Genomic DNA, 70525 nt, shown 5'->3' on the forward strand with positions numbered 1-70525 from the left:
ACTAACTATCCATGATTTTAGATCAAAGTAGAAGCGGAAGCGACGAAAGTGACCCTTATCCAAAATTGAACCGTAGAGAGCGACGATAGCGAAAATGCTGCACCTGAAGAGGACAAAATTATCAAAGATGATCAAAGTCCTGGACCTATTGAGCAAGTCAAAAGCAAAGATATCCCTAGTTCTGAATCTGAGAAAGTGCTGAAACGCGGAATAACCCGTAACCGTCGCCTTGAAACTCTTGGTAAAACTACTACTAACAAACAAGTTCCTGTAAAATCCCGAAATAAATCAGCTTTGAAACGTTCGCAAGCATCTCTCGTGAACATTTCTGAATTACAATCGAAGATTTAAATGAAATCAACTTCTAAAAAACAAAAACTGTCTCGATCTGACATATGAAAACGAAGTATGTTGAGACTTGGAGCCAACGATCTTTATCAGACATACATCCCTAATAACTTATTCAAGGTTATTGATGAGATTGCCCTTCTTTCTAAGAAGAATAACCTTTTATCGCAGAGGCTGAAGGAGATGGTTGAGAAATCCAAGAAACAATCCGAAATCTTTTCTTTTCGAGAGACAAATGAAAATGATGATATGAATCCAATATCTTTTCTAAAACGAATGATGAGCCAAGCCATTCAACAATCAGGAAAAAAGAAAAGAGGACGTCGATACAAGGATCAAGTTATTTCTGATTTTTCCTTAAATATCAAGATTCTTGGCGGGCGGCATACTTACGAAATACTACACGACAACTTACCTGGAATATTTGCCTCTCCCACCACCGTTAGAGCAGAATAAGAAAAGTATATCGCTTTTCGTATGCCAGGTGAGTAAAAGTCTTGGTAAAAGTAATGGATAATTCAAAATGCATGTCAAAATGTTCAATGTTACAGTATTCTTTGAACTTTTCAATGTTTTATGCGTCATACACTTGGATGTGTTGCTTGAATTGATTAGAACCAACCAATACCCAATGAAAGTATCGATATCAGAGGACGCCACGTCTATCATTCCCAAAAGAGAGTTTCACTTGAGGTATAATGCAATCCTTGGTGGTAGCCTACCACTCGGGAAAACAGGTTTACCGGATCCTAAAAGTGGCGTGGTGAATTATGTAAGCAATATCACGAACTACTTCAAACTTTACAACCCAGCTAAAGTCATTTTTGCCATAATGGCACAGTCAATGGCAGATTTTTCTCCGCCTGTGCGGATTGGTACCTTCGCAAGTGATAATAAAATGACGGCGCTTGATGTAAAGAACAGACACTACTACATCAAAGAACGTTTGAAGAGTGTAGGAATTGAAATGAATGCAAGTGGATCTGACGGTGACACCAGAGAAATGATATTTATGTTGCAAAACTCGGGACTTGGGGTGCAGCTTTCAGACTTTACCAAAGACACCGATGACTACCGTTTCTTTGCAAAATGTAAAGTATTTGCCTGCCTTATTCGGATGTCTGATTTCGATTTCCAAGATGTGCCCCATATTTTTACTAAACTCCGAAACAAATTTTTCAAGACTGACATCATCGCTCTTGGCGATTACGTAGCAACCCCAAATGACCTGCACATTCTCATTGAACAGAAGTCGAAAAAAAACATTAATCCGGAAAGGTTTTTTTATTTTCAGGATTCACCATTTTCGATAATTTTTTTTCCGGAAGCCTTAATTCGAAGCATGATAAATTTATCTCTTTTTTGGTCGTTGATCTCTTCATCATTGTGTTGTAATGAAATCATTTCTTCTTATTTCTTTTTTAGTTGATTTGTCTTGGACAAGATGAAATACGACTCTGCTGAACGCAGTTGCAAACGTAAAGTACGTGAGCTTTTGGCGGAGGTTTTTAAGGTAATATATAAGACAAAGATGGATTAGATATTTTAAATCATGCAATATGGTATGCGGTAATATTTAACTTGGTTTTTTATTTTAATTACAGGGAGATGCCGCTGGTACTTCTTTCTACCTTGAAATGATGGATCTTGTTAGATCGAGTTTCTTGGACAAGTCTCCTATTGAACGTATTCGCCGCAATTGGACAGTTGTGTTCTGTTTACGCTATTGGCGCCGGTGGATGACGTGTGATAATGCGTACACTCTACAGAAAAATTTTATCTCCTCCAACGCTTATTTGTGCATTGAGATAAATGCTCACTCTCTTCTGCTCTACATGAGAAAATGTCGTATCGAAAATACTCCGGAACATCTGTTGGTATGGTTATTTGGTAGCCAACAGTGTGAGTCTTCAGAACATGAGGACCTCGACCATTCTTTTGAAGAAACTACATCTGACCAAGACCCCTGTGATCTTGAGATGCTTAAGTCCCTTCAACAAGCTAATCTTAAGGATTTCACTAACCATTTTAAAGATCCATCTAAAAATTTATTTGCCTTCGTACAGTTAGTAGATGATGAAGGGAACATGTGCCTTGTTCAAAAGAGAACTCTTTGTTGGTTTTTAAAGGAGCAAACAAGGAAGATGAGCATTGACCATATTTTGCGAGTCCGTCAATTGATGTCATTTCATGACTCTCGAAAACTGGTAGTGAAATCAGTTGAAAACGACCGATTGTGATAATCGGAGATTGGTGTATTTTTAAAACTGTTCCTGGTCCCCAACGGGAATATTTATTTCTTCTAGGACGCGTTCTTCAGTTCAATTCATTTGCGGATAGTAAACAAAAGTCAATTTACGAAAGGCAAAGCTCAAGTGAGAAAAAAAATTATGTGATAGGAGTAAACTGCACATGGTACACATTTGAGGGACAAGTAAAAGGATCGAGGAAAAAATTGGCTGTTATTGTTCATGGATTTCATCCTTGTAAAACTTATGTTTGTAATATCTTTGTAATAACTTATGATATCGCATGTGATGATCGCACGGAGATCAAGGAATAGATATAGGTCCGAGTAAACCAGCGGTATTGAACTTCGAGAGGTGAACAGAACACTGAACAGGCGAGACGTAGCGACGAGACTGACTGGCCCACGGCCGGAGAGAAGTAGGGTCGAAATGAGCCGCAAGGGGCTCAAGTGTCGGTCTATAGGTATTGACGGGGGGGGGGTAGCGGGGGTACGGGGTATTGACGGTACGAGGTATTGACGGGGTGGGGTACACTAGGGCCTAGGCGGAGACTATAACAAGCTTTCTAAAAGTGGCCAGAATTCAGGAATCGGACCTGAGACCACTGAGTTGGACTGAGCCCTGAGGCCACAATGCCAGTTCTCAGGGGGGAGTGACGTTGTCCATAAAAAAAAGGGTACGAAATGAAGGACAGTCAAGGAAGGGATGAATAGAGTGGGGAAAAAAGGGGTCGGCCCCTCTTTTTTACTCTCCCTTTGTTTTTCCATTCGTACGCTTTCTTATGGACGATGTAAATGCTTTTTGTTTCAGGTTGCACCATACCGGGGGTAAAAACTAACCAAGATGGCAACCTCGAGCCACTCTATAAACTCCCTCCTATAATACGTCAAAAAATGCTTGACCACCCCCCTCTTTTTTTTTATGAAGAAATAACGTGTCTAAGCTTGTTTTTTGTAAAAAAAAATTCTCCGTTGTATAAAAAGCTCGCTAGAGGGCAGTGACGATGGTAAAATGACGTACTATTTCAGCCACCCCCCTCCCCTCATGTCACACAAAGTCACATGCTGGCTCCCCGTTCCGGTGTGCAAGTTTCCCGTAGGAAATATGAAGTAAAATATAAAAATATAAAGAATAAAAAGATAAAGTTAAATTAAAATATATGAATATGATACAGTATGGTGAATCGCTGGGACGCCAGCCACTCCCCCCCCTTGTCGCTTCGTTTTTCGTGTAATTTACTGTGATACCTTTACTTGAAATAGTATGATAATTAAAATTAAAACATATAGAAATAGCCTATAGAAACATTCAAAAGTTATCTGTCAATCATAAGGGGTTCGACCACGTCGCACTTTCTTTTTAGCTTCAGTTACAGCAAAATGTATTCTTAGCATTAGCAATATTAAATTAAAAATAATAAGTTATAGTTACAGATAAATCTATAAGCCAGTTAGAACAAACCACCCACCCCGGCACACGCAAATTCCAGCCCCCCTCTTACGCTTCGTTTTTCGTTTAAGTTACTGAGAAATTTGAGATATATTTACTTGAAATAGTATACTAATTAAAATTAAAAAATATTTAAATCAATAAAAACATATCAAAACATTCAAAAGTTATGTCAAATATGAGGGGTGCGAGGTGTGGCGGAGACGATAGGCCGGGATAGATGCCAGTTTACTATTACTTTTGGTCGCTAGAGCCTCGATGCCACTTTCTACGCGCGCAGTTCAAAATTCCAAAGCGCCATCTATTGGTGAAATTCGAAATAAAAAAGCCACTATTTAAAAAAAAGCCATCTACGTATTGGTTTAATTAATTTCGAACTAACCCTCCGTGTGTACAACCGATACCAAACAACCTGTACAGAATCCCTACGGGAAATTTTTGTTAATAACTCCCCCCCCTTGAAGCCTGATGTAGTTTGTGAACACTCCCTGTATAGTTCCACCCTTTTTTTTATAAAAAGTGTTCGTGCGCCGTGTTCCCGTGTATTGAAACTAACAGTGAGAGCCTGAGAGGACTCATATCTGGAGATATCACTAGAGAAAAGAGTGCCAACTATGTGAACAACAGAGTCTTAAGTGAACGTATATTTTTCGTTTCGCGGCGAAACTCAGGAACATTGTAGACAGCGTCATCTACACGCGACATTTTTTCGAAGTGAAATAGATAGCCGTTTTGTTGATGTAACCGACCGCTTGGGGCGCAGCGCTCGCTGGGTGTCAGCAGTGAAAGTCCGCGAACCCTGTAATGTGGGGTGTGGGAGTGTGTAGCTCCGCCCATTTTTCCGGAAAACGCGTTCGTTCGTCGTGTTCTCGCGAATTAAAAATTCTAATTTTTGTTTTTCAATTAGTAGTTTCACGTCACACAAATAACTGTCCCAATCGCATGATCCATAGTTTCGAAGTTATTGGCGTAAAAATCAGAGTAGGAATAGGGAATTATGTGGTGCCCAGACCCCCTTGGTGACCTCCGTGACCAAGAGGGAAATATAAACTTTTCTTTTGTCCTATAGATGGCGTTGTATTACAAATAGCGTTTCGAAGGATGATTTTCATTTCCTGTTCTGCGGCCTTCGCTTGAATACATGAACCACAGTTGCAGATGGTTCCCAATGCCAATGCTAAACCTATCGTACTCATTTTGCTTCCTTTATTCTTCTCCCAAAGACGCCGATTTAATATTTCTTTTGTTTTCTTTTGTCTTACTCAGTTATTCGTGAAAAAGTGAATAATATCTGGTTTACAGTGTGCCTGCTCATGTGGATGATCAATGTGATCACCAGTGTCGGAACAATCAAGAGCAAGATATTTCTGTGGTTGTAGGCAACTCCCTTCAACCTCATTAGCCTACTGTTTTTATTTTGACTTCTCTTGCTCGCCAGAGCTCATCTCTTACAAATATGACCGAGTACAAACTTGTCGTCGTTGGTGGTAATACTTTAATAATAGAGATCATATTTTCAAATATTTAAATTAACTTGATTCCAAATCTATTTTAGCTGGAGGTGTAGGCAAAAGTGCTTTGACTATTCAGCTCATCCAAAACCAGTAAGTTTTTAATTGTTTTAAAATAGTCATGAAATAATTAATTTATCTATTTTTGAAAATAGTTTTGTTGATGAATATGATCCTACAATAGGTAAATTCATATTGGAGTATCACAATAAATGGATTTTATTAACTGCTATTTTAATCTTTATAATTGTAGAAGATTCATATCGTAAACAAGTTGTCATTGATGGAGAGACCTGCTTATTGGACATTCTTGATACCGCTGGGCAAGAAGAATACAGGTATTCTATTTTCAATTCCAAAAAATATGTACACATCATTTAAGTATTTGGTAATGTTTGTCTTGCAGTGCCATGAGAGATCAGTATATGAGAACAGGAGAAGGCTTTTTGCTTGTATTTGCTGTTAATAATGCCAAGTCATTTGAAGACATCAGTGCATACAGGGAACAAATCAAGAGAGTGAAAGATGCTGAAGAAGTTCCCATGGTTTGTAAGTACACATTTTTTTTTATTTTAACAGAATTACCTGTGGGCACAATTTATTTTTTATTTTTTTGTTTTTTTAATTGTCAATAGTGGTTGGCAACAAGTGTGACTTACCCACTCGTGCTGTTGATATGGCCTCAGCAAGGGAAGCTGCAAAAAATTATGGAATACCTTTTGTTGAGACATCTGCCAAGACTCGCATGGGTGTAGATGATGCATTCTACACTTTAGTAAGAGAGATACGCAAAGATGTAAGTTTTTACTTTCTACTATTATTAAATAGTATTATTATTTGTGAATAATGTTTAAAACATGTTCATTTGATTAAAAACAAGTGAAGTATGTATGGAATAATAATTGTTGTGGTGTTTTTTTTTTATTTTTTGTTTTTTTTTTTGTTTTTAGAAGGAACGCCGAGGCCGAGACAAACAGAAAAAGCCAGGCGGCAAGCTCCGTCCTTTGAAATGTCATATTCTGTAATCGTCGGTGTGATTAGGAAAGTACCATGGTTCAAAAACTTATTTACACGCAACTTCTAGTTGTGTTTTCTGATTGTCGAGCTATACGCCATATTCTATGGCCGAATGCAATTGGATTGGATGTTTGAAAATATTCTACAAGTAAAATTTTCTACTCGTAGCTAAGCAGATGGTACTGAACAGGCCTTTTGATTGAATGGCTTGGGAGGGGATGTATTTTTTTGTTCACAAGGGTAATGGTAATTAGACCGCGAATATAAGATGTATTTGTCAATTCTTTCAGCGTAGTATGTGCGTAAGTGTGGCTTGTGTCGTTTTACCTGTTTGTAATATTTTGGTACGTTCACAAGTTTTATCAATCACGGTTTCTTAATGATGTAGCAATTCTTACTGCCCTATTTGCCGTGGACTGCAATTGAAAGCATATCACGGACTTGAATTTGGACGTTTTCAGAAAACTTCATTTTCGAACATTATTTTTAAATGGTCTTGCGATAGACATGTAATAGCGAATACACATTCATGATCGTCAAGCTGAGATTTGAAAGTGGTGTGTATCGTTTCTGGCTTAGTAGTTAATATTAAATAATTCTTGCAGCATTAATGGAATTTTTAGTTCATTTTGAGGATGAAATTTGTTCTTGTTCTTGGTAACATATAGTTTACAGTTTACACATGTATCACTTCAAAAATGAAAATTGGTAACGCAATCACTTATAGATTTTATGACAAAATAATTGTTAGTTATTCGGAACGGAACTCCAACATCCAAGAATATTTCGTCTTGTAAACTGCTTTAAATCGTCAACATTCCAAGGATCAGTTGCGAAGAAAGACTCTGAAATTCTGCGTAAAGTTGAGCATTTTGCATCATTCCATATTAGGTTATTGGGTGTCATATTACCAACACTGTCAACTGCTTTCAGCATCTAGAAATATTCACGAAAAAACATAAAAATGGTCATATTTTCTTGTTAAAAAAACATAACTAACCTCTTGAGCTCGCTTTATGACAAAATTAGGCAATCCGGAAGCATACGCGACACTTAAAGGAAAACTATTTGTGCACATATCTTCAATAAGCTGATACAGGAAAACGAGTTGCTCTTCATCAAGAAAATAACCCATGGACAAGAACCGAGTATTTTGGAGAACCCATGTATGCCGGGACAAATACTCCACGGCATTGTGTAAGTGCGTAGCGACAAGCAGAAGAGGGCTTTTATCATTTTGTTTCATCCAGTGTTCCATGCACGAAATGAACATTGCAGAACCATCTACATGAGAAGATCCGATTCCAAATTCGTCTAATATGACAAGAGAATGACTCGTCGCCATTCTTGATGCCATTGACATCTGTAAAAATATATTTTTTTTAAATGTGCGATTAAAAAACATTATATAAAAAAATTAATTTGTTAGTCTACCTACCATTGAGAGTTCGACACCAAAATGCGATAAAGATGTCACTACAGTTTCAGGAGAATGGCTAACAACAAAGATATGTTTCAGCGGTGTTATTAGTGCACGTTGAGCTGGCACAAAACATCCAATTTGGGCCAAATAAACAATCAGGGCAGTTTGCTAATACAAAATTATTTTATTTAAAAAAATAATGAATAAATAAAACAAAAATAAGAATTAAACTAGTGAATTTAAATTTCAAACTACCTTCAAAAATATTGATTTGCCACTTGAATTAGGGCCTGAAATAATATTGATACGTTTGGCTCCTTCGTCACATCCTCCAAGGTATGTTGAATTAGGATTGAAGCGTTCGGCTACGAGTTGTAGCAAAATATGTCGTCCATTCTCAATATGAACACAAGGATTAACATTTTCAACTAGTTCTGGCTGAACCATTTCGAATTCGGAGCTCAGAACTGATAAGCTAAGAAGCCTGAATAAATGCAGTATACAATTAATATAACAGATTTGCATGAATTTGTATACAACAATACGCGTCTAGGTATGCCGCCAATTCGATTCCTTCAGTCAGTGCACCGTAATGTTCAACAACAACTTTGGAGCCTGACAGCATCACGGACATTTCATGCGCAACAATTGTCGCAGCAAAATCTCCAAACGTTTCGTCGAGTTCTATTAATTGTTGATTAAAAGTAACCATTATACAAATAGGCGCACCATATAGAATACCTCACCATAACAACGTCGGCTTTTGAAATAAACGTTCTCCTTTGTAAAGAACTAAATAAAACAGTTACTTTAAAGAAACCTCTCAATTCAAATAAGCAACACATCTTACTTTCAGTTCAAGTCCTGGTATGTTAACATCATTTTCAGCCGTCGTCAAATTTCTATTTGGATCTTTTTGGAGCCACGAACGAAGGCACAAACAATGTCCTACATGTGGGAAAAATTCAATAACGCCTTGTTCAATAAAAGGCGGTAGGTTTTCCATTTCGAGATTAACGGTTTCAGTGTAAATGCGTTGCATATTGCTGTGTTCCCGTTTCACTAATTAAATTGGGGAAAAATATAACAATTATTCAACTTATGAGATTACTTGATTGTTATTTAAAAAAGGTTACGCCGATCAAGGTCTTCATCCACTCCAGAGTTAACAACACATCGTCCGGCACGTTTCGATTCTTGGAAATTAATTAATCGATGAATGACGTTAACCACGTGATACCACTTACTCGATCTTTCGCTTTCAGCTAAATTGTAAAAAAGGCGAATATGTTGGGGAAGAATTTTGCATTTATCCGACAATGCTATCAACTTCAAAATGGAATAAAAATAAAAATTTTAGAACTTAAATATATTTAATTTAAGTGAACGTTACGTTTTTAGCGGTCATTTGAAGTTTTTTCCAATCGTTGAATGTTCCTCGCATAGTTGCGATGTTTGAAAGTGATACCTATACAAAAAGTCTGGAGTTTTTCCGTCTTGAAGTTATTACTACATTTTTCCCGCCACGAACCTTAATATCAGTGATGTTCTTCAAGATGCCAATAAAACTACGGACGACTTCAACGTTAGATGCATCCATGCAATATCGAATAACAGTATAGCGCTCATTTAGGGTTTCGACGTTACATGTAGGACGCTTGAACAATTCCCTAAATGGAAAATTAAGGGGTTAATATATTGTTATAAAATACCGAAGTGTTTAAATCGTTACTTGAGGCACATTGATCCAGGTGTGGAATAGCATTTCGATGCAACCCCGAAAAGACTAAGCCCTGTAATTTAAATCGCCAGTTATTTAAGAGCTGGTAAAATAAATTTCTGAATTATTTTGAGTTTTATATTTTGCTACGGAACAATGTAGCTGATTTGTATGCACTAACACATGGAGATCAGGGTAGTGGTGCGTTTCAGGTTAACGAATAAATTTCTAGGATTGTGTAAGTCAGCTTTATACACCATTTATGACAAGTAACCGAATACGACTTAATAACCAGATAAGCACAAAAACCAAACCTTCTTTTGCACTTTGAGAGTGCCCTTTCTTGAATGCCGATGGATGAGATTCTTGGGAAAAGATTTTTAAACTAAGGAAAGCAGACTGGTCCATCCATAACAGGTCATCGACACGGCACGTACGAATAGAAAAAATCTTCATACTTTTGTCGTCTAGATTCATCTCGTTCAGGCGGTCAACATCTTGACCTCTTCGCCATTGTTCCAACATCTTCAACAAAGCGCCAGTAGCCTTTCAAACTCTTACTTTAGTATCTCATTCGAAAAAAAAAATTATCGCATTATTATTTTACCTGTAACATTGCCGGATAGTCGAAAGGGAACAGACTTTTCAGGTGAATCCAACGCTCCATCTCTGTCATGTCGTCTGGCGCGATACCTAGCCGTAGCGCCCGCAATCGACGCGTAGCTGCGAGAAAGCAAGTTAAATAAATCTTATTATACACACTGTAATATTTTTAGAAAAATATAAAAATAATTCATAGTCAATGGACTTCAACATACCAGCTTCAGCATTGAAGTAGGAGCTGGGAACAATATAGAGATGACAAGAAGCTCTTTCATTTACACTGAACTTAATAGAGGCAACTGTTTTAACAGCATCAAATTGGGTTCCATTGGACAGGCTTACATCACCTTCAACTTCCACATTTTTCTGCTGGATAATCATTGTATTAAATCTTTCATGTTATGGTAGGTGATAATATTCTTACCAATGATTGATAAATGTTGGCCATTCGTTTTTCATCCAAATTTTGCTTGACAATCAGAGTTTGTGGTTCAAGTTGAAAAAACAGGCCACGAAATACAGATGTATCAGAGACATTTTCAACTATATCAGGAATAACATGGAGCTGTATAATTGTAAATAAAAATAATATACAGTCATCTGCCTATGTAATTTTTTGACTTGTTGTAAGTAAAAGAACTTTCCTCATGGGAAACAATGTCATAATAGGCAGCTCCTAATTTTCCACCCCACCAAGCAACAGAAAGAATCAGCTAAATTTTAGAAATAGGTACAAAATAAATACAATTATTGTATTAAAAAATAACATAAATTCATCAAACCTGTTTTGGCTGAGCAGATTCAGTAAGATCACCTATTTCTGTGTTGCAAGATGCAACTGATGGTTGTGATGATTGGTCAGTAGACAAACCTTGATGATTCATGTGGAAGACTGGTGTGAGTGGAGTATTCATTTTGCAAAATTTTCTCACTTTCAACTAACAACCTACTACATAAAGATTTGGGTTCACAAACACATATGGCAAACGGTTAGATTAAAACAAGTACCATATGAACTTCTTAAAAAAACTGCTGTTTCTTCTTGTATCTTTGAACACGTGCAATCGTTCCCAAAGGTCTCAGTGCTTCACTCACACAACAGACCCTCTTAGTCTGTGCTCACACCACTTAGAAGTAGAACTAGACAGACGACACACAAGGGTCACACAGTTCAGTAGTTCACCGCAAACAGAGGCGATTGTCGGACAGATTTAAAAAAAAATGGCATGAACTTTAGAACATTAAGTACGACAGGAGTAGACGAATGCAATGCAAGAGAGCCTGAGCTACGCGTGGCAAACTCGAGATGGCAATTGGCATTAAATTGTTAGTTAATTGTAATTCGAAAATTTGAAGGAAATAACAGGTTCAGGGCTCAGGCCTCAGGGGTTGCGAACTTCGGATTTCCCCACTAGCTCTTTATATCGGGTTCGAGTTTTTCTAAATGGCGGAAGCGGAATGACGGAAATTAAATGGCGGATTTGAGGCGGATCATCAGCGATGTTTCTGACCCTTCGTTACGCCATATATGAATGGTACCATGTTATGTACGAATGTATGAATTCTGAACCATGTATTCTGGTACCACCTGCCAACTAAGCGACTAAGCGGATTCTACCATTTCTACCATTTTCTACTTTACAAAATCGCCAAAAGGGGTCGTTTAAGCATGTACCATACCAGAGAAAAAAGAGACTGGAAACTCATGGAAAAAAAAATGTCCTCGTGTATTTGATTTTTCCAACGCCACCTGCCGGTTGGTGATGGAATGTTTTTTTTTAGTCCCTTAGGCTACAAAAAAAAGCTTCTTATATAAAAACGCCAAGAAATATTTGGAAAAGTTTGGCATTTTCCCAAGGCCAAAAAATGTTTGGTTGGCATGGCAATGTTTTACGTTAAGCACTGTGAACTTATATCACCAACCGCTAGTGACACTGCTTTACAAAGTGTCCGTTTTGTTTGAATATTAGCATCGTGTTGACCCATCTCTCTTTTCTCTGCCCAACACAGAAAGAAAGTTAATTAATGTTAAAACGACCTAAAATGTTATGTTATTTTATGATATTAATGTTATGTTATTTTATCCGATCATTTTTAAATATTTTTCTTCAACTCTTTGAAGTCAAATTTCCAATTCTTCATTTTCGCGACACCAAAACAGAGAAATGTGAAAAATATTTTGAGACCGTATCACCGTATTGTGATTATAAAAATTAAGTTTTTCCTTACACAAGTCGAATGGATCCAATAAAAGGAGACAGTACAGAATAAAAAATAGAACTTCAGATTATGTATTGCGTATACTATAACATATGGCAATTGCATATGCATATGGCAACTAATATAGCCTACATATTAGTTGCCATTGGCTCCAGTCCTAAAAGGACGATTGCCCTTCCTAGTATCAAGTCCCTCTTTACTGTAAACCCACTTTTTCATCCGATTTTCATCCCAACGATATTCATCGCACTGATGTTCGACGGACTCGCCAGATAGCCTACCCCCCCCCCCCCTTTTGCATGTAGAACGCTACTCGATGACTAAGAGCAAACTAAGAGCAGCATCACCTCCGGCCTCCGGTAGAATCCCTTCCGATTCATCGGCTTTTGTTCCGTCCGGCCTGCGCCTGCAGTTCCGCTCAGGAACTATAGGCTGGTGATGGGGAATATCTGATCCCTCTCATTCTCTCGAGAAACAGAGACTGTGTCCAGTGTCGTCTCCTACTCTACGTATGTATCATCTATGCTCTCCAGGTAGTAAAGCTAGTAATACTAGTTATTCTGTTAACACAATATATGTCGTTCAGCCCAAGTGCTTCACTATTCAGTATATCTGTTATTCCGTAAGCGTCGCTTCCATAGCCAAAGAAAATGCAAGCGGATCGTTCGTTTGTTCATTCAAGTAATTTAACTGGTTTTCGCTGGTTTTCTCAAATTCCGCCATTGAGTTCTTTGCGATTTTTTTTCTGGCAGCGCGCCGGACGCCGCCGCCCCTAGTGGCTCGAGGGGAAGATATGATTGTTGTTAAGTCTGCGTTAGACACTGTATTCTAAGTCCACAAGGCGTATGAAATACACAAGACGGGAACGGTAAGACCTTCCTCAACTCTACTCTCGACTCGAATGCCGTTCACTCCGTGGCCCTCTGGCGTAAGCCTTTCGTGCGCCATCTGTGATCGCATTCAATACATCACAACTCCTCCCGAGCCCTCGCTCGGTACAAACAAACGGAACAAACAAATAGAATGATGATTCCATGAATGCATCCAATGGGAAGCGAATGTCGGCGACACTTTGGGGTGGATAGGGGACACTTGCATATTAAACGAGCACAAATGATCAAACGGGAATGGTTGTACGACATGGAATAAATTACACAGATGTGATGACCCTCTGCTTCCGGACGCGAGTTCCACGGCGTGGGCCGTCCGGCGCCGGAACGATGGGAGGCTGTTGGGTTGATGAGGGGGGAACGATGACATCCGCTACCGTGGGCGCGCTGCCGTCTGCCGATGGGTTGATTCGGACGATCGTCGCCGTCGTCTCTTCTTCCGCCGGGACCAAGGGGCGGAGGAACCGCCGATTGCGCCACAGGACGCTGCCACTAGCAAATTTGATTCGGTAGGATCGGTAGCGGCCGACCGCCACAATGACGCCCACATGAGTCCAAAGCTTGGAATCCGGGTCTTGGATCCGTACCGGCGTGCCGATCCGAAGTGGTGACAATGGGCGGGTATGAGCGTCGTACCGAAGTTTAGTTTCAGCAGCCGCCGCCGCCTGTCGCTCCCGTGCTATCATGGCGTCCTTCCATTTGGGAGCGTAGGATGATCGATGCGCCGGGACGATGGAGCGGAGTTGGTGGCCGAATAAAATTTGTGCCGGTGATGCACCGCTCTCGTGGGGGGTGTTCCGAAACTCAAGGAGCCCCGCTAGAAATTCTTCCGATGATAAATCTCCGGTCTTCGCCACTAATTCTTTTATCGCCTTCACTGCTGCCTCCGCATGGCCGTTGCTCTGGGGGTAATGAGGGGAAGAGTTACCCCATGCCACGCCCCAACGTTTCAGTGTCTCTTGGAAAACTCCGGCATCGAATTGAGGTCCATTATCCGAGCGGAATCGCATGGGCACGCCCAGCTCGACGAAATTGTGCACGACTGCCTGGACTACTTCTCGCGCGGTGGGATCGCGTCGCCACTGGTGGACTACCGGCCAACCCGATAATCTGTCCGCGTATACCAGCACATGGAGGTTTCCGTGCTGGAATAAGTCGGCCGACACGTCTTCAAATACGAATGTCGGTAGCGGGTCTGACATCAGTGGCTCCTGGCACTGGCTCGGTCGCCTCTCCTGGCACTTGGAGCAGCGTTCGACGAGCATCGTGACGTCGTTCGATATTCCCGGCCAATATACCGTCTGCTGGGCCCGTCGTTTTGTCCGGACGATGCCCTGGTGGGCGGCGTGAAGTTTTTGGAGAATGTTACGGCGAGATGAGAACGGCACCACGATGCGGGATCCAAAGAGGACAAGGCCGTCTTCCGTAGACAGTTGGTGACGAATGGACCAAAACTGACGTATGTAGTTCGTCACGCGGGCACGGTCCGTGCCGAAACCTGATTCGACTGCCGCCACTAGGGCCGTGTAGTCCGCGTCTGCCAAGGCGGTGGATCGCAGATCGGCCAGCAAAGCGTCCGGCAAATGATCCGACGGGGCCGATTCGTCTTCAGAGTTGCATACCGCCGCGATCGACTGAATCACCACATTCCGAACGGAAAAATCAAGGTCTGCACCCACACGTTCATCTTCCGGCGCTGGGTCGTTGACTGGGGCCCGTGATAAGGCGTCTGGAATGGCGTGCTCCTTCCCCTTTCTCCAAACGGTTGTGAAAGAATAGGGCGACAGTCGCTCTTTCAGACGCTGTATTTTAGGGTTGTCTATAGCATCCAGGGTATGCTTGTCTAAGATTGCTACGAGGGCCTGATGATCCACCATCAGGGTGAAATTTGGAAGACCAGATAGGTATAAGCGGCACTTTCGGATCGCCCACTCGACTGCAGCCAGCTCCAGCTCCACGATGGCGTATCGTGATTCAACATCGGAGCACCAACGGGAATTGGCATCCACTAGACGCCAGCCTCCGTCGTGTCGCTGCATTAGCGCATACCCCATTCCGTTCTTGCGCGAGGCGTCGACTTGGATGACTGTTTCACGGTCTGGTTCGAAATGGACCACCACGGGCGGGGAGATTAAAGCCAACTTAACGGCGGCGAATGCTCGGTCATGGTCCGGCGTCCACACGTATGGGTTGCGTGTGCTGAGAAGAGGTCGGAGGGGTTCCTTGGCCGCTGCCACCTCCGTCGAAAATCCGGCGAGTTGCTCCACCAAGCCCATGAATGACCGTAATTCTGAAATATTAGTCGGCCGGGGAAATTGAGACAGGGCCTTTAATTTGGCCTCCTCGATGGTGACTCCGCCGTGCTTGATCTCGTATCCAACCCACGACACACGATGTTGGGCGAAACGAAACTTTTCTTTGCTGAAGGTGATCCCGGCGTCGCGTGCCGCTTGAAGAACTTCACACACTCCCCTCACGTGCTCGGGGAAGGTACGATCGAAGCGAAGCAGATCGTCGACCACACGCACCGTATTTGACACTGCGGCGAACGCAACATCCGCCCTCCTGTTGTATTCGTCACCCGAGCAACTGAGGCCCATGGACGCGCGGAGGAACTTAAAACGGCCCCACGGCGTCATAAAGGTGGTTAAATGTTGACAGGAGGGATGGAGGGGAATTTGATAGTACCCGTTGGCGGCGTCGAAACTGGTGTAGAATCGGCACTCGCTGTCTATTTCGGCGACCGCATCACGTGGAGTACGCGTAGGGTGAGTTGGCCGCAGGACGAACTTATTTAATCGGGTATGGTCGACACAGATGCGGATCTTGCCGGTCTTGGCATTCCTAATCACCACCAGGGGGGCGGCCCATTCCGTCGCTTCGGTCACTGGCACGATCACTCCCTGCGACACCAATTGGTCCAGCTTGGCCTTCACTTCCGGACGATCACTAAATGGGATTGGTCGGGCGCCGTTCACATAATATGGCACTGCATCGTCCCGCAATTGAATCATCATATCTGGCCCCGCCATTGTCCGTAAACCATCTTCCTGGTCAAACACAGAATCGAATTCTGCTGCGATAGCCGCCTCGATTTCTGCGATCTGTTCCGCTGATGGGTCCAAGGGTAAGTGAATGCCCCGTAGAAATTCCCACTCTGATGGTTGAGACGGCTGATCTGCATCCTCTGTCGGCGAAATCTGCACGGACTGAATTGGTGTCAGTGGCTGTGGGTAATCCGCATGGATGATTGCAAGATTCACGCAATCCAAACGGCAGATGAGCATTCCGCGTATTTCCGGGCAAAACACCACCGTCATACGGGTACACCGACCGCCATAACGAACGGAAATTTCGTGCTGCCCGATGGATAGGAGTGGAGTGGACCGGTCAGCCATGACCAGTTCGAAAGGGGAATGCAATAGGTCCGCTTCGGTCATACCTAAAGCCGCCATGACATCGCGCCCGGCCACGCTCACCTCTGCTCCAGGGTCGGGGATTGCGTCATCAATTGTCGCGACCGACGAGCCGCTCTCGTCCAACAAAACCTCCAATGCGATGGTGGGGGATCTGCGTTGCCGATGGTTGGCTTGCACGTTGCCAATAGTAATGTGACCGACTTTTGATTTCGATCCGCCGCTGCCGCCACCGCCGCCGCTGCCGCCACTGCTGCCACCGCTGCTGCCACCGCTGCTGCCGTTGCCGCCACCCCCGCCGCTCTTTCCTCTGTCGCGATTGGGGCACTTTGGGGCAAAATGGTCCGGTTGACCGCATGAATGGCACGTGCGTCCTATGGCCGGGCACGTAATCCCAGTGGAGTGCGCTGCGTGACCGCATGATTTGCATTCGTTTGCATATGGGCGCTCCGTGCGATTGCGTTTGTTCTGGATCAATGATATGCCGGAATGGCCACTTAAAGAACGTTCATTGGCCCGTGCGGATTCTTCACTCCTGCAGATGTTGACTGTCGATTGCAGGGCGGGAAATGGGCTCATTGCCAGCAGCTTTTTCTTGGTTTCAGCATCTCTCGTGCCGGCAATGATGCGCGTGACTAGACGGGTGTCAAAACAGGTTGCACATAAATCTGCCGCTTCAGCTAAGCGGCGGAGTGCGATATAAAAATCGTCGAACGTTTCCGATGGACCTTGTCGCCGTTCTTCAAAGGCGACTCTGTCGAGGGCGATGTTACGTTTCGCGCGGACGTAATCGGCGATGCGATCCAGTACCAAATCCGGAGTGGTGATCGTGGTGGGCAGTATACCCAGCGCCACCTCGACAATTTGTTGCATGGCTGGGTCCAGGGCCATACGGAAAGCCGCCATCTGCTCCGACCCAGGATATGTTGCCAGCTGGCTTAGTTCGGCGAAGTCGTTCCAACGGTTCCTCCAGGACCGCAGGAGGGGAATGGTGACATCGCCGTGGAGTTTTTCCACGCTAGAGGTGTCCAGCCGCCGTCGTTGAGGCGTTGCCGGAGTAACAAGACCGCCGCCGCCGCCGCCAGCGCCACCGCCACCGCCACCACCAGCGCCACCGCCACCGCCGCCACCAGCGCCACCGCCACCGCCGCCACCGCCACCACCAGCGCCTCCACCGGCCGCCGTGATCAATGTTTGCAGTTGACCAGAAATGGCCAGTAATTGAGCCTCCAGGGTGTCGATCCGGTTTCCGGCCGCCGCCGCCGCCGCTAACGCATCCGCCGCCGTTGGTGCCGCCGGTGGTGTTGCCATTGCGTGTGTGGCTCGCAGACGAGCACGGGTGGTGATGGGTGAAGTAGCGATATGTTGCTTCCTTTTGGACATAAACGGAGCGCGAGTAGAATCACAGCCGCTCACTGGCCACTATGTTCAGCGATGCTGTGTTACGCAGAATATACGATGCAGGGATGGTACAAAAGGCACAGCGACGATTTTGCACCGTGTGTTGCGCCACCTGTTGGTCGAAAGCGAACTTCGTGGGAATACGGAACAAGCAGGCACAAATAAGGCACTAATAACACTCGTCGCACAGAAAAAGAAAAAGTCGGGTTGAGAAATTAACTCAGCGAGAAAAGTAGTTGGGGCCTGATATGCCGTGACTCTGATCTGCCGACATAAACGAGGGGCTGCAAAAACCAAGATGGCGGCGCCCATAAGCCGCGTGCGTTGGTCGGGTTCGCACCACAAAAAAAATGTCGATAAATCGAGAAAATTCAAAGCAATCTGAAATGCCGCACAACTAACAGTACGGGGACCGGCACATGAGTGACGCCTCCGACAGAGTGGCCTCCTGCACTATCAGGAGTGGGGATTCGATCGTCAAGGCAAGATGGCGGCGTACATGGGCCGCATGGACGAAAGTCGAACACTGAGGGCGAGGAACACAGGGAAACGCAGGGTTCACTAGAGTCACGAAAAAAGTACACCACTGTGTTTAGCAATCGTAGGTGCGTGAGACCAACTGCGCCATGTTAAGTCTGCGTTAGACACTGTATTCTAAGTCCACAAGGCGTATGAAATACACAAGACGGGAACGGTAAGACCTTCCTCAACTCTACTCTCGACTCGAATGCCGTTCACTCCGTGGCCCTCTGGCGTAAGCCTTTCGTGCGCCATCTGTGATCGCATTCAATACATCACAATTGTCGCTCCTTTAAATGACGAAGTTGAGAATCCAGCAGATTTGTACACTTCTTTTTTTTCTCTCAATCCTCAGTTTTTCCCGTCGATGGAACCAAACATTGCTTTGCACATGGCTCTTAAGATATTTTTTATAACGTGCTCTTCTCACAGGTCGTTTTTATCGATCCAGTTTTGGTTCATCGGCACTTCCCCAACAAGACATATTTTCCACTATCGAAAAACCAAATTAATAGTTTTTCATTTAAGAGTCGTGTGGTATAGTACTGCCGAACACCCCTTCACCCAGCCCTTCATCCACCCCTTTTCCAGTGGTGCGTGCAATCCCCCCCCCCTCCCCCGTCGACCCCCTTCCAGCGGGCTTGGGCTGCGCGTCAGCCACGTAAAACTCAAAATTTTTGAACGCGTTTTACGGGCGCTCCCGTTCATTTGCATACCGTTGAACCCTTGTTGAGGTCTTCGTGACGAAATCCACCTTGTATTTTTCGTTGTAAAAAAACCGTCTTGCTAGGGAAGTGGCGAAGTGCCACTGGGCCCGACAGCCCTATAAAAATCCGTCGAATGGAAACGTTTGCTCAAACGTTTCCATTCGACAGAACTCTAATTCAGTTGATGATAACGAGTCGTGCTTCTCGGCCTTCAATATATAGCTGACATTTCGCAGAGGCCTTCCTATATCCTTACATGGTACTCTTTCTCCGTCCAGTTCACAATAAAATATTTCTCCGTCCAGTTCACAATCTGACCTAAGATGTCTATGATATCGCTTTCGTCCAATAGCAACCCAAAAGTCGTTACCAGTGTCTATCCCCAATTATCCTTTTTACATTGCTATAATACTCTTAACTAGTAGCAAAAATATTAAATAATAGGGAAATATTAAAGGAAAATTTGTTTCCTTGACCAATCTCTTTTACCTAATTATGATGTTTGAAAAACCTAAGCTAGATGGCGTTCTCTAATGGACAGCCACACTATACTCATTACTAAAATATCTAAAAAATTATTATTTATTAATTTGAAGGAGGAGATTTATAACTTAAACTACAACTCACTTTTAAATCCCCTGCTATTGAACGGTAACCATAAAATGTGTACTTTGTAAAGCAAACACGAATCTTTTGAATTAGTAGTTTCATGGTCTGTTTTAAAGTAATGCATGGTTTGACACATCATCCCAATATTGGCAGTCAGAGGAAAGAGAAATTGAATTCTTCTTAAACCTTAAATTGGGGAAGGTGAACTGGTGAAGCAACTTCCGGATCAATATTTCATATCGATCGCATTATTCGTTCAACTATCCAATGGCAAGTCCAAGAACTCGAAGAGTTTTGCAAGAAATTAGACCAAAGGATGACAATAGTGTAAGATTTGTTTTTATTTTTGGCAGCAAATAATAATTAACTCATAATATTGACACAATTTTTCAATTGCTTTTATCTTTTTCCCATTATAGACATGTTTTGAATGTTCAGTTCACAATCCACAGTGGGCATCTGTTACATATGGAATATGGATCTGTCTTGAATGCTCTGGCAAACACAGAGGACTTGGTGTTCATTTATCCTTTGTTAGGTCAATAACTATGGACAAATGGAAGGATATTGAATTGGAAAAGATGAAAGTGGGTGGAAATTTGAATGCCAGACTTTTTTTTGAGACCCAGCCAGATTGGAACACATCAATGCCACTAGGCCAGCGCTATAACACCAGAGCAGCAGCACTTTACAGAGATAAAATTTCTGCTTTAGCTGCTGGTAAAACATGGGACATAGAAATATCTGATGCTAGAAATTATCAAACTGCCAATATTTCAAGAAGTTCTTCAGTATACAATGCTGGTTCACAGTAATATATCGTAAACAGTTAAGTATGAGATAAAATAATGTCAGTTTGTCCAATTTAGATTGGAATCTAAAACAAATAGAAACCTTCATAGCAGCTCTTCTACTCCAAATTTTGATGCAGATTTGCATCAGCAACCTGAATCATCATTTGGATCAGCTGGTGGATACCAAAATTTTAAAGATCAAAAAGAAGCATTTTTTTCCATGAAACAACTAGAAAATTGTGGACGGCCTGAGTAAGTACGAGTTTTGCAGATTTATCTTGTTGATTAGTTTTATGAGAAGCGTAATTTTTATCTTCATTTCTTAGCAATCTCCCGCCATCTCAAGGTATTCAACTATAAGCTGTATGATGTACAACTAGAATTATCTATTCCTGACCTATTTTTGTTTTTCAAGGGGGAAAATATTCAGGTTTTGGAAATTCTGCATATGTCCCACCAAGAAATTCATCTACCGAAGTTTATGATTCGCTTGCCACTGTAATTGTTGTGTTTACTCTATCTTATGAATATTTAATAATTCCCAATTCTTTAGGGTTGGTCAATGTTTTCTGTTGGAGCGTCGAAACTAGCTGAAAGTGCTCTAAAATTCGGTGAAATTGCTTCTCAGAAAGTTGTCCAGGTCTCGGAAACTGTGGGAGAAAAAGTAATGTACCTTAAATGAACTTTAATTTTTTGTGCATTTGTGTTGCCGTTTAGGAAAGCCGCTTGAGGGTTTGTTTACCTTTCAATCATCCAATGTTAAACATGAATTTTGTTGGACTGTTCTATTTCTTATTTTAAGTAACCATGTTCACATTGACTATTTATTTCCAGTATTTTTTTAATGTTAACGAGTTTTTAATCCCTGACGTGATAGAAGTGAGGACTTCATTTAAGACTTTTTTTTTCGTCATGCATAGGTAAAAGAAGGGAGATTATTGGACGATGTCGCGTCGTCGGTAACGAGTGTTGCTACTAAGGTCTGTACGTTTAAAAGTTTTTTTTGTTAATGTATAATTCGTGTACAATATTAGGTAGTAAAGTTCACGTAAAAGGTGTTATTGTTATTGTTAGAAATATATTTTTTCTTTGCATTGGTGCAGGTTACTGAGATTAGTAGGAAAGGATGGGCGAATGTTACTTCCGCTCGCAGTGATTACGATGAACCTCCCAGAGTGTCAGGGGAAAGATCTTCGCTTCTATCTGGAAGCACCAGTGGAGGATATGCACCATTGTCTGGTGGATGGTGAGGAATATATATTTCATTAATAGCATTTTTAATTAATATAATGAATCAATCATTCTTTTACAGTTCTCCCATCTACCAAGACAATTTGATGTCACCAGCTTCTTCTGTAAGTCAGGGGTTTAAGGGACATAGTGTCAATGAATATTCTCAAAGTGGTCAAGGTGAAGATTCAGGTGAATGGGTCTGGTCAAACGCTGCAAGTAATAACGATAGAAGTGAAAGTAAAAACGCTACTAAGACATCTCGTAACTCATCTGAAAATGGTGACAATCTTTTAATTGATTTTGGTGACAAAAAGAAAACAAATGCTGCTAAGAAGACTTCCTCTCCTGCTGTCACTGCAGTTAAAACCAAAACTGCTGAAGAAGAAGCATGGGATATGCTTAACAGCTGATTTGTTCATTTAAAACTTGCATTTTTTCCCTTGCTATTTTACCATTCATTGTCTCAAAAGATGCTTTCCAATGTTTCTTTTTTGATTGTTAGGTTCTCTGTAAGTTTACCATTCACTTAATATTATGGGACTGTCAAGATTGTACCATCTAGGCAAAATATGTCTTCAATCCAAAGTGAAAAAAAAAAATATATTGCTTCTGGAAGGAAAACACAAATTTATTGAACATATCTTCCTATTTCATGAAGACTTATTGCTAAAATAAAGTTTCATAGCTTCAAGTGCTCGACGCCGATGCGATATGGAGTTTTTAATTGTTTTCTCCATTTCAGCGTAAGTTAAAGCAAATCCAGTTGGCAGGAAACAAGCCTGACCAAATGTAGAAAAAAGCAATTAAAGAATAAATATATATTACATAATTTAACATTTTCAGCTCACATCCCAACCAAAATCCTGTGGGCCCCTTGGAGTTACTATTACACCTTCTGTACGCCCACTGAAAATATGGATTTCCTCCCCAACTCCTTCAGAGTAAGCAAATAAGCACAATGCATATGCAGATTTATCTTCCCATCTGGACAAAAGGTCTGTTAGACCAGCAGGTCCAATTTTAGCAAGGAACCATTTGACATATGGTCCTATAAAAAAAAAAAATATATTATGAAAACAAAACGTTCGTTCTTTGAAGCCGTTAGGCCGTTCTTGAGGCCGTCGGGCTGTTCTTGAGGCCGTCAGGCCCATTTTGCCATTTGGGCATATGCCCCTATTATATGCCTGGCAAAATGGGCCTGACTGCCTCAAGAACAAAGGTGAATATTAATATATTCATATAGTATAATATATTACATCATAATGACAAATTGTCCTATCAAAAACAATATTAGTCATAATGAATGAAAATAGGAAAACTTAAACTAGCCTTTATTTATGTACCTGGCAACCCTTGAAGGGCATTGAAGCAAAGACATGTATCTTCCACAAGAGTTGGCCCATTAATCAATTTTAAGGCAGCAAGACATTTTTCTTTCACAATATATTCTGGGTTCTCCCCTTGGTATTCTGGCAAATCTATGTTTTGTCTTACCACCTTTAACATGCAATTAAAATCATTGAACACATTTGTTAGTACATGATCTACCCACAAAACTTTTGACATAAAACAATACATTAATTAAAGAGTTGGATCCTAGAATGGCTGTTACTTCTTCTAATTTCTTTATATTTCCGGTGACGAAAGTGATCGGTCTCACAGACATGTTATCAATTGTCACTTTTGTCAGCCAAAATATGGCCAAATCAGACCGCCGTGTTGGGAAAATGAAGCCGATTTTACTTTCTTTTCTTGTCCTCCATTTCTCTTCCTCCAAGTAAAGCCACGCAAAGTCGGAAACCATCTAGTTGTCAAAAAAATAAACTTTTCGTCGGTAACGTAAAATTTAAAATATCATATTTTCGTTGTTTTAAATTAAGCGCCAAGAGACAAGAGGGGCATGTCGCCACACTGGTACTACCTCTGCTGGTTCCACAATGCGTAGAATAGCAAAATGCATAGAATAATTTCAAATTTCCAGAGTCCTACTCCTACAGTCCTATTACTTTCAATACAAATACTCAAATATACAATACATTTTAAGACATGCCATGCCATGCCCATTTTAACTAAACCCACCCTCCTTGACAAAGAAAAAAAATTGGGAAAAAGAGAAAAAATATTTCATTTGTTTATTTCATTTGTTACTATCGAATAGTTGATTCGTGACGAATAATATGAAATAAATCTTTCACTATCGTTTTCTTTCATTATCGGAAAGGGCTATAAAAGATTCATATTCCGTTTCCGTATTACTGAGCACACCCACTAGCGTGCTGTGTGCACGGGTCTGGCACGGGTTGGGTTTACTACTAAAATAGTAAAATGGGAATTGTTTCAAAAAATTACGCTAAAGGACTACATAAAAAATCGCCAAATATAATTCCCATTCTCTCTCTTTACCGCGGTCCAGTGCAGCACTGTGTCACTGTGTCAAGAGTTTTGTTGGTTTTTTCGAAGTGATTTGCAAGTCGCAAGTTTTTGCTAGTTTTTTTTTTTAATTTCGGTTGGTTTCTGATTTTACTTTCTGGGACATTAAGAATTTTTCACGATGATTTATTAAATGGAACATTGGAGCGCGGGCGTCCCTAAACTGCGAAAGCGAAACGCGAAACGCGAAACGCCTAAAATGCGAAACAGCTGTGCGAAACGGACCAAAATTTTGGAACCGTTTCGCGGGACCAAATGCCGGAGGGCATACTAAAGAGCGAAACATCTTGCGAAACAAATAGTTTTCCTTTTCCCCACAGAGGTCCAAATTGACGGAGATTGCCGCCATTTTTCATTGTCTCCCGCTATGATGAGGCATTAAAGGAGGAAGGGGGGCAATCAAATTCGATTTCTTCGCCACTACCCCTGTATGTTTTAATGCGCATTTTACGATTATTAAACTAATGAAAGACATAGAGCAGCACGATATGGTGATATTTTTAAATAATAAAATATTAGGTAATGGCCCAGGGATTATACATTACATTAAATAATTTTAATCAACCAGTAGATACGTGCACAAAGAAATAATCGGTCATAACAGTATGAGTGCCTTATATCAAGCTAAAAATCAAAGCTACCATGTTCCAAATCAAGCTAAAATTTAATCAACTAAAACTTCCCTTAAAATTAAGAATGTTAATCTGATTGATACTGATACATGGAAACGAGAAGTTCCATAAATTTTTTTATACCAATCTTCTAATTAAAAACACCTATTGCATATTGCATTCAAGGTATTCCGTATTCATAGTCAACACACAAATAGACCAGCCATAAGGTGCGCGAAACTCGAAGTCTCGAAAATTTGAAACTCTTAACAATTTTTTTGTTGACGGCGTCCATTGTCGTCTGCTACCAAGACGTTTGCACTGCGACGTTTCGCAAACACCGATTTCGCAGTTTAGTACGGACCCAAAGACTAAAATGCGAAACAGGGTCCCAACTTTTGGGTCCGTTTCGCACAGCTGTTTCGCATTTTAGGCGTTTCGCGTTTCGCGTTTCGCTTTCGCAGTTTAGGGACGCCCTTGGAGCGCTGTCGTCTGCTGACTGCTCTGACTCTGTCTGTACTCTCTGACTCTCTACACATGGACTACTCTAACTAATAACTATACATCAGCTTCTGTTCTGATGATCTGACACGCTCTTGCGACGATTGTAGTCATTTTTTTAAAGTTGCACTAGTCTGAGGTTCCATATTATAAATATTCATTGAAATATGGTTGTTTCGATAGGTTTTGAAGGTAGTGCAAATAAATTGGGTATTGGAATAATTCAAGATGGAATTGTTTTAGCAAATCCCAGGAGAACATTTATTACACCACCTGGAGAAGGTTTCATTACATCAAAAGTTCTAAACACGAAAAATAATGCGTATTGTTTTTTTTTAACTTATGACATTTATTATAGGTTTTAAACCTGTTGATACTGCAATTCATCATCAGTCAAATATTGTCCTCTTACTGAAAGAAGCTTTGGATGAAGCTAAGGTTTGATACATTTTAATTAGACTGTGAGAAACTCGTATTTCACTTCCAAAAAAATAAATCATTTATAATTCAGATTCATCCAGAAGAAATTGATGTGGTGTGTTACACCAAAGGACCTGGCTTAGGAGCTCCTTTGGTGTCTGTAGCTGTGTTTGCAAGAACAATTTCACAATTATGGAGAAAGCCAATTATTGGTGTCAATCATTGCATCGGGCGTACTTAATTCTTAAATTTTATATTGCTAATTTTAGTTGGACTCAAATATCATTCCATTTATTGCAGACATAGAAATGGCAAGATTAATCACAAGCGCAAAAAATCCTATTGTTCTCTATGTTAGTGGAGGGAATACTCAAATTATTGCATACTCCCAGAAACGTTATAGAATATTTGGGGAAACAATAGACATTGCAGTTGGGAATTGCTTGGATAGATTTGCCAGAATTCTTAAATTGTCAAATTATCCAAGCCCTGGGCACAATATTGAGCAGTTGGCAAAAAATGGGAAAATTTATGTCCCATTGCCATACATTGTCAAAGGGATGGACATGTCTTTTTCTGGAGTCTTGACACACATTGAAGATTTTGCTGCAACTTTACAAGAATATTCTGTGGAAGATCTATGTTTTTCACTGCAAGAAACTGTTTTTGCTATGGTACACATGCCAAAATCATTGCAACTAAAATTACATTTAATTTCCAATTGAATACTTCCGTTTCTTTTTTATGTACATTTATAGCTTGTTGAAACAACCGAGAGAGCAATGGCGCATTGTGGATCGCAAGAAGTGTTGATTTGCGGTGGCGTTGGATGTAGGTTTCATTTTCTTTATATTATTCTTGTCATCTAAGGATTTGTTTTTAGGTAATCTTCGACTTCAAGAAATGATGTCTGAAATGTGCAAGGAACGAGGAGCTAAGGTTTGTTGAATCATTGTGTAATTTTATCACAACAAATTTTGTTCATGGCTTTTCTGTTTTCTTTTAAGGTTTTTGCAACGGATGAAAGATTTTGTATAGACAACGGGGCCATGATAGCTCATGCCGGAGCAGAAATGTTTAGAGTTGGTGCCGTCACCTCTTGGAAGAACACATTTTGCACGCAACGATATAGAACAGATGAAGTGGAGGTAAATTGGAGAGATGAACAATAATAACTTTTAAAATGGCTAAATAAACTAGCTGCGTTAATCAAAGACAAAGTTATGCCCATTTTGCACGCAACGATATAGAATAGATGAAGTGGAGGTAAACTGGAGATGAATAATAAAACAATAATAACTTTAAAAATGCCTAAACAAACTAGCTGCGTTAATCAAAGTTTATGGTATGCTCGGCATGTCGACATGACACCACCCTACTATATCCCCCACCTCTACCAGAACATTGGCCATCAGGGTGTCCGACATTCAGGCCTTAACGTTCAGGACTGAATGCCGACCAAATTTGTGCCCAAATGTTTTCTTTCCAAGTCATTCAGGCCCACTTTGTTATATTAGCTACATCTAAAATATTTGTTGAAATTACGGGTATGGTATTCAATCAGGTAAGAGGACAGAAAAGAAAAGTCAACAAAAACATACGCCGTTGACTCTCCACGAGTATTCGACGCTGAATGAAAAGGCGATCAACTGATCAAGGTTATGTTTACACGACGGCAGTTAGGCCTACAACCACATCCTTTTCGCTGATTTCATGTTGGAGGAAATTGTGGCGTCATTTTGAGGTTTGGCGTTCAACATCCAAAATCAAGGGGATCGCAACTCAAATTTGCTTTTTATTTTGTTAGTATACTTTTTTCCTTGCTTTTTATTCCTCTTTTACTTTTGAGATAGGCTTTCCTTCAAGCGAAAATAAAAGGGTATGTAGGGTAAGAGTAAGAGTAGGGATGGGGAGGAGGGTAGGGCTGTGGCCCGGGCCATGAAAACCCGGGCCACTGTTCGGGTTAAAGAAAAAAAAGAACCCAAAAAATATCAACCCACCGAGGCAATTTTTGTACGGGGCGGGCGACGGGTTGAACCCGCGGGTCCTCGGGCCAACCCGAGTGGTGGCGCCATCTAGTAGTCACATAGAGAAGCTTGTTATTCAATATGCCTGAGGCCTCGAGAAAGACCTAAAAATATTGCCGCCAAATGCTCAACGAGAATTTCGTAAAAGTAGGATAAAAGAAGTGGTAGAAAAGAGCGTTCAGGGGTGTTCAGAAGACATCATTGACGTGTCACTGTTGGAAGAAAATAATTAAGAAATTTAGGAAATTTTTTAAAGTTTGTAAAAAAAAAGTGTGTTTGACCCAATTTTTACCCGGGCCGTGACCCGGACGGTAAGTTTCTTGTGATTCGTGGGGCGACCCGGGGCGGACCCATTTACGCTGTTGGCCCAACCCGCTCAAACCCGTGTTTAAAAAAACCATCTAGGTAACCCATGTAAAAAAAACCGTCCAAATACCTCCGGGCCACAGCCCTAGAGGAGGGTTAGTAGTCGTTCGCGTGCGACCTTCTTTTAGCCTGTATTGTAAATTTCATTTTTGTTTTCCTTTTTTCACTTTTCTTTGCTTTTCTTCCCTTTTTATTGTCGTAAATTTGATTTGCGAACATCGGGACAGGAAGGGTGAACAAAAAGAGAAGAGTCATCGAGATGATGAAATGTGAAACATGAATTTCGACATTTTCCCGGGCCGGCGGAAATCAATCTTCTTCTGGTTCGTCCATGGTCATCTGCTTGATGAGTTGATTCGCCTTTGCTGCAGTTCGACGAACGGGACGTACTGATGGGCTGGATCTGTTCCAGCGAAGAATCGATAGGTTGCTGGATATCAATAGTTTCGGTTGAGTCCGAAACCTCCAAGTTCGGAATTGGTCGGCTGGTTTTTTTGGAAGCTGTCCGGATTTCAGCTTCTCTGACGTAGCCATCATTTTTTTTAAATTTAGTTTTCAATTACCGCCAACTTCCAATGATGACGAGGAGACTCATCGTGTAGGGGAACAACGTAGCCAATCTTGACGATTTCTTCGTGATGACATAAGCGCCACATTCGAATTTGTCGCGTTGCCAGAGATGACCATCGACAGCAAAGAATGATGAGACACGAATTGACGAAAGGCGAGTAGGAAACAATGAGCTAAAAGATCCTCAACCAATTCAAGATGAATTATTCGGGTGCTGGTGCACGTGATTAAAAAAATATAAGCCTTTTGAGCATCTTTTGGAGAAAGACTTCGAATTTTGTAGGCACCGGTGTAATCGACTCCAACAACGCTGAAAGTGGGGGTATCGCTAACTCGGAATGCTGTTAGCGGAGCGTGATTTTGGGCTCTTTAGGGTTTCACACTCACTCGACGACAAGTTGCGCAGCTGCATAAAATGGATCGTACAAGTTGGTTGATGGATGGAATCCAATACCGTTGACGGAGACTGGAACAGGTGGCGTCGACGCCGAAGTGGAACATCCGTTTGTGATGATAAAGAATTATCAAAGGAGTCAAGTCGCAGGATTTTGGAAGAAGAAACGGATGCTTTGCACTGGATTTGATTCTAGAGTGCTGGAGACGGCCTTTACAGCAAATGATATCGTCGTCGTTGATAAAAAGATCGTGTTGAGACACAAAAGCTGAAGAATTAAATTTCCGATTTTTTTATGTAAAAAAAAATAATTACAAAAATCGGAAATTTAATTCTGATTACTTTTTGTTAGAAGTGTTTTTCAAAAATAATGCATACAACCCCTGCTATTAAACAAAATCATCGACGGGTAGTCAGCTGTTCCACAGAAGCTTATGGGGAAACGGCTAAAAACTGCCTCTCTACCTCATTGTGCTGCCAACTGGCGGGCGGCTTCCACTCCTCGGACCACTATCCCTTACAGCGCGGGAAAGGACTGCTTTCTCCTCTATACTCCTCCCTGGATTAACAATGGAGCGACTCTTGATTTGGAGAGACCGAAGGTGAAACGATCCAGGTTGCAAAAATAAGCTATGGCTCCAAACACGTGTGAATTGGCGTCCACGAAGAGATGCAAATTCTGAAGGTCGTAGTGTCGTCCAAGATAACAGCGGAAGACGACTCGATGATAATTGTCAACGTCAGTTGCGATTCTACTAAAACGTTCACGGAACTTTTGAGGAAGTGGATCGTCCCAGTCGAACTTCTCTTTCGAGAGCTCTTGGTTTAGAATTTTTGTTGCGATTGTGAGAGGAGCGAAGAATCCCATGGGATCGAAAACTCTGGAAATGCCACTGTGAGGAATATCACGCTTTGTTGTTGTAGCGTGGCTGAAGGTGGAAAACCAGAACGGGAAGGAATAGCGAGTCGGTATAGAACGATCCCAGTTTAGACCCAGTATCTTGGAGCTGGTGGAAGGATCGGCTACACCATCTTCAACAGCACGGACATTGATAGCTTGATCACTGGAACTCCAAGATTAAGATTCAGTCCGGCTTTGTTGAGAATGGAATTTGACACAGCATATCTGCTTCCTCCGTTGAGTAACATCCTGAAATAAGATTTTCGAAATAGATGTTGAGATCCATATCAACTGCTTGGGCGACGGCAAAGACTGTAAGTGATGTTTGATGACTGATAGGAGAATAAATGGAGAACAGCTGGCTCCGAACGGAATGACTTTGAAGTTTGAAGCGATACCCTTTAGCTCTGCATCGGAATCTCTGATATCTCTGGTCTACATAAAGCGGATGAAATCACGGTCCGACACGTGCAGGAAGACTTTAGAAAGGCTTTTTCGATGTCCGCGGAAAGACCGACTCAATGAACACGAAAACGTAGTAGAATCTCCAACATGTCGTACTGAAGAGGTGGTCCTGTTTCAAGGCAATCATTTAGACTGACGCCTGCTGTTGCCTTACAAGAAAAGTCGTACACTATCCGAAGCGGTGTGATCGCTGAATCTTTTTCGATGGCAAAGTGAGGGATATAGTGACAACCACGTTTGTAAATTTCTCCCGGCGGGAACTTTTCGATAAAACCTCGATTCAACTGGTCACTGATGATATTTTGGTAGATGGCCAGCTGACTTGGGTTCTTACACACCCGCGCTTGATGTTGAGTTAAATTAACAAATACAAACTGCTGTTTCTTCTCGATAACTTTTATTCTTGATTTACTTCCTTTACGACATTAAACAGCGTGGCGAGAAATGCGCACACATAGAAAGATAAGAGAATTCGTCTGATACCAGACACAGGGGTTTTTGGAAGGGAGGAGAAAAAGACAGTTAAAGCAGAGTTGCCAGAAGGATGAAACGAGGGCTGGAGAAAAAGGTTTCTTCAACACTTGATGGTTCCGATGGTTCGACGATGGCAAACTTGATAATTTGGGGAAATGTTAGGATGTTCCAATTTCCAAGGAAGCTTTGCAGCATACTGATTGCCACTGAACTCGATACATTGACTTTGGTAGATGTTAGTCGTTGTGTCACTTTCCAACTCTGGTTGAATCCCAAGCCCTTTAACCGTCGAAAATTTAGACAGGTCAAAATTTTCTATGGCCGAAACATGAAGCGATAAGACAGAATCGGTTGATTCGGTTTTTATGGAAGACGCAGATAATGGACCGGAGAGAAGATAACCAATAGCCGTTGGACCTGCGCTTCGAATAACTTTGTTGCTAACAACCGGTAGAAATTGGCACCAATGAGGATGTCACCGTCGAAAGATGTGGCTTCAGATGGTAGATGGGCCAAATGAAGTCCGTTGAGATGAGGAAGAGAAGCTGCCAAATTAAGATGCGGATCATCCAGTGGGCTTACAAGATGATCAATAATGATGGCTTTGATTTAGATTGAAGAACCGCTGAGGCCAACAATGAAAAACTGAGTTACGTCATAGTATTCGACGCCTGTAGGATTCATAGAGAAACCGGATAAGAGCAAACTTTCGCGCCACAACGGTTTTAAGCGCAATAATTTAGCCAGGCGTGAAGTAACGAAGGTGCACTGCGATCCCTCATCGATGAGTAAGTTGGCGTGTTCTTTAACAAGTTTTTTCTTGCAGTCCTAATTCAGTAAGTAGCCATTTTAACCAGACAGCTTCTCGTGTTGATTCGCAGGCCGCAATGTACTCGGATTAGGTCGTTGAGAGACTTGGGCTTTTCTGTCGCTTGCAGCATCTGGCGACGGGTCCTTCGTGGAGTAGAAATACATATCCAGTGATTGAGCTTCGTGTTTCAACATCTCCAGCATTGTCCACATCTGTAAAACCTGTAATTGAACTACTGGAGCTTCCACTGAAACAAAGACCGTAATTTCGGGTTCCTGATAAATACGATATGATTCGTTTGACTCCTTCCCAGTAGGCAGGTCCAGGATTGTGACTGAATCTAGCGACTTGGTTGGTTGCGAAAGCAATGTGTGGTTGAGTGGTGGATGTCAGATACATAAGGCAACCGTCGGTTTCTTGGTTGGGGGTAGTTTGCATCGACAGTTCTTCTTCTTTGTTGGTTGGTGCCATAGCTGGTGCAGTCTGCCCCTCAGATCAGATGGAATTATTTTTGGATGGCATGACTCCATTTGAAATTTGCTCAGTATTTTAGTTATGAAATCAGTTTGAGTGATTAAGATTTTGCGGTGTTCTCGTATTCTAGTGATTTTGAGCCCAGCGAATCAATCTGCTGCCATTGTTCGCATTTCAAAGTGGTTCTTCAGATGTTGAAGAATTGTGTTGACTGTTGTTGGGTTGTTGCTGCATACCAATCCATCGTCGACCCAGTTGGCAATATACGTAATCTCCTCTTGTTGACGGCGGAAGTAGACACATGGATCGGTTGTACTGCAGGTTAAGCGAAATTCACCAGAAATTTGTTGAATTGCTGATATCACATGCGCGGAGCCTGCTTAAGTCCATAGATCAACTTCTTCAGCAGACACACATTTGATTTGTTCACGGGGTCGATGACAGGATAATTACAAGGTTATGATCCGGTATGTTAGAGAAGGTCGGATTCTAGGAGAGGGAAAATAAATAAAAGTTGACGTAAGTCAACGTGGAGTGGACAACGGAGAGTGGTAATCGCGATGGAAGGGGAAAGACAAAGTTATTGCGGAGCACCACGGCAAAAAGGACGGTCAAGGAAAGAGAGTGGTGAGACCTGGCTTGTGGGCTGAATGGACAGACAATGTGATGGACTTCAATAACTTAACAATAAAAAAGCGACATCCTTTCGAATTTCAAATAATTTTTGGAATTTCTGTAGACCATACTATGAATGGAAATTTATGCTGCTGTGGCATTGTGTTATATTTGTGGTACATAATGTAATTAAAGCAATTTTAAATTTATTTGAAAATTAATAGTTTTCGAATGTCTTCCACAGTTATTTTCGATATTTACCTCAATAAATTCTACAATCCTCCGTAATATTTAAATACTTAAATTAATTGGAAAATTTGTGGTTTTCGAATTTCTCTAATATTTTGCAGAAAAGCCTTTTTCATTAAAAGCCCTCATATTAAGAAATTATTTTTTCTAATGATGATTTTATTTGAAAGCGTTTTGGTTTCAAAAGTTCTTCGTCACTTATTCTCGCGAAATTAACATTCTTAAACTACGCTTAGAGCTTCAACTTAAGGATTAAAAAATAAATACCTCATTTAAATATTCAAGAGATGTTTTCCTAATGTTGAATTGCCATAATTTATTTGAAGAGTTACTGTTTTATATTTTGCAATGATTGCCGAGAATGTCATCTTTTCATTAATTTTTCTAATATTTTATTATTACAATTATTTGAAAGCTATTATTTTTGTATGTTATCATTGTTAAGAAACCATGAATCTCATGTAGTGCTACGAACACTACGTAAAGCACCTAAAAGAAACAATGGTAACATCCAGGATGATGCGGGATGTATCCGATCATTTGTACTCCCCTGGCAGTAACCAATCTTGAGATGCAAATAAAAATTATATCAGTACATGATAGCAAGAAAGATAGAACTCCCTCGGGCGTTGAAACCTCTTTATCTTACAACCAGGAGATTCTGTAAAATTTTTGAATTGATTGACAATGAAGTCCTGACGTCTCTGACCAATAACTTCATCAAATTATGACACTGATTTTCAACCCTTAAGCCATGAAAACACATACCTTTTATCAATGCAATTTTAAAGTCAAAAGCTTACAAGGCTCAGATATAGTTAAAACATATGTCCCAGATGAAATAAGATAAGCCACTGCTACCATAACAGTTCTCCAGTTCTAAAATCGATTTTCTTTCTCACTTATCTCATTCGAAAAATAAGTTTCCGTGGCTTTCAGTCTACCTCTTTTCACTTAAGTATTTGTCATTAGTAACTTTAGTGTAAATTATTTGCAATATCTCATTATCGGCCCACGGCCAATGACAGTTTATGGAAAAACCAACTGTCTGTTTTTTTTTGTTGTCTCCTGTAGCAGAAGAATTTCGTTCGTAGCGTGGTCGATTCTATCTAGAAACGTCTAAAAACGTCTGCTCCAAGAGACGAACAAAAAGAAACAGTCATAAACAAAAATTTATTAAAAATTAACCAGATTGATTGATTGGGGATAGAAATAAAAATTAGTTAATAAAGAAATGAATAAAAGTATTCACTGTTAGGAAGAAAAGGGGGGAAATCAGAGTCATAGATAAGAAAACATTTTTTTTACCGAGGAGAATTTGGTTTTCCCATAAGACGCTGTAGGCCACACAGACCAACTTGGACACCAATGAAATTTTCGCATTTGCTGAGAAATTGGAACGCAGGATATCCAACTGCCCCATAATAAAAAACCAAGGGACAACGAAATTTTCTTACCAAGTACCGGTTACATTAATCGATATTGCAATATTGCACATAATAAAAGGCTCGCGATGGCTAAAATAGGTAAAAATTTAAATAGATTAAGAGTGCTAGTAAAAACCGCTACGGCGGGTTAGATTAGGAGTTTTCATTGCCACTAGATGTCGCTACGCGAAAGACTGGAGAATGTACAGGGGTAGTTTTTACGGCTGTACAACTTTCTACCTCTTTCTTAAAATGCTACTAACTTATTTACAACGAAATCAATATCAATGAGAATTAACCTATGGGCTGCAATATGAAATGGCGAATCGATTGAACTATAAACATCAACGAAAAAACGATCATTCGAAACGTAGCGACGGTCCCCCAATTCCTCATGCATAACATAAAAAACAAATGACAAACGACAGCCGCCTTTGCCATTTCTGAACAAACACAAATTAAAAACGAACAAACCAACCTTTCATCACAAAAAATACCCTATACCATTCAGTTTTACATGGAAAATCCCACTGTAGGAAAATTTCACCCAAAAAACAAAGACTCGAGGCACAGGAGGGTCCCGAAATCCACCAACCTGCCACCAACCAATCACAGCCCGAATTTCACGAACGAAATTTGAATTTCGATCAAACAAATAAATATATAAAATTGACTAAAAAACCAACATGTTTCAATTTTCGAAACAACCCATTGGAACGAAAATGAATACGGCGAATCAGATAAAAAATAACTAAAAATCGAGAAAATGACCCGTTTACACGCTGGAACCCCTGGGAAAACAATAAACAGTTTGGGGCCCATAACCAAGGCATAGCCTTCCATGTTTTACCAAGGTTAAATCTCTTAGGTAAAATTTGCTATATTAAATTAAAAAATTATAACAAATGCAATATATTATATAAAACACCGGTTGACTTTATTAACCAATTGGTATATTCTATTGAAAAAAAAACAAGTTCATCGTGAAACAAAAGTGGTACAAACGGCGTTCCATAAAAGTATTTGTTGTGAATTCAGAGGTATCTGCGTAAAAAAATAAAAGGTATGAAGGAGGGTAAGGTACATATAAACTGTGGTAATTGTGACATGCATTTCCAAATGAAGATACTGGTGACGAAGGTTCTTAAAAAAATGAGGTACTAATGACATGACCCCTATCAGAGAATCTCTTCAGAAGAAATGTTTGAATGGGATCAAGGGGGACGACTTTGTTAGGCTTTGAAAAATTAGAGACAGTACATAAGCAGAAATAACAGAAGTGAACTCAGCAAAAATTCAGGAAGTCATTGGTAGCTCCAGATGCAAAGCTGCTGCCGCAGACTCAAGGCTGAGCCTTATGTTCTGAATTTTCTTGAGAAAGAAGTTGCTAAAATCCTCGAAAAGCACAGGTAGATCGCCATAAGATGGAAGACGCAGAGCAGGCTTCTTCAAAAGAAACGAGTCAACAATCTTGAATAGCAACTTCTTTCCAGTGGGCTCAGTAATCATAGTGTTTAAAAATTCCACTTTGGTGGCGGATATCAAGTCTCTCAGTTCACCCAGGTCATGATACCAAATCTCCTTGTAGATGGTCAAGCCAGTCGTCCTCCAGCGTCTCTCTAACCTTCTTATTTTTTTCCGCGTCAAGGCAATGTCTTGATTATTCCAAGGATTATCAGGACGGATGGTAAATACCCTTTTTTTAAGTGGTGCTCGTTTATCCAGTATACCTTCGGCAAGCAGTGTTGCACCATTCTAGAAGGCGAACGATGTCATCAGACCCTCAGTAAGAAGTGGGTGGCAGAGGAGATCAGATGCAAACTGCTCCATGCCAATAGCTTTAAAATTTCTGAGTGTGACATGTTTCTTCGGACGAACCGGTCTTTTGGGATTGGCAAGCCAGTGCACAGCATAATGATCATTCAGGGAATCAGAAACATGACAGTTAAAAATTAATTTATCCGCTGACCGAGAGAGAACTAGTAAATCAAGAGTATGGCCACTTTTGTGAGTAGGACCACTTACATGTTGAAGAAGGTCGCACGATTTAAGTAAGGAAACAAACTTTTGACCTCTCCAGCTTGGAGTCAACGTGAATATTGAAATCACCAATGGTCAACAACTATAAAGGAGTGGGCAGAAGTAACTCAAGTAGGTGTGGAAACTCAGTTATAATTTGGCCGAAACTAAGTGTCGAAGGTCGGTATCTACTAAACAAAACGTAGTACCATTCACCGAGAGGGCAGCAAGGAGGTATTCATAAGAAGCCGGGCTAAAGTCAACAGTGAGGTGACTAACTCAGATCGAGTCACGAAAGAGAAGGGCTACTCCTCCCCCCCCCCCATCTTCAATCGCTTGATTGTAGTGAGCGTTTGGCAAACAAGTCCTTTTACACAAAAATTTAGTTTTGTTTCTCGATTTACATTATACCTGTGCCACCTAGGGGTGTCCCGTTACTCACTTGAGTGGTTGAAACGAAGCAGTCAAATCAAGGAAATGTTTGAAACAGCCCGTGCGACCATATCACATAGTTGCAAAAAAGTAATGTAAGGCATTGTTTTCCCAACATTCGATTTTTCAATCGCTCCTTTGTTAAAAGCAAATATTAGTGCTACAATTGTTCTTATTAGATAAAAATTACCCCACCACTTACCTCCAGTGCAACAAAAACAAGTCGAAACTTTTCAGTGCAGTGTAATTTTTGAATTTACCTCTGCTCGTGAAAAATCCAACAATGTAGAACAAGTATAAAATGAACTTAAACATTGATTGACAGCAACAACAACCTATGTAAACTGCCTGACACAATATTCACCCTATTGCCTGAAATAAGAAGGCGCAAAGAATGTAGAGATAGGCGAGACTGGAATAAGATGGTTAGAGCCCAAGCTATGATTCAGATGACGGTGGACTGTTTTAAAGGCAATAAGTTTCGGCCGACTCTCATAAGCGAACAAATGCTATTTGAGGTGAAAGGTCTGGACGAAATGAAATTCGGAACGATTAGCCAGCGGTCATTCAAGCGGCTCACATGCGAAGAGTTGCTTAAGTCTCGATACGCCTTGATCAAACACGCACATATGGAATCATACCCCGATGATTACGACAAAATTATGCAGAGTAAATTCTAAGAGTTTGAGTCAAGTTTGAGGTAAGATGTTTAGGAAGTTGAGATCGGTGTTGGTCACAACATGTGTGCATGCCACAACGAACTGGATCATCTGGTGCAGAGGACGTGCGCAAGTAATACTTGCTAGAGACATCCTCGATGCGTTGATCCTACTTCCACCTTATCACTATGTGACCACAGTCTTGTTGCGAAAGCTTCACAGATGAGTCGGCCACATGGGCTTGAACGCCGACCATGGAAGTTAGGAAAGAGTTCTGGCTGCGTAGAAACTGGCAAGTGATCAACGACATGGACTACTACAATTCTTTTAGTTTCCAATAATAAAAAGTGGGCAGAGTGAACGCTGAAATTGATGGAGGTGAAATATATATTTGTGGTAGGCCCTATCCGATTACTCCCGTACGTTAAATTTGAGCACACACACACGGCCGACCCAATGTTGTGAAGCCTCTTGTATTGTTGTTGGAGGATCCTTGTTTTTCCTTCCGTTTAAAACGGATGGATTGCCCATCAGAAACCAAGTCGAGTGGGGAGAGAGAAAAATCGTCTGTGTTTCGTTACATGTAGATCCTAACGGATCCTAACCTCTTATAGACACGTCTTATAACGTTTGTACGCATTGATATTTATATATTTACATCTTTTTCTCTCTCCCATAGAGCCAGGTCGAAGAAAGGAGGACGCGAGCTGCGCAAGAGTTTGGAGTGGATAGGACTGAGTCTCGTCTTCCAGCAACAGACATCCATCGAGAGCAACGATTCACGCCTTTGCTACTTTACTTTCTCTGAGGTAGGAACAGAATCCTCGGGCCAACTTGGGAACAGTCCAGGTGAAATTTATTTAACAAAAAAAGAAAAAAAAATTTCATTTTCCAGGTTTTTTTTTTTTCCCTGGCCATCGTCTCTTATGTCGTCGAGTGTTTTACATCACAAAGAGGTGGCACTCCACTCAACGCTGATTGATGACGAAGTCCTGCGCTCGTCAAAGGCCAGCAGCCGAACGTATAAAGCGTATAACAGTATAGAGCTGGTCGAGTGAGTCGTCCACGTGCCATTGCAGCTCAAGGAACCCAAAATATAATGATTTTCATCATTATTTTGAAAGAATGGCGGTGAAATAGGCCCGGACGAAATAGGCCCCTACAACATAGGCCCGTCAAATAGGACCTACCAAATAGGACCCTACAATATAGGCCCACTATAGATAATATTTCTAAAGCGGTCCTATTTCTACCTATTGATGGGCCTATTTCTCCTCAATATTTCCAAGTCTCATAAGAGACAAGGAAATTTTTCAAAAATTAGCCAACCAAGTCTCTGGGCGAGAGAAGGCGGCTTAATCATGAGTGAAACAGCCACTCTCTATATACTTTGCCGTAGCTCAAACAGCTATGACATCTGATATCACTTTACCGTCTTGTAAATCACACGTTAAGTAGCCGGATTCAAGTTTTAATTTTTTAAACATAATAACCGTAATCATAACTATTAAGTTCATTTGTTAAAAATTCCAGTTTCATTTCAGAACTGATTTATTTTAAAGAATAAGTAAATAAACGTGCTCGCTCTGCAGTTTTTTCTCCCCTAGCCAGATCTCCCCTTCGGCCTTCAACGCGTCGCTTGCCCAGTGCATAGGCCATAGGTGAAGAATTCAATCAAACAATTTCGATGAAATAATTTGTACTCTTTTATTGAAAACGTTTTTATTGACAATTAAATATATTTTATACACGAAACGAATTTTTGTTTTGTATAATATTTTAAAATGCTGGTTTTAAAAATTCCCCATCTATCGGTAAAAGTCGGTAAAAGGCGCTTGGTTCGATAGCGTCATGAAGATGGCGTCATCTGTCCATCATCAACCATTAACCATCAACCATCATCGACTCTTACGCATTTAATGAAAATGTTTTTTATAAATTATTACGAGGTCTTAAACGAATTTTTCAATGTGGTTTAATTTTTGATTCTATTTGTGTAAAGATTTCCATCTATCGGTTAAAATGGCGTGGTTCATTAGCGTCATGAAGATGGCGTCATCTGTCCATCAATCCATCATCAACCTCATCGTTAATTTACAAATACAAACAAGAAAAAGTAAAGTTATAAAATAAAAATAAAAATCATTTTATTATTGATCATTTTTAATAAATATGTAAATTGTTTTTTTTTAAACATTTGATTTGTTAGAAATCGATTTTGAATCGTTTTTATGTCAAGCAGACGCCAAGCATCTTTGAATAGCGTGGTCTGTGCTCTATGATAAGTGTTACTGCTGGAGTGAGCAATTTCAGGTAAATAAGGTTATAATGTTGTCAATATTTATTCTAATTGGAATGCTCAACTTGGTTGAAAAGATAGCGTCATGATGGCGTGCCCCGTTAGCGTCATGATGGCGTGCCCCGTTAGCGTCATGGTTGGCGTGCCCTGTTAGCGTCATGGTTGGCGTGCCCTATGTAAGCGTCGTGATTGGCGTGCCCTGTGTTAACACAATATGCTTTCTTTATTCGTGTGCTGGTATGTGTGTGTCTGCAATTCATTTTGCATTATTTCAAACTAGTTAATCTCCATACTTCTTAGTGATTTCAACACCAGCATTGGTCAGAGGAGACTCGCAAGCAGCAAGCTAGAACCTCTTCATCAGCCAGAAGCTTGCTACAAAGAAGTACACAGGTTGATTGCATTATTTGTTAGTTTGATTAAAGTTGGCTTTTAATCTCTTTGTTTTCTTTATAGTTCAGGGGCTGCACAGATGTGCAACAATTTTATCGAGCCATGGCATCTGAGTGTGATGGTGCCCTGTCAATTTATAATATGCCAACCCCTAACTAGCCTAGGAGTAAACAGGTTGATTTGCATTATTTGTAAGTATAACCATTTTCAGATTCCTTGTTAGCAGATGTAACAGTTGAAAACATTGGCATTCCACATATAGGGATCTTCTCTAACAGAAATCAACTGAGGACCACCAGACAGCATCTTAACAGGTTAAACTTTAACAACTGGGCAATCAATTTTAAAATTTACAGTTGTATGACTGAATTCTCATTTACAGACGAGCTCTTCTAGTAAAATTTTGAGTGATGATGGAGATTGGGGTTGGTTTGCCCCTCCGAAGTCACGAAAGGATTATTCTGCATCGTATTTTTCAATATTGCAGCCTACGACAAGCGTGTTGAAGTTGAAGAACATTTACCAGAGCAAAAAGTACTGAAAGATAAGTCTGCTGTAACCATAGATTCGCACAATAGTTTAGAGCTACGGGTAGTAGTATTTTCTCTACCGGGTTGGTTACTATTCACGTTCTTCAGCAATCAGATCCATGCAGTGCTTGCTAAATCCGTGCAGGTAAATACTCTTTTGATATTCAGGAAAAAATTTAATAAAAATGACGTAGATCCAATCGGCCAATTAATTCGGCCATTGTGACAGGTTTCAAGTGAAGCGAAAACGGACAAATTACCAAACTGGAATCAGCGCAAGCGACAGCTCTTATGCAAGAAGTCGTACCTTCCCTAGGGAACCTGTGTTGAAAGCGGCAAAACTCGTCTGATGGTACCTTCAAAGAGAGAAAAAGACAGGCCACCACGAAATCATAATTGAGGGAAATCTATCTTATTTTTATTGACAAATCAAATCAAAACATTTTTATCTACACTGTACACTGGTTTGGAGTGCTTGGTTAAGGTATGAATACACAACCCACGCTAAACGTCCCACAAAACGGTCGAGTCAAACGAAGCGCTAGCCAAAATCAGATTCATGTTTGGGTTTTTTGTTCCAAGGCCGGTAAGACTCCATTTTATGGTGTAGATTTCCTTGTTGTGTGCTTGCGAATCATGAACACAAGTGTCTTGTTACATGTACCACATCTAGGAAAAGGATCGGACACAGTTGATGGCTGGCAATTAGATTGCTGGATGACAAAAAAAAAGTGTTCTCGAAGGTTCAATTGACAACGATGGCTCTCGTCTGTTACAGCGGAATGGAAGTCGAATCTGTTATGCAGACACCAATTGGTGGCAACCAGCTTCCGTCTTGGCTTTCCTGAGCTTGAACTTCGCAGTGCTCGTCCTCATCGCAAATGACTTCCTACTCGATTAAAACAAAACTATTGATATAAAGACTCCCATGGCAATAATTAAGAAAACTTAACATACCTGGCAAACGTTGATTGACGGAGGATTAGCTGACACGCAAGAGTATGACGGGCAGCACTGGCCCGGAATGTTCACGGGTCAAAAAATGGCTGATCCTAACAAAGGAGGTGGTGGGCAGAATTCTTTCGCGCACTTATTGGTTTTCACGGGACTTACAGTAGCGAGGGATTCAGCTAAGGAAAAACCAATTAAAAATAAAATTAAACTTTGTTTCTAAATTACGGAATAATTTACAATTGATGTTGGATTGTGAAATATGTGACTCTATGCCAAAGGTGTAAGCAGAATGCTGAAAACCTATTTGAAAGGCAATCAGCAGCGATCATGACGCCATCAGGGTAGTCCAATCATGACGCTACCTATTCACACAAGTTGATAATTACAATAGAAGCAACTTAAGATTGAAAATAACATGATATAATTCTCTAACATACCCGAATTGAAGGTAAACAACTTACTCCAGCGATAGCATTGCACCATAGACCACGCTATTGATGACGCTTGATGTGTTGGCGTCTGCTATGTGTGTGAATCAATTTGAAATTAAAATGATTCAAAATTGAATTCTTACAGATCAAATGTAACGAAAATTGTAATTCAAATTTTAAAATGATTAAAAATAAAATGTACACATGTTGAAGCTATTTTTATTTTTTTATAAGATTTCTATTTCTTATTTGTAAATTAAATGCTGAAGTTGACGATGAGCAGATGACGCCATCTTCATGACGCTATTGAACCACGCTACTGACGCCACTATCACCGATAGATGGAAATCTTCAAAACCACATTTGGTATTCAACTATAATAGAAATTTTCTTTTCGTGCTGTATATTTCTTTCTTCTTTATCAATTAAAAAAAAAAAAACGATCAATTTCGCCAGGATAGTTCCACACCGCTTTATGCTGTTGAGCTATTAATTTTTCTCAAATATTTTGTAAATAAAATTCTATTTCGACATAGCCGAGATTCGAACACCGGCGCTTGAGATTCATAGCCCGAGGTGCTAACCACTAGACCACCCGTTGACATGTACGGAAAAGGGAAAACATGGGAGTGTATGGTATGGCCCAGGTAAACCCCCCTTCACTCACCCCTCTCGCACGAGTGCGTGCAGCCTCCCCTGCTCGACCACCCTTCTGGCCGGCTTGAGCAGCACCTCGCGTCAGCCGCATAAAACAAGAAACTTAAAAGTGATATGCGTTTGTTGCTTTAAAAAACATGAAATTGTTATGGATATGTTTGAAATCAATCCGTAAGATTTATTTCATCAAACATTTTCATTTCCTACTTCACCTGAGTACTGGCATTAGCATAGGTAGAGGGGGGAGACGCGTTCAAGGCTGAGCCGCTGAAGGGGAGAGACGCGTTCAAGGCTGAGCCGCTGAAGGGGGGATCGAGCTACGGAACAAATAAATGGCGAAGAAAACACGAAAATTTGTTCATTTTTTTTAATTAGCGATAGTTAATAAGTGAAAACGACGTTTGAACAAATGAGTTTTACAGTTAAGATCAAGGGGAATACGTTCATCAAAAAATAAAGACGGGAATCAGCTGCCTAACATGTGAAAAACGAAACGGCAATGTGTGAAATCACTCATCGTGATTTGAGCTACGGCAATGAATATATACGGTGGCGGATCTCTCGCAGATTATTCCGCCTTCTCGCTCATGTAGAGTAGGTCGAATGTTTTTATGAAAATATTTCAGAGTACCTAATGGAACTTAGAAATAAATGGGAGAAATAGGCCCACTTTGACGGAGAAATAGGACCGCTTTAGAAATATTTTCTATAGTGGGCCTATTTTGTAGGGTCCTATTTGGTAGGTCCTATTTGACGGGCCTATTTTGTAGGGGCCTATTTCGTTAGGTCCTATTTCACCGGCTACCTTTTGAAAATACTACACTTTGACGAAAATCATTTTCCGCATAATTGTACAGCGCGACGACTACTCCAAAATGGGAACATCTTTTCAAATTTCTTATTAGATTTAAATGTGACGCAATGATGGCCGCCCTCTAATGACGTTTGGCCGGACTGGACGGAGTTGGATTAGGTATATCATTTTAAACGCACTGCCGAGCGACAATTTTGGTTGAAATTATAAAACATTTGAACTATAATTCTGTAATTTTACAGATTTGAAAATTGAAAGACATTGTTTCATGTTTGCTATATAAGAGTTAATGGCAATCAAAACATATAGAGAATAAAATAAAATAAGGTACCGGTACATATACGTCATATGAAAGAAATGACGGCAGCAGGAGTAAAGCGCAACAATACATCAACGTACTATACGTATATAGCCCGAGCCTCGAAGGATGATATATTTATGTGTCTATCCGCGGGGCCAGAGAGACAGGATTTTTATCTAAATTGTCCCTAGTTTATTCTTTCTACCGCATTGGGACCCACCAGAAAAAGCTACATAGAAACAGATGTCCTTGTCTCATTTTGTCTAAAAATGACACCGGTCCCTATATATTGAATCTAGCCGGCCCTATTAAGTTCTGCTGATGGATGCCAGCCACTTTGATTTTTCCCAGCTGATATACTATAGACAGCGGAAATCCCAATCATTTCCTTTATACAAACCTCCGATTCAGTCCTGTATCCGCAAAATAAAGTAAAATACAATAATGAAGAGCGAATCTATATCCAGATACAGCAGTATTACTTGGGGCGGGACGTATATCACGAGCTGGTGGCGCGTGTAAAAGACCCAGCAGCTTGCACGTTTCCACCGCTCCTTGATCCTCATCCGAACAAATGGGTCCACCGATCTAAAACTATCTACAGAGACCTTCTTACATTCTCTCTCTAAAAAAGAAGAGCCTAGTATATAGACACGCATAGACCATTCTAGATGTGGTTGGCTGGCCTACCCGCGTAATACATGGCAAAGTATCTTGGCAAATGATTGCGATGGGTAAAAGAAGGAGCAGACATAAGCTCTGGACAGCTAATCCCCTTTGATGGTTTTCCCTCGGTTTGTGTCTCTTTTCTATCGAGACAACCCAAGCCGTGAATGATCCACACACTGTTTGTACCACACTCACCATCCACGAGATGTGAATACAGGAATTACATTATTGAGACTGTGAGAGTAGAGCCGTATAGGCCTCCTCCGCTGGCCTCTAATGTGAATGAATAACGACCTCCTGAAAAATTGCAAACGAGATTAAAGTAAATGATGGCGTTGGACGGAAAAAAGCGACGATCATATCATCATCGCCAAACATGCGAGATTAGTGGTGCAAGTCGCAATTAGAGATCCACCCCCCCAGGGCGAAATTTCTTGTATTAGTGATGCCGCTGGGCCAGTCCGGCCGCCCTTACCTTTGTAGGACGCATTATAATACCTTCCCGTTTGTTTGTTTTCGACGGGGCCAGCCCTTCAAATGGCTTTTTTATTTAGATGTGCGTCTAAAATTCAGAATCTGATCGCTGAACACTAGGGACACTTTAAGTTGCGTGTAATTCACTTAACGCAATGGCAATATCGGTAATCAATATCACAGGGCAATTCTTACAGGGGAGTCAAAAATACCATCTAGAGTTGAAAAAAGATGATCTTTTCATTTGTGATATTTGTTTCGTAATTCATAAGGTGTTCTATCATGGTGGATACGCCAACATTTCAACAGTGCTTGCAATCTTGACCAAATTTTTGCACTAGAGCATCATCGTAACGCTTTAAACTCTAGGCCGAAAACATAAGTTATATGCAGGTGAGTGACGAGCCTTGGTTGACCTGAATTAAATTGGAAATTTCCTAAAGTATAAAGAGAACCTATCTTCAAGTAGCTATGGTATTAAATACCAACCAAATTAGTGTATAGCTGCAAACCCATTGGCAAAAAAATTAAGATGAAATCAACTCTCAATACATTGCGCACTGAAATCTTAAGTTCGTGGATCAATATGTAATATATCCGTTCCATTAATCTATTTAATCAAAGGACTAGTCTGTAAATTTCAGTTTCTCGGGCATCTCTTACACTACGACAAACGGCCCTCGTCCGTACCAGCAAGTATGTCATGACGGTCAGATATACCAAGACTCGATCCCCTCGTTCATGAATTCATAGCAAGATATATCGTACACGGAAAATGAAAAAGTTACTGATGTAAGTATAAGACGGATGTGCGTCGAAAAGGGCGGAATGTCTTGCATTAGTGATACCGTTGGACTGGTTCTGACACCCATTCCTTTTTAGGACGCAGTATAAACCGTCCCGCTTGTTTGTTTTCAACGAAGTCAGCCGTTCGAACGTTTTTTTTTTAAATATTTAGATGTGCGTCTAAAAAACTTCTGTAAATCTTATTGCTGAACACCAGGAAGCACTTTGCGTTGGATGTAATTCATTTAAGGCATCGGCAATATCGGTAATTGATAGCACAAGGAAATTCTTTCAAAGAGAGTGAGAACACCAGAGCTAGAGTTGGAAGAAGATTACTTTTATTTTCTTTTGGATGTTATGATAAGTATAGTGTTTGGGTCGATTCGGGCGAATCGAAAAGAAGAGTAAACTATTGTTCGCTTTCGCAGCTTAATTTTGGAATCTGAAGAAGACAGATTGTCTTTCTGTAGTCTTCAATCTGATAGCTTGGTCTTCGCAAGCTTTAGTGAAACCTGATCAATCCCTGAATAACTGTGACTTACTAAGAAATTCCCAAGAATATAAAAAGTGCCAATCTAAAATTCCCCAATGATAGAAATAAAACTAATGAAATTAATATTTCTGCTATTCCAATGGTGAAATGATTGGAATGAAATCATATATCGCTGCATTGCGTCATGAAATCTTTAGATCATGGACGGATACTAAATTTATTTTTTCCATTAATCGGTTTAATCAAGGGACTAGTCTGTAAATTTCAGTTTCTCTGGCATCTCGTACTAAAGGAAAAACGGGTTTCGTCCGTGCCAGGTGACGGTCGGATATACAAATATTGGATCCTCGTGCATCTTGAATTCATGGCAAGTTATATCGTACAAGGAAAATGTCGTAAATACTGACGTAATGGGCCCGTAACCCGTTTCCCAGTACAACCCGCAATATTTTTCACAGAAAACCCGTGACCTTTTTCTTTCGACGTATATTTTATATTAGGTTTATTACATATAACCATCCCAATATTGTGTATCTTATAGTTTGGTAAAAACATATTTTTTTCTCTATTTAACAGACATATCAGCCTCAGGTCGGAATGTCTTGCATTAGTAATGCCATTGGGGTGATTCGTCCACCCATTCCTTTATAAGACGCAGTATTTACCGTCCCGTTTTTTTTTTCGCCGTACTAGCCGTTCGAACGGCTTTTTTATTTAGATTTGCGTCAAAAAATCGAAATCTTAATGCTGAACACTGGGAAACACCTTACGTTGGGTGTAATTCATACAACGCAATGGCAATATCGGCAATCGATAGCATAAGGGGGGAAGAAAGAATACCAACTAAAGTTTGAAGAAGATAATCTTTATTGACTTGTGGAATTTGGTTATTGTGTATTATAAGATATTCCTTGGTTGTGGGAAAACCAAGAATGCACCAATGCTCGCAATGGTATCTGAATCTTCGAAGTAGGTAGTTCAAAGCCATGGTATCGTTTGATAGAACTAACCTTTCCGTAACAATCGAGTCAATGATTGGCGAGCCCTGGTTAACCTTGATTTTATTGGAAGTTTCCAAAAGTATAACGACAGCCCATCTTCAAATCACTGTGGTATAAAATACCAACTAATAAAGTGTATAGCCGCAAACCCATCGACAAAAAAATTATGATGAAATCAATCCTCAATTCATTGCGCAATTAAATCTTAAGTTCGTGGATAATTTTGTAATATATCCGTTCCATTAATCTCTTGAATCAAAGGACCAGGCTGTAAATTTCATTTCTCTTGTATCTCTATCTACGGCAAGCGGCCCTCGTTCGTGTTGTCAGGAAATTTTAGAACTCAGTATGCCGTACCGTTATTTGTTTTCGACGAAGGGCGTTCAAACGTTTTTTTTTTATTTAGGTTGGCGTCTAAAATCCTACTGTAAATCTGATTGCTGAACACCAGGAAGCACTTTACGTTGGATGTAATTAATTTAACGCATTGGCAATATCGATAATCGATAGCACAGGGCAATTCTTACAAGGAGAGTAAGAATACCAAAGCGTGGAGTTGGAAGAAGATGAAGTTTATTTGCTTGTGGATTTTAATTTGATTAGTGAAGAAGAGATATGACATGACCGTATCGTTTGCATTTGGTCACTACTTTTGGCAATCGTAGCTAAAGTGTGAAAATTTGATTGATCGATATTGTTTCCTTCAAAAATTTTCAACGTGATAGCAAGATAATTGACGAACTTTAGTTAACACTGAGCAGACCGTAATTAATTTGATGTATAATTGAGAGAGATTTCCTAAAATTATAGTTCTTTTTATCAGTAAATTTCGAATTGTGAGAATAAAGTTAGAAATGCATGAAAAACCATTTGAGATCTCATTTGTTTAGTCATGTTTTGTTTAATTTAATGATGTTTTGATGACGATTTTGGCCATTTCTAGTCTCAAGTCATTCGAGTTTTTAGTCAGTCAGAAATAATAAATTTCGAGATGTCACGTGAATAAAGTTATAATGACATTACATTTACGTGATCTCTGAAGAAGGTTTCAGCTTCAAGGCAGGATGACCTGCTGGGCCATTCACATAAATTTAGGTCATCTTAATATTTGTCTAAAGGATCACATTACAACTTTGAATTTATAATTAATAAGTAAAGGTTCAACTGGGCGGTCTGCTTTGTTAGATATTGCCTACCAAAAGGTAGGTATATGCAGTTCAACATTGAGCATGACCAACAAGTCGTCCAAAAACGTCCCTATCAGAAAAAATATGTATGGAAAAATTTAAGAAGCATTGGTTTGTAGTCAGTGCAGTGGTCTTCTAGGGCCTAAATAATTATTTATCACTGCGTTCTTTTGAGCTGGTTCTGCCCCTGTTGATGAAAGAATTACACGAATATACCAACAAATTCTCTAATAAAATAGCTCGCTAGTATTGCAACGGTAATATGTGTCAATCACAGTGAGCAAGAATGAACCTTTTTTTTTTAAATAAACTATAAGAAAGATTAGTTCGTTCTGTTCTACGATGGCTCCATAGGCTTACTGTAGATACTTAAATGGAAAATTGATTAACAATCGACAACCTTCAAGTGATAAATACATAAAAAAGAGAGTTGAAAAAATGATATTGGAAAAAGAACGATTCAATTTTATTCTTTTTATCATTACCTTTTCATTTATGGGTTTTTGTTCTGTGCAGTTTTTTAATGCTTACGAAAGCACATTTTTTGTTTCCGTACAACGATGCATTTTTGCGAATTTGAAATCGTTACATTCAAATCGTACAACAAAACAACTGTTAAATACATGTGTCCAACTTACATGGATAAACAGGTTTATAAGGAAAGACGGCTAATGTACCCTACGATTTTGTACGTTTAGAAGTTCAGAAGAAATGTAAACTAGAGTAGCGTCGTTCTCGATTGAATCGCTCGACTCCACGGTGAAAATGGAGGTGGACAAGGTCTAGGCTACACAGCTCCCGAAATCAAATTGTCAAGACGGAACATTAAACTAGCCAAACATCAAACGTCGCTGGCCGTGCTTGGAAAATATCGAGCTTCCTGTAACCAATTCATTTTTTGTTGAAAGGCCGATAGGAATGGATTTTGTCGTAGCAGATGTACAGCTGGGAATTCGAACACCAACTAATCGGAGAGTATCGGAGAGATCGGGGGGTATCAAAAGATGGGGGGAAGAAATGGAGGGAAGTTTTAAATGGACAGGACAAACAGCAGAACAGGAGATCGAATTAGACAAAATGTACAAGTGGCTTTTATATCAAGATTGATTATAATATGCCATACGTGTGGTGATTTGCCATCACATTCATGCCGCGGCCTTACATTTTGGTGATTTCTTTTTCTGTACATTTTGGGTAGCCTGCCTTTTTTTGCAGGTTCGTTAAGATAGTCGGTAGGGAGAAATAATAAAAGGAGACAAATCGATAACTCGGCAACTGCAGGGCCAATAAACAAGGGAATGAACCAACGCGGGAGAAGGTTGTTAATAGACACAAACTCTAATATAATAAGTATCTAACTCTTTTCAGCTCTGCCTGTGACAACTTGGTGCTGGCGTACGTGCTGCAAAGTGACCTTGAGTGTGTATGTATTTAAGTGTTTGTTTTTCTGATGACATTACCATCTGTGCATCTCCCGGTCAAATAAACGATCTGCTGCCGCTGCTCTTGCGTGTGTGTGTGTCCCTGCGATCATTTTAGATTTGGGACGCCCCCCGTTGAAAGCAATTCCCAGTCACAGTCTTGTCTCGACGGCTTTTAAGATTTTAGATTATTTCCATCTAAAATGTTGTTTTTTTTCTTTTAGTTTCGTCTTCTCTCTCATTCCTTTAATTGTGCGCAGTTCCTATGGCAACAAGTTTTTGACTAGAGTTTTAATGAATATCTGTTAATTAAAAACAACAAAAAAAAAAAAACAAAAAAAAAAACGGATGTCCCCAGCTTTGCCTACTGAAATTAACGATTGCGAGTTGGTAGAGTAAGAAAAAAAAATGGGGAAAATGAACGCTGATAAACTCAAAGTATGAACTGATCCGCACTCCTTCCGAGTACTAAAACTAACTTCAATGGCGTATCTTAAGTTCTGGGATGTTGGGGGCGCGAATTTACCAGGTCATCACATTTTGCTTTCGCGTAGTTGAATCCCCCTGTTAAAAACATCGCCCTTTTTCTTGGCAGCCACATAGCTCGGAACACAATTCCTTCCTCTTTAGCTGACATTGCCCTTTTTCTTGGCAACCACATCCTTTTTAGGCAGCTTCATTTCCTTTTTATAAGATGAATCATGAATCAAATTCTTTTAATAGAGTAACTGAGTAAGTGACTGACGCGTACCACCCTCCACCTAGTTTCTGAACGCACTTTTGCAGAATCCGCGTTTTGGTTTTTCTCCTATGCTTTTCTTATGGTGGAATAGGGTGTCTTGCATAACAGAAAACCCTTTCTCCCCCATAAGAATTGCCCAGGGGAAAAAGAAAACGCGGATTCCGCAAAAGAACAAAGGGAGGGAGGTACGCGTCAGTCACTTCTTCTAAAACAACCAAGGATTTCCCAATACATACCTAACGCACATTCCTTTGGGGCAGCGGCAGCGGAGGCGCTTTAAATCTTTCACATTGATGGTCGCCGCATCCTCGGAAGCAAATGCAGCGGGAGCTGATGAAGGGGACGCCAATGAAGGGGGAGAAAATGAAGGGGGAGCCGATGAAGTATGAGCCACTTTAGTATGAACAAATGGAGCTGGAGCCAACACAGACTCGAGTTGCCTTTTGATTTGATCACGTGAAAGTTCAAGATCAGACAATTCTTACTGTATTATTGTTTTTCCAGTTAAAGGCGCATCTCAGAAATGTGCATTTCAATCTTCTTCTTTTCATCGGAGCTCAAGTCCAAGTTCAGCACAAAGTCTGCTAAGGCGTCATGCTCTGTCAAATAAAACACTCACCGTTTTTTAAAAAAACTTCATCAATATGTAGTTTTATTTCCTTTTTATATTCCAAGCATTTGTGAATCCTGTAGTGTCTTGATAAATTGCCGGAATTCACACAAATATAGATGCAGTACTGGCAGAAGTACAAATTGTTAATTTTCTTAACTTTCGAGTCCAATTTTGATATTTTAGACACAAGAAAAGGAAAATCACAGGTTTGGTAAAAATCAGTTAATTTTAATTCATCCACAAATAAACGGAAATTAAAAAAAAAAATTATAATACTTAGCCTATAATAATTTTGATTAATACCGATAAAATCTTGACGTTGACAAGTTGACAAGTTCAACAATTTGACATCCAAATTCTATGATATTAAAAAAACTATAAAAAAATTCAACCTAACAAAAAATTCATTACCTACCGCTATGTAATCACAAAATTTCCTGTTGTCGACATCGTTTTCATTAGCATCACTTTCACCAGAAAGATTTAATTCCTTTACAAAAATACCAAAATGGGGTTAAATGATGAACTGAAAATAAATGTAAATGTAAAATAAATAAAACAAGAAAACTGTAAGGCTTGTTACATTTAATAAATATTTTATATTTACCATTTTTGAGGGTTGACTCTTCAACCTCTTCGATTTCTTCAATCTCTTCGACGTTTTCAAGGTGCCTGGCAGTTTCAAGCTGTGATTTTTCAAACGTAAGTAAGCGTTATAATAAACATAAATAAATAGTTATAACTAATTTTAACCAGTAATAATGAAATAAAACACAAATTATGATAAAATCATAGCATGTTATTTTTGAAATGTCCATGACAAAATAAAAAAAAAATAATTTTGTCGCTTTCTCCATTATCTTCTGCATTTTTCATCATTAAGTTCCGCATCTCACGCAGCAAGTGCGATTGCTTTTGCTACGTTTCTCCTTCTGGCTTTCGCAGCTCTTACAAAAGTTTTGACTGTGTGAAACTGCAAGGAAGCATCAGTAAGGAGTTTCTGTAAGGTGGATTTCCTCTTAGTCGATATAAAAAAAATACAAAAGTAAGCTGATGTAAACTTGGGGATGTAAATGTTTAATTAACTCCTTACTCCACACAGCAAGGACTACCAGGACGTATTCAATTTCTGTTTTTTAACTGGACATCTTTTAACTCCATTCCAGTTACATTAAGCTCTTATTTATACCGCAAAAATCTTCTTTCACGCTCTGCTGACGCTATTTGCCTCTATTGCCCCACTAATGTTTCTTACAAAACGAAATTTAATTAATTAAATAGTACGTTAAATCTTAAAATCCAGAAAGGGGTGTAATATGAAATTAAATTATTATTGCAATGCTTCACACTTTTTTATCAATCGATAACAGGTTCTCAACGACGCAAAATTCTTCCAATGTTTTCACTTCCAGTCCATTCATTGGATCGTATACTTCTTTTGGACGATTTTGTTCTATCTGCCTAGCAATTTGATCTACTTTTCTATTAAGGCTGTTGAATTTTTTGTTAATTTCGAACATGGATCTCAAAACAGCATCACCTTGGTGTCTGTTGATCAAAACAAGAACAGCTTGATTTACTAGGCGTTCAGGCGATCGGTGAGAGAGATCATGTTGTTCCGGTAAACGTCGAACACTACCAACACCAGATAGAACTTGCACCACACTGTCAGATTAACGACCACACACAGTCAACGGTGTAGGACTTTTTTGGCTAGTACCAGCGCCAATTGGATGATGTATAGGAGATTAAGAAAAACGGCTGCCACCTTCCAACGATTTAGGAGTACGTCTATAGTAGCGCTATTACCAAGCAGAAGTTGTATGGGGGGCTCCGAAGAACGGTCACCACCAACAGCCAACGATGTAAGAAACCTATTTGTTTCCAGATATGGGGATTTTAAAGAAGAAAAGAAAGAAACACTTGCAAAAAAATTTCTAAAACGGAAGGTAATCATATTTTGAAACCAAAGTTAATTCAAAAACATGATTTACTCTTTTTAAATATAGGATTGTTCAATAAAAACCCTGTTGCGGAAAGTGAAACAGACTTTCCGCCTCACAATGGAAATGAACTCGAACAACAACATTCTTCTTCTACTGCAAATGATATGATGTCCAAGGACAGCTGTGCCAGCACAGTATTGTTGTCCTGTTTGGCAATCGAACCAGAGCTTGAGCCTCAAAGTGAAACTGATCATTATCCTTCTACCTCTTTCAATGATACCATGTATCAGGACAGCTGTACCAACACTCTATTATTATCCTGTTATGGAAATTGCTGCTGGTATTCAAATCAAGGCTCTAGAAGGAGAAAGAGTCACCACACAGCAGTCATCTTCAAAGAAAAAGAAAAATCAAAAATCAAAAGAAAGAGAGAAGGCTGATACAAGGCTTTTGTAACATCAAATGCCTCATCTGCTCATGGGAGGCTGTGTTCTTCAGATGGATGTCTTAATTCACTTTTTGACAATCATGTTCGCTGCGATGATTGTAAACGTCACTTCTGCCATAGCTGCGATAAATCCATTAATTTTGGTTACCGGTTCATAAACGAATATGGTTTAATACGGAAAGCTCTAAGGTATTGGACCCCACTCAATTTATTAAGACAAACGGATCAGTTTCAAAGCAAGGTATTGTCATTTTTACATGTATACGTTTTTTAACTTATAGTTATCAAAGAGCTTTTTTTATCGTATAGAGGTTCTAGTACCAGTATTTATTCCTTCAGTTTGCCAAAAGTGTCAATCGTCTTCTCTTTCGATTGCTGCTGGAAAAGAATTATGTATCGTCATTACTGCGAATGGTATACAAATTACCAATTAAAGAATTAAAAAAAATGTTTTAGCTGAATAATTTAATTACATTCACGCTGACAAACAAAGTTTTCCCAGCAATGAAGGGTAAATTGTGTTGAACCTTTATTAATTTCTCCTTTTAAAATATGTTTAATTTAACAGTATTTCTAGTCAAACGGTTTATCCTTTTTATGATATTTTCTAGGAATTACTGTAAATTATTAACTCTGTGGTTAACAGGCAAAGGTTTTCAAAGATCAAAGAGAACACCGAGGAAGAAGAGGATATTTTCGCCTCGAAACCAAAAAGTAACTCGAAAGTAAATTGGGTGCAGTGTGACCAGTGCAATAACTGGTTTCATTACAAGTATATTTAAAACCATTACGATTGGGGTCATTTATTTGTTATTATTTAGTTATTTACATTTAAGGTGTGTTGGACTAACGAAATCTCTAAAGGGAAGAAGTTTTTCTGCCCCAGTTGAAGCCGCTAATCATCGTCTAATGACTGGTTTTTTATTGTGTTTAACTTTCCTTGTTTTTGCCTGTACCATCTGGCAATGATTCGTAATTAATGCTGGTTTTATCCCTCTCTGAAACCTGTCTTAACTGTTCAATAAGGGCAAATAAAGAATAAAATACCGTGGAAATAAAACGAGTGATATTTTCGTATTTATTTGTAATTGCCCTGGGAATATTCGTAATAACTAGTTAAATATACTAAATTTGTAGTAAGCAATAGTTCAAAAGTAAATATAGTCGGAGTATTTCAATGAAATTCGAATAGCCGCGAGAAAATGGACCCCGTCTGTGATTGGTCGTTGCGTTTTTTGGATATATATCATACTGGACGGCAAAATTTTGCTGTTTTGTACACACCAAAACATTCCTTGTCTCACGAGGAATCTAATTGTTGGTTTTAAAACATAAAACGATCAAAAACAATGCCCAAACGGAGTGCCCAAAGTTTGCCACTTTCCGTGGTTTTCCCTTCCCCCACGAAATCGTCAAAAATTAAAAAGTTTATTATTGGACAAACTTATAATCCAAAATGAATTATCTAACCTGAAATGAATAGAGGTTGGTAAGGGCTATCGATTCCTGTAAAATTTATAGCAAGATTTTCATTCGTAAACTCCGAGACTTTCTGGTTGTTATCACGTGATCTTTTCTAGTTCGTTCTTTTCCTGTAGTTTAGCTTCTTCAAACGTTACTGTGAAAAATTAAGGTGTTGTAGGTAACAATAATGCAATACATTTTTTACTACTCACCGAAATTTTCCGTGACGAAATTGAATTTGAAATGAATTCGACGAATCTGATCGTCGGAAAGCGTCTTCGACTAAAAGACATATCACTCCAGTCTTGAGGGAAGATACCATAGAGATGAAAAGCCGGATGAGGATAACGAACATATTTAGACGTGAGATCAATCCAATCAATTGGAACAACTCAAACCCAATGCCGTAATGTGCCATAACGATCTGGTTGATCGGAAGCAATAATAACGTGGTAAGAAAGATTAGTATCTAATGTAGATACTTGCTGGCGATTATTTTGTCATCGTAACTTCCCTTCCACGTGGGATGTTCACGATAATTGACCTGTACGCCATCCTAAAATCAACATAGAATTCGCACATTCAACAATCAGTTAGATAAAACATCAAATATATTTACCTGAGATTGATTGTAAGGCTCCTCTCCAGCCAATTCGTCATAGTTTGCGTAATTTGTGTTGTGTGAAATCCAACTGAAGCGTACCAAATTATGGTTACTAAACCATAGAGTTGCTGAACCCCATTCCTATCCTTTTTCCTATAATTTCGTCTGCCTCTTTTGATCCATCAGTACTCATCTTTCTATTTCTCTTTAGTTCTGAAGAGGGTGAGAACTTAACTCTTTTGTCAATTATATACATATGTGGTAGCTATTAGGAAATATATTGTGTTGTATTGAGTCAAAATTGCGTGTGTTTTAATTCGTTAGTATAATTATCACAACAATTCGATGCCATTTGCCACGATATTAGATGAACACGTTGACAAGAGAAAAAAGTCTGGCTATTGCCTCCATAAAGGCAATACCCCAAGTAGCGGCAGACGAGAAGAACTGTCGCTATTCATGTTGTTAGTTTTGACGTTCTCTTAGTCTGTTCTAGATGTTATTTACGTTTTGTTGTGCTGATTGCCGGTACAGATTACATTACGAATTGGGTAATGGCAATCAGCACAACAAAACAAAAATATAATCGTTAATCTATTTGTATGGCAATCAAGAACTCAATTGCAGGACTGCTAAAATTAAGACGTCTTTGTCGATTATTACTAATGAATAATAGATTTTGATTTTCCATTGATTGATTGTATTTTTTAAATTGCAATCCTGCATTTAAGTTCTTTGCGTTTTTGTTATCTGATACCGACCGCGCCAGTGTCCTTAGAGGCACAAGGAAAAGTTACAATTTTCGCCCCTCATTTTTGGAGGGAGTAAACTTCAAGGGATAGGAAATGTTGGCGTTCCAAAGCCCGCCAAGAGCGTCCGATTTAATTTGGGCCTGGCAACGCCGCGCGAAGGGTGAGGGAATCGGTGAAGAAGGGCGGAGCTTGTGGCCACGAAATTAGTTGGAACTTTTTCAGCGCGCCGCACACATCTCAAATGTGTCACGCGGTAGACTTAGGCTAACAAGCGTGGAGTGGGATATGGAAGTGATGAAAGAACGAACAAAACAACGAAAATTTGCTGTTGGCATAATGGAGACTAACGATAGAGTCAGACTGACACAAAGTCTACTAATAGAAATGCAAAAAATGATGGATGGAATATTCATATACACTTCTAGCACAAAAACACTGTATCAATGGGAGCTCGAAAATAGGTTCTGCCAGTATCGGCGCGACTTAGGTATCTTAATTAAGATCTAGACCAACGCAGCGCGTCTTGTTGGTTTTAACGTTCCTCGCTCGCACCAATTTCCGAGTTGACGGTGTCAGTTCAGGTGTTTCGTCTTTGGAAAAAGTGCCCACCTTACTGCGCATCTCACAGTCGGAAATTGGGAATGAAGTCGTCTTCTTCAGATTCCGCGTGGCCTGGTGGTGTAGTTGGCTCCTCTATCGGCGAGGGCGAGCGGTCGTAAGGGCGGTAGAAAACACGCCTCAAAGTTGGCGGAGGCATGAAATCCGAAAGACCTGACCTCAAGTGTTGGTTGGCGATGCCTATTAATAAGGCGACAGCAGCGTCGTCAACGGGTCTATCAACAGCGACGTCGAAAGCTTCGATGGTAGCGACTTTGACAGCAGAGACTTCTACGGCAGCAACTTCGAAGGCAGCAACGTTAGCGGCTTCTTCGCCAACGACGTCGTCGGCGTGAGCAAAATACGCGATTGCTGCTTCTCTTGCCGCCTGAAGCCTTTTCGTGTTCTTCCTTTTTTCGTTTTGGAAAGATTATCCGCTTTCTTCTTCTTCTCGCTATTGAACTTGTGCGGAATGATGAAGCCGGAAAAGCTGGATACGAGAGATAAACGGGACGAAACTAAGGTGAGACAACAATTTCCAAGACAGATGATAGATTTGTCTAATGTGAGGGCCTGCCGGCCGGCTACAGATAAATTTTCAATTAACAGCTAAAGAGCCGGAAAGATTGGACGGAAGTGGCAGCAGACGCGGGCTCGAAAGCCGGAAAAACTGGGCAGGATGAGAAATCAGCTGACGCGGGCCGAAGAGCCGGACAAGCTGAGCGATTTAGGATGATGAGTCAGCTGACGGGCGGTGAAGCCGGACAAACTGAGATGCTGGAACTTAGAAGTAGCAAACGGGAAACCAGATGACGGGCTGGATGGTTGGACCACCTGTGACAGTGGATCAGCTGACTGGAACGGTGAGTAATGACGACGGAATGAAACACGGGATATTTCAGACGATTTGACGGAATCGACCAACGCAATCGGGACGGGAGAATGGGAGAACTCACGGACGATCTGACAAGATCGACCAATGCAATCTTAACACACAAAACACAGCAATTATTATATTAAAATGCAAACGGACAATAAATGAAATGAAATATAATAATTTATGAGAGTTTCTGTTCTTCAGGTTGACGATCTGGATGACTGAAACGGAAAACTGCCAGCTGGCCAGTTTAATCTTGAGCTGGAAGAATCAGCAAACTGCAAACGGGAATTCTGCCACGCGAGACTTTCGTGTCGACGACGGCTGGGCAGCGGGATGAGATGGTTGTTGAGCTTGGCAACCTCTCCTTCGATGGCCAGTACTAACGTCGACCGCGTGATAATGGCCGCCGTGCCGGGATTTGGATTCCCGGTCAATACTCCAAATGTTGCCACACCACGCTCAGATCTGGAAAAACGGGAAACACAAAACACGAATTTGAATGAGCCGGTTTATTGTTTCGACGAGCTGCTGGTTGCCAGCCAACAACAGTTTAAATAAACGACACACACACGGAATAGTCGGTGGGAGGGAGGTAAAATGGCCGCCGAACACGCGAATGTCAGAAAAAAGAGTTGGAATCCGTAACCAGAGGGGAATCCCGTCATGGGTTCCGACGACCAGACACAGGACACACAAATTACACACACACACACACGTTGAATAAATTAAAGAGTAACAACGTGGGGCCCGAGAGTTGATTGAATCAAACTGATGAACGGAAGACAAACTGGGGCCACGAGAGCGATGTCCGATCGAAACGTAAGCATGTAGTAGCCAGTTTCATTCAGGAGCATGGCGTGGTAGAGACGGATTAATGCGGGCACTTCTTTTTTCTTTTTCATGAAGTAGATGGTGATATATCCTCTAAAGTAGTCCTTGAAGGTGACGAAGTAACGGGTGCCTCCAAGACTGGCGGTGGAGATGGGCTTTTGAGAATTTTCTAAACTTACAGTTGGAGCAGAGGAATGGTGGGACATTATGTTCACCGTTGATGTTTAAGCCTATCGTTTGGCCCTCCTTAACCATTTTCAAGAAAGTCTGGTAGCCGAGATTACCTAGGCGCTGATGCCAAATGGTCATTGATGCCAGAAGGTTTGCGCCAAGTGCGACGAGAGTGCATATTTGGCTTGTGTCACTGTTGATTGACTGAATGTCGGGTTTCATGTGAAGCTGAAATAGGGTTTCATTTTGTTTCTCCCCTGTGAGGACAGTCTCCCCATTTCTCTTGAAGAGCCCCTTAAGAGAGAGAGAAAAATGTGATGCTTTGTGTGATTTAATTAAGAAAGCAGCAAAAGAGATTATTACCTTGTTGTCATCAAATGTTGCTACTAGGCCGTTGGCAGTTGCTTCTCCGACCGAGAAAAGGTTTGAACCAAGTCCAGGTACATAGAGAACCTCTGTTAGTGTCTTAGAAGTCGTTACTTTGTCCACTTCAACCAAAATGTCAATGTTTCCGATCCCTAGCGCATCCATTTCAGAATCTCCAATGCCTGGAAGACCAGGAAAAGAAAATTAGTTTCGAAAAAAATTTTGATAAAAAAGGGGTGTTCCCTTTTACGGACCAAGTGCCTGCATTCATAGGATCTGAAGGTATAGAAGAAGCTTCTTTTATCACTCATGTGCTTGGGGGCCCCTGAGTCAACGAGGAAAGCGAGTATGCTTCTGGGATCAAGTTCGGAGAGAGATTACAAGGCATTAGGTGAGTTTGGTGGGTCCACCCTTCCTCTGCCTCTCTCCTACTTTTTGTGTTAGACCAATTCGGGGGGTAGCCGTGTTTCTTGAAACAGTTTTTCTCTTCGTGGTGTGTGCTGTTGCAGGTACCGCATCTTGGTCGTTTGTCCACATAACCTTCTGTGGCTCCATGATGATATTATTTTCTGTGGCCAGAGTGGCTGCTGCGACCATGGTTGAACTTTCTTTTCGGATTTCCACTTGCAGCTTTTTTTACAGTTCGTAGATTTTAAGGTCTCGATCTAGAGTAGTATCGTCCACTATGCTTTGAAGCTTTGTAAGAAGCTTTGTGACGGTACCACGATTACCTCCTCGCATTTGTGTAAGTGTTTTGAGAGCCATTAAGAACTAAAAACAGATCCTGGTTACGGCACAATGTAAGAATTCACGCTTCACTTAATTAAATCAAGGCCCTACGTTGTGTGATTTTAAATTACCTAGACGCAGAATGTAAGCAAATAGAGAAAATCTGTACTGGGGAAACAAATTGCGCCAAATAACTGAGAGAGAAAGGGGGAGAGAGAGACGAGACGAAAACAGTGCGTCGTCACTCGAATCAGAACTTGAACTGCCTCAACTTTAAAGATGGTGTTGAGACAAAGAAAAATAGGAGAGGAAGGATGAACTAAAAGAGAAGAGTCAGATGAAATGTAGAGGGGAAGGGGTGAGACAGAAAATGAAGATGTAAAAAATGGTTAGAGATGTTGCAATAGAAAAAAGGAGGTTGGGAATACGGCGTGGGAAAACAAAATCGAAAGAAATGTAACATGAATTTAGACTCAAATCCTTTTTTTAAAGGAAAATTAACAAAAAAAGGGAAGTAGAGAAAAGGATACTACACCATCTACGTAAAAATAATTTAGAAAAAATAAATAGATCTAGAGATAATTGAAAAATACAAATTTTGTCCAGGATGACCCTGTTATCCCCTAGATAGTGGACATTGTACATTGTACAACATCCGGCAAAATGTAGTACACAATTGCGGGACTTATTTTTCTCAGTTTTTCTTTTGAAATGTGAATTCGTAAAGCCTCTAGACGAGAAGACAAAAAAAAACTTGGAATTTCTGCCGCGATCTAATAGACATCCAATCCAAGTCAAAAGCAATTTCCTACTGACCCCAAGTTTTACCAAATGCATTGGTTCAAGAGGGATATCCTTCACCATATTGATGTCAAGTCTTAATGGTATGCATTCGCCGATATGATGATCTTCAAACTGAAACGTATGGAAAGCAAGGTCCGTCCTGGGAAAGGAATCAAGTTCCCAGAAAACTACTCCGATATATAGTCTCCTTGCTTTATACAGCATTTTTTACATCCAAAGTAACCAGAATGGCCCTTTTTTCCCAGAAAACTACTCCGATATATAGTCTCCTTGCTTTATACAGCATTTTTTACATCCAAAGTAACCAGAATGGCCCTTTACAGCACAAAATGAAAGACCTTGTTTGGCCATCGCAAAATCCATCAATCTTCAAGGGAATATATTGTCGACCCTTGACATGAACCCATGAAGAGAGTGCCTCACAAATCAAATATGAAAGGTAATCACTTGAAAATTGAGGCATTTCGTTTGCCACGATAAATTTCTTCGCAGTAAACTTGCCTGAAGCCAATAGTTGAAATCTACACAATATTAGGGAACAATTGGCTACTGCTCTTGGCAATTGGAAGGCTGTCAACTTCAACAAAGAGAAAACTGCTACTTGAACGTGTGCTGATAATTATCATTATCATTATCACAATCACCATACAATGTACAACCTACAAACAAATCGTCCCATAATTCTGAGGAAAAATCACTGACTACCCTCACCAAAATCTTGAGAATCAACTATGGAAATTACCATCTGACAAGTCGTCGTCTCTCGCTGTTGAGTTACGGTCGTACGGTATCGTCAGAAAATTAGGTTTGAGGCCACATCCGGTTTTAAAAGAATTGCGATCCTTTGAAAAGGGAAAAAAGAGAAAATTTTCCATATTTCCGCAAATCGCATTTCCCGATTGATTGGTAATATTTTCATGTTGCTTTGTGTTTTTGTTTAAATTATTTTTTGTTTTTTAAAAATTGAATTTTTTTTTATTCTGTAATAAAAAATGCCGAATCTTACATGTTGTGTGGTTGGATGTGGTAACACAAACATTATTCTTGTAAGGGATGTAAGTGTTTTTAACTGTATTTAAGATAATGAATGGTTCAATTGGTATGAAATTTATGTTTATCTATAATGACACTGTTCTTATGTACGACGAAATTGTTTGTGTTCTCAATGCACTAGTATAGTGCTAGCTGGGAGGGATACACACTACTTGATGGTGGCGTTGGATTTCCTTATCAGTATCATGTATCGTCAATTGGTTGACATTTACTTCTAACCTCACAAATTTCAATTTCTAAATCTATCTCAACAAAGGCATTTTTATCTTCATGGTGATAACAGTTACATTTCCGTACTTAAACAGCAATTTAGGCAGTATCTGTATTATGATTTACGTTTGTTTACAGGTACTTTACTTAGGTAGGCTACTTCTTATTATAAAAACTAATTGTTGGAGTAATATGGTGGCCAACACATTCGTGATAAACATTCCCGTCTGCGTGGGTGTTACTAGACTTTGGAATCAGAACTTCCAAAATGGAAGTATAAAATCTGGAATTCGACCAAAAACTATAGAATGCAATGGCCGACTTTCCAGATTTTATCAAAAAAACTGCCGTCTTAAATATGGAAGTTGAACTTCCATATATTAACGGAATTAAACTGAAAATTCTTAAATTCCAAATTCTAAAATTTGAATGTTTTATGGCACCGGATGGCATGTACAATATTTTATATTCATATTCATTTAAATTTACGTGCCACCAATATAGCCCATTCCACATATTATTCTAATATTTGTAATTTTTAAGATTTGTCGGCATTCCCGATTACTTGTTTGTAAAATTTAAGGAATTCTGAATAAATTAAGGAATCTATTAGTTCTGTAGTGAAGAATTATTTTTTTTTAAATCTCACTTCTGAAACTGGGCCGGGGGAGAAAGTTAGTCCCTAGAGTGCAACTGGGTCAGAATTTTTTTTCCAGCGATTGAGAGAGATTATCGGATGAACCCACACCTCCGAAAATAATTGTATTATGGATGCATACGGATACGGAAAATTGACTAATGTCCTTATTTATGATGATTTAGATTCTCAATGTATTCCTACAACTCACATCTTGTACTGTGTTGCACAGTTGCGTCATAGGAGCGGTAATTCTATGAAACTAAGTCTTATGCCACAGAAAAAAGACCATGTATTTATCTGATTGGCTTTATCCTATAAGATCGTGGTCTTTATCTGTCAACATGCCAAGCGAAAATCAGGAGGATGGAGTGAGCTGTTGCACTTTTGTCCTTGCATCCGCAACTGCCTTAGCTTTTAAATTGAACCCATCAGAGCTTAGAAACAACAAGAAAACAATAAGGCAGCATTTGATTAAGAGTTATTGGACGAGAAAACGGAAACCTTTCCTTTTATTAGAACGCGCTAGAATTTGATCTGACGGCCTCAAAAAACAATTGAGCATCGATTTGAATTGCATCTGTAAAAGGCCTTTTTACGAGAAAGATTGTGGGATGCCAGAAAACTACCGAAAAGTTGTTCAATCCATATCTTGCAAGATCTGATGGTATATGACAGATCTCAATGCGAATAAATTCCTGGTAATTATGTTCACGACAAGAGAACGCTGTTATTTTGCTCTAAATGTCGAGCTCGCAAGCGCATGTGTAATTCTATTATTCTATTATTCTATTATTCTATTATTCTATTATTTCTATTTGATCGTATTTTACTTTTTTACTCAAAGAATTAGATTTATTAAAGAATCTTAAAGAAATTCATTCGTATTCCAAGTCCCTGTTCAATTTCGGGATTTCAGATTTTCTCGTGTACATTTCATACTTTAGGCTCCGATTTTCAGGTTTTAATTATGATGATTCCCAGCCCTCTAGGAGTGCTTAATCAGCTATTCCGTATAGAGAAGGTAGTCAAACCATTCAACAAAATTAGCCATGGCGGGTGTTGTTGCAGGAGCTGGGCTTTACGAGCTTGGGTTCACAACGCTGGAGAATATCGTCACTTGGAAAGTCAACTAGGCAATGTTTATGTTATGTTTCACGGCATTGTTCTGACTGCGTAGCCCACAAGCTACAGTTGGTACCACCCAGATTGAGGGTGATTTATAACCACGAGGCTGTGTTTGAACAAAATACAAATATTTAAACAGCAATGCTATAAATCAATTTTTTTCTTCAGGCTTTAATTATTGACACGATGGAATAATACCGTTCTATATGAGTTGGAAATCTTCGCAAAGGCCAAACCGAAGATATTCAACCGATCCAAGTTTTTTCACGCACCTCAACGCAGTTAAGAAGCATGAATTCTTATCTGTATATCAGCAAATTGCGTTAAAAGCCATTCTGAAGCCATTTGAAGCAGCCTCCAATTATTTCTAGAAAGATTTTGAAACAGTTGAAATGATCATTCCAGCATATTAAGGTTTGCTTAATGCTCTTTCCCTGACGATCAAGGGCATACATGGAGTATGACCAATCATATTAGCCGACTTGCCTCGATGATCAAACATTGCAAGCGTTTCGTGACTGGATTGCGGGAATCTCTAGAGCAACGTTTCTCATATATCCTACGAGATGCAAACTGCATTATGGGTAGTAAAACAGCGAATCCGGACACGGCCCGAGAAAATGCAAATTCCGGACAAAAAAAGCGATTTTTAAAGTATTGTAAATGCGATTAAACGATAAGATTATTGCCACATCTGATAAATGAGCTTTAAACTAAGAAAAAGGATACACAATTGAGCCAAAGGTCACAAAACAATATTGAAGATTAATTGAGATATCTTTAATTGAAAATTGAAATTTTCGCTTACGGTCTAAACGGTAATTCTGAGTATTCCTTGCTAACTTACAATTTAACGCCGTAAGGAATATCAAATATATAAACTAGAACAATCGAATAAATAATTATATGAAAAGATAGAGCTTGAAAAGCTCTACATTATTATATAAACATTTGTCAAGATTGTGCAGAATTTAACGAAACTACAGAATAAAAAGAAAATGTTTACATTATGCGAATGTTCGGACAGCTCATGCGAATGTCGGACAGAAAATTTTCTTAAAATTAAATTTTCGTTATTTTATTATTTATGCACATCAATCGACGTAGAATTTTGAGACAAATCGATTGATGTGCAATTTGCATACGTTTAATTGCGTAATTTTTACAATATATGCGAAAAAAAATTAGTGTGGCTGAGGATCGAACCTGGCCAGATCCAAGAATATTGTCCCTGCTTTCTTTTTTTGAATTCAATTTTTTATTCGTATGATTTTAAAGAACGTAGGGTTTTTGTGATGATCTTCAAAATTTTATGATTTTATGTTAATATTTCACTTACATAATTGCTTCTACAGTCATGCCTGAAAGTTTCTTGAACAGGCAAATGGCTCTCTATGTTCTCAGTTTAATTTGACGGAAGGGATACTACGGTGCCTACCGTACCCCCAGTATTTTGCGCCTTTTTCTCTTTTTCTTTCGTAGGTAAAGGAAGAGAAGAATATAAAGAAAAAGAGAAAAGGGCGTAAAATATCGGGGGTACGGTAGGCACCGTAGTATCCCTTCCGTCAAATTAAACTGAAAACATAGAGAGCCATTTGCCTGTTCAAGAAACTTTCAGGCATGACTGTATATCTCAAAAAGCTGTACCTTACGTCCGAGTTTTTTTTTTGTAAAATACTTAAGACCTTTTCGTTATTTTGCTTTAATTAAGTAAATATATCCCTACATAGTGGGTATTAACCAAGAAAATTGTAAAAATAGTAAAATATTCCCCCTCAAAATCTAAATATGCCGTTCTAATCCTGCTCCCATAAGGGACCGTGATGCAAAATCCGGACAGTCTCATCACAAGCTATACTCATTATTCTGTAAGAATTTTATATAACCGATGGTTGGTATGGCTTTGTGGATGAAGTCTAGCATGATGTTACATAAGGTGGGGGTTCAAATCCCGAAAATGATTGGATTTCCAAATAATTTTCATATCAGTGTTATCCAACGTAGAATATAGCAGGTTAATTCATAATAAACATAAGGTTTCATTTCTAAAATTTATTTTTACATATAAGTGAATTTTTAAGACGATACATATCGAAAAAGTTTAATCAGATACGTAGAGACTTGAGCTTATGTCCCTCGGTATCTTTACGTATCACCATATACGGTCTTACCATTGAGCTAATTAAAGACAGAAAACTACATCTATCTCAATGATGTTAATTAAGTTTGGTATTTACCAATAAGCTATTATGTATGCTTACAAAATATAGCACATCATACCGATAGATAATGAATATACATCTCCAAGTATCTTTGAAAAAATTCCTCTTAAGAATTATGTATTTCAATTGATTCGAACAACAGTTCACCAGCATCGTGGTCTAAGATGCTACCACTAAACCATCCCATTGTTCACATTATAATAGTAAAATGGATGTCATGGTAATCAGCAGTTTTACTGTCCGGAATTCGCATCGTGGGCTCAAATGGGGGAACAACGCCATTAATATAGTTAATAATATGAACGCTTTATTATATTTATGTAGCTCAAATTGTAGAGGGCATTATTCTGAATCTGTCGATACCAAATTTTATTTTAAAAACATCTATTTGAAATAAGTATTAATTCTTCGATATTTCGTTAGATCCGGACATTCTCAACACGTATGTCAGGCTTAACAATAAGATTTCTCGAAAATTCTACAACCGATTTTATTTTAGTTTTTTATTATAGTATTCTGGGCTTATTTGCTTCAGTAAAAGTTAGCTAACCTAATGATGTATAAAATTTTTATAAAAAATCATTTTTCTGTTGCTTGGCAGTTTTGAACTCAAGTCAAAACTTTCAGGCAGACGAAAAATGGTTTTGACAGATCAATGTTTTGATTTTTCAAATCAAAATATCTTAATATATTTCCATTGCACCATACCTGATGCCTTAAGCGATTCGATTCAGAATTAAAAACTGTATCGAATGAAAAAATTAGTTTTTGAAAATATATCTGTCCGGAATTCGAATTTTTGTCCGGGGCATTCGCATTTTGTCCGAACATTCGCATTTCGGATTTACACACAAACGCCATAAGAAAGCTTAATAAGAAAAACGATGTCCGGATTCGCTGTTTTACCCTAAATGAGTTATTATAAATTACTGTGAGAACTGAAAAGCTACTCACTCCAACACGGTTACGTTCGATGGTGCTTTATATTTAAATGCGCATTATTTAAGCAAATAATAAAAAAAAAACGAGAAGCCAAAGTCAAAAAGACACAAATAAGACAAGTTAAAAATGTAAATCGAGGGAGCCATACCATAACGAATAAACGGCCTGACACTTGACCCGAGATCGGGTGAGCCAACAATAGACCAACTGAACAGCCTGGCGTTGACTGAAGAAGAATTGCATTGTGTGGAGTTTTATACAAGTCAAAACAGCGTCAAACGCGGATATGACTTGTATCCATTCAAGCGAGAGGGCAAAAAACCAATGTTCGAAGATATTTAGCCAAAACTAGGGCGCTGATATCAAATCCTTACATTACATTATACCCTTATTATTTTTCACAAAAGCTCAAAATGTTATCCCCATTTAAAGTGGTTAGATTAAATTAGTAGAATTAAATGAAAGGACCGTTTTTAATGCAGTAATCTTTCTTAAATTTAACGAACGTATGGTATTTTTGTCATTGAATTTTTATTTAACAGCTAATTTAGATGAAGTTCTTTTATTTAATTACAATAATCTACACCTCTGGAAAAGTTATTGCAAGTGTATCTAAACCGAATAAACTAGCTGAAATTCAACAAGATAATGTTTCTGGCCCTAGGGATTTCGCAGGGAAACCTTCATAAAACAGCAAAAGAATATAAAGCCATTCAACAGTTATTGAGGTACAAAGACCTAGTTCTGTAATTTGTCCAGCATTGGAAGAGTTTCACCACTATTAACCGTATTTCGGACAGATCTTATCTTAACTTTTTTTTTGCTTTTTTTATCAATATCTCTTACTTCAGGGTAAAAAGATTTACTGATGTAAAATACTCATGAAATCTCAGAGTATATGGTAATTGATTATAAATTGCTAATTTTTTAAAAATGCTAATTTAAAGCATGCTTACTTTTTCCTTTCAAGGCTTTTCACAAAGGCAAAATCCCAGAATCAAGATATAAGCGCGGACACAGTTGCGCTCGCTTGTACCTATTAGGTATTAGGTTGCCAATATCTAATCAAAATTATTATATGATTCCATAACAATAATCTTGCGCAATCCGGTGATAATCACTCTTCCAAATACGAGAAATTCCTCACGACCACTTCCAGGACAAAATCTAACACGGTGGGGTTGAAATGAAATGAAGGATGTTGAAATGAAGGAAGAATATACACCAATCTGAGACAGAGATTTTACATTTGCTTATACATTGGGATAAGAATGAGATGTTGATTGTAGATGAAATTGAGAACACACTACATTTTAGCTAGGGAACTGGCATTAATAGACGAGGAGGATTTTCAGAAAGAATGAGAAGAAGATAAAGAGAACGAAAAGCTTCTCGTCACTTAAGCAAGTGAATGCACATCGAACTTTCCAACACATCAACTCAATCATAAAACTCGAGAAATAGTGAATACCTACTCAAAACGATAACAAAGTTTATAGAAATCAGCTCATACCAATGCCTTGTTAAAATTTTAAGTTGGTCCAGATTTCTCGCCAGGTCACCCGCTAATTGGTTCTCCATTGATCTTTACTTTATGTTGATTTCCTGCTTTTTATGCATGTCTCTTACATTGTGAAACTTAACATCAACCCATCAACCCATTGCAACTACCCAAACAAGACGTATGACTGACTGGCAGAACAGAGGGGTGAAATTGTTCTACTGACAAGCTATTTCCATAAAAAGACGTCTTGGTCAGACAGCCTCTTTTGTTGCCAAAATGGAAGCCATATCTCTTTCCTTCAACGCTTTAATTAAAATACCCCCTTTCACCTGTTTCCGTACTGATCCTGTCTTAACACGAATGGATATTTGTCAGACAAATTTGGACCTGGATACGTCCGTCTGAGAAGGAAATACGATACTGCATGCGCCAAACATGAATTCTACTTCTGAAATATGTCTTAACGTGTCTGTTCCCGTTTCCCTATACAGTATCCTCTCTAGGCCTAAACATGTATGTTCCATATATTTCCTCTCTATGCCTATGCTATCCGTGCAAAAAGCAGCAGCAAGAATTAGTATAAAACTGACGGTAAATTTTATTCTGTACTGCATTCATACTCTTCATTCACACTATAATTGTGCTCCATTCGCACTCTCCTGCTTGGTATTGTATTAACTGTATTATGATGAGTGTTGATCAGTGTTTGTCATTTAAAATAAATGACGTTTTCAATTGTACCTCGAAACTTGCCGTTTATCGACAAGCCCGCTACCTAATACATGATTTTCGATTTTCTCCAGACAAGTAGTATCGTCTTGCCTATTTATCGTCTGACTGTATGACTATACTGATGTAATATTATTAGTTCACTGTATTGTAGTATCTGTCCGTTACCAATACATTGTTTAGCCTTTAAATATTCCCGTTATTTTTAGACACTTTTACTTTGACATTGCGAGTAAAGTCGCCTCAATAGTATTTAAGTTCTTCGTATCGGTGACACAATGTTTCCGTTGCTTTGTGTCAATCTTTGCTTTTCCAAAAGCAAAAACGCTTCTGCCTTCTTTTCCCAGATCATCTGTTGAAGGATTAAGAGAATCATTGGCGTTAGTTTCTTCAGAAACCGTACGATCTTAATAATTAGGGGTTTGTTCAATTGCTTCGACTCCAATAAGAGATATTTCCATTCTATAGAAGTTGTTTCTTTTTCGATTAACAGTATCTGAATGAGAATGATGTGAGACTTCAGGCGTGCAAGACCCTTCCTCTGTTGAATAATTTGGACTAGAATGGTGAAATAATCCTGGATTTTTTTCATCAAAGATAACGTCTTAACTCACAAAAATTCTTCTTCGCATTAAGTTCGTAGTCAAAACCGGTCTCACAATAACCTACAAATTGAATTTTTTTTGGCTTTGGGAGTATTTCTAGTACACTCATCAATTGGATTATGTATGAAGGGGAGCATCATAACATTCCGTGTGAGAGAAATTAGGTTTTTTTCAAACCAGGTGC

At 39.7% G+C, this 70525-nt stretch overlaps 6 protein-coding genes and 2 long non-coding RNA genes across 16 annotated transcripts; 5 read left to right on the forward strand and 3 right to left on the reverse strand.

The window, feature by feature from the left end:
- The first annotated feature begins 5161 nt into the window (after positions 1–5161).
- On the forward strand, positions 5162–7119 carry LOC124191584 (GTPase HRas). Its single transcript, XM_046584890.1, has 7 exons — positions 5162–5533; positions 5602–5650; positions 5713–5741; positions 5811–5895; positions 5964–6106; positions 6193–6353; positions 6508–7119. Exons 1-7 carry the CDS (start codon positions 5503–5505, stop codon positions 6580–6582), a joined length of 573 nt encoding a protein of 190 aa, XP_046440846.1. The 5' UTR covers positions 5162–5502; the 3' UTR covers positions 6583–7119.
- Positions 6815–11911, reverse strand: LOC124191583 (mutS protein homolog 5-like). Of its 4 annotated transcripts, none has more exons than XM_046584885.1 (18): positions 11329–11911; positions 11103–11258; positions 10965–11033; positions 10745–10885; positions 10536–10689; positions 10325–10440; positions 10032–10263; positions 9730–9790; positions 9529–9667; positions 9391–9465; positions 9134–9326; positions 8848–9059; positions 8744–8789; positions 8543–8681; positions 8253–8481; positions 8013–8165; positions 7575–7937; positions 6815–7510 (listed from the first exon to the last, which is right to left on the reverse strand). In XM_046584885.1, exons 1-18 carry the CDS (start codon positions 11329–11331, stop codon positions 7322–7324), a joined length of 2670 nt encoding a protein of 889 aa, XP_046440841.1. In that variant the 5' UTR covers positions 11332–11911; the 3' UTR covers positions 6815–7321. The 4 variants fall into 4 exon arrangements, with proteins under 4 accessions (XP_046440841.1, XP_046440845.1, XP_046440844.1 ...); XM_046584889.1 differs by having other exon boundaries at positions 11103–11266; XM_046584888.1 differs by having other exon boundaries at positions 11103–11269.
- Positions 11912–20197: 8286 nt separating this feature from the next.
- LOC124191585 (ADP-ribosylation factor GTPase-activating protein 1-like) lies at positions 20198–22736 on the forward strand. Its single transcript, XM_046584891.1, has 9 exons — positions 20198–20409; positions 20502–20893; positions 20952–21128; positions 21203–21222; positions 21292–21374; positions 21430–21540; positions 21797–21856; positions 21980–22122; positions 22189–22736. The coding sequence occupies exons 1-9, from the start codon at positions 20350–20352 to the stop codon at positions 22517–22519; spliced, it is 1377 nt and encodes a 458-aa protein (XP_046440847.1). The 5' UTR covers positions 20198–20349; the 3' UTR covers positions 22520–22736.
- LOC124191586 (inosine triphosphate pyrophosphatase-like) lies at positions 22717–24084 on the reverse strand. The gene is made up of 5 exons (XM_046584892.1): positions 24031–24084; positions 23686–23913; positions 23453–23606; positions 22958–23157; positions 22717–22888 (listed from the first exon to the last, which is right to left on the reverse strand). Exons 1-5 carry the CDS (start codon positions 24067–24069, stop codon positions 22760–22762), a joined length of 750 nt encoding a protein of 249 aa, XP_046440848.1. The 5' UTR covers positions 24070–24084; the 3' UTR covers positions 22717–22759.
- A 1550-nt stretch (positions 24085–25634) lies between these two features.
- LOC124191587 (probable tRNA N6-adenosine threonylcarbamoyltransferase) lies at positions 25635–27285 on the forward strand. Its single transcript, XM_046584893.1, has 7 exons — positions 25635–25933; positions 26010–26089; positions 26163–26304; positions 26372–26745; positions 26830–26902; positions 26955–27010; positions 27079–27285. Exons 1-7 carry the CDS (start codon positions 25819–25821, stop codon positions 27241–27243), a joined length of 1005 nt encoding a protein of 334 aa, XP_046440849.1. The 5' UTR covers positions 25635–25818; the 3' UTR covers positions 27244–27285.
- Positions 27286–39093: 11808 nt separating this feature from the next.
- Positions 39094–41633, forward strand: LOC124191588. Of its 6 annotated transcripts, XR_006873487.1 has the most exons (9): positions 39094–39615; positions 39957–40070; positions 40164–40267; positions 40331–40490; positions 40554–40646; positions 40710–40837; positions 40909–40960; positions 41029–41321; positions 41406–41633. XR_006873487.1 is itself a non-coding variant. In XM_046584894.1 (7 exons), the coding sequence occupies exons 3-7, from the start codon at positions 40468–40470 to the stop codon at positions 41051–41053; spliced, it is 321 nt and encodes a 106-aa protein (XP_046440850.1). In that variant the 5' UTR covers positions 39888–40070; positions 40164–40267; positions 40331–40467; the 3' UTR covers positions 41054–41180. The 6 variants fall into 6 exon arrangements, 1 of the variants encoding a protein (XP_046440850.1); XR_006873488.1 differs by lacking the exon at positions 39094–39615 and having other exon boundaries at positions 39841–40070; positions 40715–40837; XR_006873486.1 differs by lacking the exon at positions 39094–39615 and having other exon boundaries at positions 39847–40070; positions 40335–40490; positions 41371–41633.
- LOC124191590 lies at positions 41573–42699 on the reverse strand. The gene is made up of 4 exons (XR_006873489.1): positions 42568–42699; positions 42368–42492; positions 42134–42306; positions 41573–42065 (listed from the first exon to the last, which is right to left on the reverse strand). It is a non-coding gene; the product is annotated as an uncharacterized LOC124191590 (long non-coding RNA).
- On the forward strand, positions 42601–44024 carry LOC124191591. The gene is made up of 2 exons (XR_006873490.1): positions 42601–42725; positions 42796–44024. It is a non-coding gene; the product is annotated as an uncharacterized LOC124191591 (long non-coding RNA).
- Positions 44025–70525: the final 26501 nt, after the last annotated feature.

This window comes from Daphnia pulex, chromosome 3, assembly GCF_021134715.1.
Source record: "Daphnia pulex isolate KAP4 chromosome 3, ASM2113471v1".
Taxonomy (NCBI): Eukaryota; Metazoa; Arthropoda; class Branchiopoda; order Diplostraca; family Daphniidae; genus Daphnia; species Daphnia pulex.

Coding starts and splice junctions, on each gene's coding strand:
- LOC124191584 (XM_046584890.1), top strand. CDS start 5,503: ATGACCGAGTACAAACTTGTCGTCGTTGGTG. Junction 5,651..5,712: donor ATTCAGCTCATCCAAAACCA/GTAAGTTTTTAA, acceptor TTTTGAAAATAG/TTTTGTTGATGAATATGATC. Junction 6,107..6,192: donor TGAAGAAGTTCCCATGGTTT/GTAAGTACACAT, acceptor AATTGTCAATAG/TGGTTGGCAACAAGTGTGAC.
- LOC124191583 (XM_046584885.1), bottom strand. Junction 8,682..8,743: donor CAAAAGCCGACGTTGTTATG/GTGAGGTATTCT, acceptor AACAATTAATAG/AACTCGACGAAACGTTTGGA. Junction 7,938..8,012: donor TTGGTGTCGAACTCTCAATG/GTAGGTAGACTA, acceptor ATATTTTTACAG/ATGTCAATGGCATCAAGAAT.
- LOC124191585 (XM_046584891.1), top strand. CDS start 20,350: ATGGCAAGTCCAAGAACTCGAAGAGTTTTGCAAGAAATTAGACCAAAG. Junction 21,541..21,796: donor CGGAAACTGTGGGAGAAAAA/GTAATGTACCTT, acceptor CGTCATGCATAG/GTAAAAGAAGGGAGATTATT. Junction 22,123..22,188: donor GCACCATTGTCTGGTGGATG/GTGAGGAATATA, acceptor ATTCTTTTACAG/TTCTCCCATCTACCAAGACA.
- LOC124191586 (XM_046584892.1), bottom strand. CDS start 24,069: ATGCATTTTGCTATTCTACGCATTGTGGAACCAGCAGAG. Junction 23,607..23,685: donor GATCCAACTCTTTAATTAAT/GTATTGTTTTAT, acceptor TGCATGTTAAAG/GTGGTAAGACAAAACATAGA. Junction 22,889..22,957: donor CACAGGATTTTGGTTGGGAT/GTGAGCTGAAAA, acceptor ACATTTGGTCAG/GCTTGTTTCCTGCCAACTGG.
- LOC124191587 (XM_046584893.1), top strand. CDS start 25,819: ATGGTTGTTTCGATAGGTTTTGAAGGTAGTGCAAATAAATTGGGTATT. Junction 26,305..26,371: donor TGTCAATCATTGCATCGGGC/GTACTTAATTCT, acceptor CATTTATTGCAG/ACATAGAAATGGCAAGATTA. Junction 27,011..27,078: donor GCAAGGAACGAGGAGCTAAG/GTTTGTTGAATC, acceptor TTTTCTTTTAAG/GTTTTTGCAACGGATGAAAG.
- LOC124191588 (XM_046584894.1), top strand. CDS start 40,468: ATGCTTTCTTTATTCGTGTGCTG. Junction 40,491..40,553: donor CTTTCTTTATTCGTGTGCTG/GTATGTGTGTGT, acceptor CATACTTCTTAG/TGATTTCAACACCAGCATTG. Junction 40,838..40,908: donor CAGGTTGATTTGCATTATTT/GTAAGTATAACC, acceptor TTCCACATATAG/GGATCTTCTCTAACAGAAAT.